Source organism: Aythya marila, assembly GCF_965140915.1.
Source record: "Aythya marila genome assembly, chromosome: 4".
NCBI lineage: Eukaryota > Metazoa > Chordata > Aves > Anseriformes > Anatidae > Aythya > Aythya marila.
The window spans coordinates 4074038-4146126 of record NC_139045.1 but is presented as its reverse complement, the minus strand read 5'-3'; the positions used below and the strand labels follow the sequence as shown (position 1 = coordinate 4146126).

Genomic DNA, 72089 nt, shown 5'->3' with positions numbered 1-72089 from the left:
GATGTCATTAAGACTCCTTAAGACTTTATTCCTCCAGGCTGCTCATGCTCTGAAAAGGGAGAGCTGACAGCTCATTGTGCCCACAAGCTTCTTGCCCTGGGAGAAGGTGGATTTCTCCTCCCACCCTCCCCAAGGATGCTGAGAGCAGAGAGCCCTTATTCCCTTCTCCCCATTCTTGGGTCATTTTGTGTGGTCTCCACCACCTGGTAAATCCTCCCTCACTTGGCACCAAGGGCAGAGACACTTCTGTTCGCAGATGGTCAGAGGAAAAAAGCCAAGGCACAGTGGGATTAGAACTACCCCACTCCTTATATAACTATTATGAGATCTGAGTAATTGGTGCCACAAGAAGTCAGCCAGATGCCCCATGACTCTTGTTTTCCAAAAGGGTTTCTGCTTCGGTGCTGAGCACAGCAACCCCATCTTCAAGCAGGAGCCTGGATTGTCAGGTTTCAGTGGAAAAACTACTGCAAAAATGTACCTCCTGCCTCCTGGACTGACAGATAACAGTAGGCTAGGTGCAGAAACAAGCAGACACTGCGTGGCTCTGCTCTGTGCTCTTGCAGGACAAGAGGCAGCTCTTTCAGGTTTCCTAATCTCAGCCTCTTGCCACACACAGACACATGTGAGAAGTACCTGTAGGCTAACATCACTCGGTGACAGAAAGCAAAAGCTTTTATGCAGGGAGCATCAAACAGGGCATTATGCGATGTGACACAGCACACATGCCTGGGAGGAGAGGTCAGAGAAAGAAGCATGAAGCAGCTGAGGCTTGGTTCAGCCGTGCTTGGGTGGCACCGCTGGGTGCAGCCACACAGGGACTCCTTATGAGGCCTGTGACAGGCCAGAAGGAGGAGGAGGAGGCGAAGTCCCCCTCCAGGAGGGGAGATGAAGTCCTGCAGCCCCTCTCCCTGGGGGACAGGGCCTACAGGAGGACGTGTTTTGTTATGGTGACACTGCCACTCTGCAGGTATGGCATTCACACGCTCACTTTCTCCCTGCTCACAGCGAGTCACAGTATATACATGTACATATTCTCCTCCACCTTTCCTTTGACTTAATTTCCACGGTGACATCACCCTGGGGACTTCCTCCTCACAGGGGCGTACATCCCAGAAGTCTTAAAACAAAATCATTACATTCGATACTAGGACACCAAGGAGGTGGGGCTGAGGTGAACGCAACCAGCTCAGAAGCCCTACACAGTGTCTCAGAACCCACTTTCCAGTTAGGAAACCGCACAAAGGAACAGGATTTAACATTGTGATAGAGAAGGGATAGAAAGTGAAAGAAATGCTCAGGAAACAGGCCAGCAGGCACAGGGCCTTGTTTTAAAGCTATTTCCAAGTAGACATACTGAGATGCACTGTATTTAGTCATCACACAACTGGACGCACACTGAGCTTCTTCCAGGCTGTGCTAGCACCCTGATATGGGCTGGTTGCTTACTTCAAAGTTCAGGGTTTTGCACGTAGCACAATGCACCTTCCAAAACACTTTACCTGTCCCCACAGCTGTGTCTAATTGCCCTCAGAGTACTGATGGTGCATTGATAATCCAAGACTCTCTCTCATCAGCTGCTTTCTACCCAGCACAAGGTAGGCCTTCCCTCACTTGAAACACATTTGGTGTGCCTGGAGGAAGTTAAACCAGAAATATTCATAATTCTACAAATCTCAATGCTTCAGGGTCATCCTTGCCATGCTCAGAGCATGAGGGTTTAGGCAGAACCAGCACGGGAACGGAGCTGTCGGCAAACTGAGTGAAGAATGCATTTTACATCATCTCCAAAATTGGGGATCATAAAACTGACATGAGATGAAGACCCACAGTGCTAAAAATAAGGCATTCTCAAACCCTTTGAGGTTCAGATGTATATTTGAAAAGCCTTAAAAAAAAAAAAACCCTAAGCTTGTGATTTCCTTCTTTATCTGTAATTCCTATTATTTATGGAATATCGTAATTTACTTTTCAAAATCTTGTTACATCGTGAACACAGCTGAATCTGAGGTTACCCCTACTGAGACGTTGCTAACATACAAACGCCTCCAAATCTCAGAGATTCCAGATGTAGCAATTCATCTTCGTCACCATGGTTCATTCAAAGCCTGCCTGTCTCCTCCTGAAAGTGGGGCCTTCCCCCTCTCTGCATGATAGACACCAACAATCATCGTTGAAACAAAGACTGTTTTGAGGCCAAAAGTGGCCTGGGCCTCCGGAAATCTGCATTTATATTCTGCTCTACTACAGGTCATCTTTGTAACATTGGGCAAATCATTTGATCTTTCCTTGGCCCATTTTCCTTCTCTGAACAGAAGAGAATAATATTTCCATACCTCACAGAAGAGTTATGAGCATAAATTAATTCATATTTATGAGGTACTGAAGGGATTCTGATGAGTACCATAAAAAGGCTGACATATATAAAACCCTCTCTGTGTTCTGGCTTTCCACTGATATAGCTGTTTTCCTCTACTCCTTAAAGCAAGGACTTCTGTTCCCAGAGTAATATTTTTCACTTGTGACACTTCTTGATTTTACCTCAGAACAATAAGTACTTGTACGCTGCAGTTGCAGCGATTATTTTTATGCATGATGTGCTATATATGAGACTTTGTGTCCTTTATAGCCAAACAGAACAGAAGAGTTTCTTTTAAGATTTATTTTTAAAGACTGTGAAAAAGCACCAGGCTTGCAGCTGACAAGGCTGAAGCATGGCACCTTTACACAATAAAACAGAGGGAGGAGGGGAAACAAAAGAGCACTTCTTATGATTGCCATTCAGTCCTAGGGAGACTCACGGTGAGACAGCAGAACAAGAGCCAGAATGTATAACCTACACCTCCTTACTCCATCTGCAAAACACAAGTTTGTAGGGGGTCACTGGTTATTTTTCAAGCTTCAGGTGAGAACCTACATATAAACAAACCAGGCTGAGGAAGCTGAGAAAGCCAATCTTCTGTTCTTAACCTTTGCACTTGAACCACATCATTGGGACACAAGCTAAGAAATCCTTAGCAGAACCCACCGTACAGGTATTTATCCCTTCTGGCAATTTGGGCAGGCATCTATTTGTCCTACCTGAAGATGGGGCTGCCCTCAAGGGGAGCAAGCAACCCTGGTGTCTCTGCCTCCTCCAGCTCCCAACACCTGAGCAGTGCTTGGACAGATCCCATTTTCTGCCCCTTGTCACAAGGGCATGGGCTGTCAGCCTCCCCTGAGCACTACTATTTCAGCAAATTCTCACAGAAGAGCAGCCACACATTATGGTCAAGAAGATCTCAGAAATAGGAAGCAATGTCATCTGCTTATAGTCAGTGCATTGCTATGGGATCTGATTAAATCATGTCACTGTTACGTTGGGTCAGAAGAGGGACTTGGGAAGCATTACAAAAGTGTTAAAGGTGTTGTAAAAAGTTTATTCTCCTAACAAAAAGAAAAAGTTAGCTTTGCAAAGGATATGACACATGCAAATTAAGCTTTTTGTTGCCTGAATGTAGTTACCTATAAATGCCTATTTACTGTGAGACCCAGCCATTATAGCAGTTTGAAGTAGTACTGCATAGCTAAGTTCACACAGGTAAATGAAAGCCTTCAAAAGATGCAGAAAGAAGTCTGACTGCTATGTAAATCAGCTTTAAAACAACTCGAGAAAAAGCAATTCAAAGTATTAGGAATAATAGGAAGCTGTATGACACCGTTCAGACAAGAAGATTGTCTGAGACTGAGTCTGGTAGCAAGTAGGATTCAGTCAGAGCTCCGATTATCCTCGCCTCCGAATGTCATTGAGCCTAAAGAGAGCGCCAAGGAAGAGAGAAGCATTTTAAGCCATATACTGCCACTTGCAGGTCAAAGTCAGTCCATGTCAGGATAGAAGCACACATATGCCTGCACGTGTAATGCAGAGTCTCAGTGAGGGATTTGACAAGTGTACTCTGGAAGAATTTGACATCTCCAGAGAGCAAGTTTGGACAAAGCTAGCTTTGCTGCCTGTGAGGAAGCCTTTAGCAGCAAGCACATCTCAGTAGCTGGGATTGTGTTTGGCTTACCAGCAGCTGAGAAGGATATCCAGATTTTTCAAAGCCCTGACAAGAACATAGAAATATCCACATGTGGAGAACATGCTCTTGAATAACCCAAACTGATGACAGCAGAGTCAGTTTGGGACTGCACCAGGGTAAGTCATGGCCTTTGGGAAAGGCGCACATGCATTTATACAATCTTGGTCCCACTTTGTGGGACCTCTTGCTCTTGGTGCACATCCACACTGCCATAGCAGAGCTCACACTGCACCAAGCAGCTGCTTTTCTTAAGCAGCAGCTGTAAGGCTGCCTGTGCCATGGGCTTTGCCATGGAGAAGCAGAAGTTCAAGCTGTGGAAGGCTCCTGGTGCTGTGTGCAGTTGAAGCAAGAGAGGACAAGCAGTCAGAGAGGGGACGGAGGGCAGGAGACCTGCCATTCCCAGCCCACCACGATGCCTGGAGGCTCAGAAGCTGGCAGAAGGGCCAGGGTGACACTAGTTCAGCATGTCCCACTTGGCACAGTCCCCAGGGCTGAGGTCCAGCAGCATCACCTTGGGCAGCACTTTAAAGCTGCTGGCTGCATTTGAAGGAAGGATGGCTGGTGCTCCAGTGCTCTCCAGGCCTCGAGAAACAAAACCCAGCAATGCTCACCTCCAGGTCCTCATCACAATGCCTATTTGAAGGGAATTCAAAGGCATCCTGCCATTTTAGAGGGAGGCAGGGAGAAGAGAAAACTAAGTTTCATGCAACAACATATGCAAGAGGTGGCCCCCACCTCGCAGCAGGGGTGCATTCCTGCTGACATTTTAAATTAGTAATTCATCAGCAGGGCCTGAATTACCTTGTAAATATCATATTACTGCATAGCCCTATTATGCCTGCATGATTTCATCACAATAACATCCCAGTCATAATTTCGGCTGCTGTAAAAAATAAAAGCAGTAAGAAGTGTGAGGTTATGAAGGCATTAATTGCTTTCCTTCCAGGCAGCAGAGTGGCCATGCACTGCACTCCTGCAGCACACGCTGACAATACGGGATTTGTTCTCCTGCTAACACGCTGCTGTACTCCCACATGCTCCAACAAGTGGGAAAGAGTTTTCATCCTGGTGAAAAGGTGATTGAACCTGCTTGTCTCTGGTTTTGGGGTACATGGCCAGCTTATTGCAATGAAATGAAGAAATAACTATGTCTGCTGTTTCCATTAAGTACTTTTTCCTAGCTTCTCAGCTGTTCACTTAAACAACTGCCTTCATGAAATTCAGCAGCACTGAGAAAGATGCCATGGAATTAATTGACAATGGTAACTGAACATGCTCCATGATGTAAGATTTAATTGCTCCACTTTCAGAAGATTATATGCATTTCATTCAATGACAGAAGCATAATAATCATTGGGCTTAAGCTCAAAGTCATTACTTGCTACTTTCCGATCATTTTGTTCTTGCATTTTTTGTAATTAAGGATTTTGTCTCAAGCATCCTGAAGTAGTTCAAATTTGTTTACACTTGCATAGGCTGTTCCCTGACAAATTTTTGTAGAAGTTTGCTAATTTGTACCACAAGTTAAAATCCCACTGAACACTAACAAAGTGTTGCATGCACACGCATACAACATTAACTTGAAAACTCAGAAGATTGCACCTCTCCAGATTTATGTTCATTTATTGTGGCTGCAACATAGTATTTCTATTCCTAAGTATTTTTATTTCTAAGTATTTTGACAATTTATTAGTACAACAGCATCTCAAGCATGATAATAGTGTATTAGCAATCTAAGCTTGAGCTCTTCATTTTCTACAATTAGTCCTTCTTGAAAAAATATAAACTTATCTATCTGGAAAGAAATAAGTTACTTCAAAAAGGAGGAAAAGGATAATTGAACTTAGAAGCTTTTATATTTTTCAGTATAGACCTTACCTATACTTCAATGCCAACCGATTCTTCAAATGTGTGGACACCTATCATTCAAACGACTAATGGGAAAGACAAAAACATCCACCTAGGGATATTCAACCATATTTCCTAAAAAGCACTGCATGCAGCCTGGCTGTTTGTAACTCTGGTTAAGAGGGACAAAGACAATATACACACAGTTCTGCACACCACAGGGCTCTGTTAGCAAGCTCTGGTTGCTCTCATACCTCAGACTATGCTTGGTTTGATGTTGCAGGCATCCAAACTGAGTCAGATTCCTATGACCAAAGGGTGTGGGAAAATTAGAACACAGTCAATTAAGCCAAACCTCGCTCTGTAACCTTAACATAAGTTCATTTCCCAGAGCATGGGTGAGCAATTTAATTCTCAAACCTGGGTTTTCTGAAATTGCTTTCTACTTTCCTCCTCTTAAAATTTAGCTTCACCCCATCTACTGTTCTGGGGTCTAAACACTGGGTGGCATTAATATTGACCCTGAACATGAACCAAAAGTAAAAAAAAAAAAAAAAAAAAGTATTTTGACTCCTACAGCTATATGCTATTGAAGAAATTTTAGGATCATAGGAAAAGCCCTGAACACCTGAAGTTCTTCCATGTCCTTAGACTGCTATAATATAAATCAAGCACAACCAAATCAGAAGAGGTTTACTCCTAAGGCTTCGGACAGCAACAGCTAAATGTTTTTGACATACTGTGTGCACCTACTTCTGTGCCCTGCCACATCTCATCTGTCCTCAGGTCACACTCAGCCTCCCACCCCAAGACCAAAGCCCGTTGTCAACCTCTGCAGAGGGTCTGCTGTGCAGAGCTCATCGTCACACTTCATCACCAGCTTCATATGCCAAGCAGAAAAGTTGTGTATGTGGATACTCTACCTCAGTGGCTCTGTAGCCTGTGAGCCAGAGACCCTGAAGAACATGTGCTCAGCACAAAATCATCTGGGGCAGATTTTAGAGAAGACCTTCCCCAAAGCCCCAAGACAATGATGTAAAAGAAAAAACACCTGAAACCTCAAAGATTTGTTCCCATTTGTTAAACAGATAAGTAAAATATGACATTTTTATTAAAAGGGGGAGGAAATGCAGAGGAGACTTAACCGCAGGGTTTCAGAGGACACAAACCAAATCACTGAATCCCCCTTAAAATTCCTTAAACTCAGATCAAGATTGTAAAGGTTAGGTCAACCTAACTTAAACACATGTCCGAATTACATAAACCTAAGGCCACTGGCAAATACAGATGTAAATAGCACCTGTATTAAAAAAAAAAATCTGAAGGAAGGTTTTGTTTTAAAACTTCAATAAAATAGGCTCCTTGTGTGAATATGCCCACAGATGAAAAATATCCACCCCAGAGAAATGTTTCAGAGACAATTCCTATTATACACAATTCCATGGGCACAATTTAAAAGTAAATATATATATATATATATATATATAGTGGTGTAGTGTGCAAGTATCAAGAGTATTTAAAAGCCTGGTTACCCGAGACAGGAAGAAACGCATTTTGTTTATCTTTTTTAATCTATGGAGAATCACATAATTCCCGTGTAGAAAAGCTCTAATTATTCATTCAGGCTTTTAATGGCTTGAATAAGGCAACTGCATTTATTAAAGGGAAGAGCCACAGAAGGAAGGAACTTAGAGTTTGGGGTCAAGAAGCAGCTTCATCCTTCTCTAGTTAATAGAAAAGCATTCTTCAGTTATTTAATTCCTGGACATCAAGTTTGTTGTTAGTTTGAAGACCAGTGTTAGAAATATGGAAAAATACTTACAAGCATTGTTTTAAATTATAGACAGTGAAACTGAAGTGATCAAACACCTCAGTCTACTGCAGACAGTAGTATAAAATAAAACCCTAGGTCTAAAGTATGTTTTTCCTCAAGCAGCTTAATGTCAAAGAAGTATTCATACCCGATTTCTGTCCTACTGATATGGGAAGTGTGACAAGACATTTTGATAACTATCTTTGACCTATCCAACTAAAATCATCATATAAATGTCTTAAGACAAGCAGTAAAGCAAGAAGTCTGGGACTAAGCAGGGTCATCGGTTCAGATGGATGCAGTGCTGGTTTTATTTCAAGTCCCACAGATATCGATGCAGTAGCACCGCAGCTCCTGCTAACAGGAATGCCAAGTAAACCTGTAGCTTTTCTAATTCAAGGGACAAGTCCAGAATTTCATCACACATGCACCTGGAAGCGTCCAAAGACCTAAGAACCTGACATATCTTAAAGCATTTGTCTTTTCTATTGCAGCCCCATGGTAGCTGGAACCTGACCTCTGATATTCGAGCACTTTATACTTCTGCATTGTAAAAGAAAGCTGAGGAATTAGTATGAAGAGTCCTAGAGTGCATCATTTCTCTTCTGCACCTAGCAGAAGAACACTGAGTTGCAGCCAAAAGTCCCCTATTTAGGCTGATGGGGAGCCAAGTCCTTTGGATTCCTCTTGCATTCACTTAACACAGAAACACAGGGCAAAGATGCTGAATTGCTCTGCACACCACGAGCTGAGAGCTAGCATCGCCAGCTCCAAACCAGACATACTAAACCCAGCTGGACTTCTGCTCCACCATATTTCCCAGATTTGAGGTTACAGTCCCTCAAAGCCAGTTTTGGAGCAGTGCTGCCTCATTCAATAACTGGACCTGAGGGGCTCTGCACAGCCTGCTTGCGGGTTTGCACCCAGTTCCATCAGTCAGGGATTTAGCAGTTGCAGTGGAGAGCTGAGTGCTCTGGTACCAAACCCTGTCAGGCACTCAGCACCCCCCCACTGGTACTGAGGCCCCAAATGTTCAGCCCTTTAAAGGCCAGGACAATGTTCCATTGATTTTGTTCCCCCAGTTCTGAATCTAGTATTAATGCTGTGCTTGTTAGTTGGCCAGCCAAATGAGGCTGTGACTATAATAAGTCAACAGCTCAGAAGCCTGGGGTTTAATACTTCATATAAATTCTGGCACCACTTTATTTCCTCGATAACATATTCTCACAGTTGACTGAAATTCCAGGGGGGAAAGAAGTGTAGCCATATATTAATGGTGTACGGGGAAATGCCAACTCCGCCTCTGATAAAGTTCCTTTAACCAGATGTATAATTTTGCTCATTAGCAAACTGACGAGGTATGCATTTTCTGTTACAGATGCAAATGTAACATTTGTATGGATCAGTAAATACTTTTCCACTGCAATGTAAACAGACTTGACAGTTTGAATCTGCCAGGAATTGCAGTGATAATTATGCAAATGCCACACAATACCACAGGAAAGCCGTTTCCTAAATATTCATGTGGGAATATTTATGTTACAATTATAGCAAGATACGTACGATTAGAAGTGTACTGACCATAAAATGTCTATGACAGCTCTGTTCTGCAAGAGCAATAAGGAAAAACCTCAGTGCCTTCCTTCATAATTTTGGCCACAAGAATTATTGCTAATCACTCTTATTAATCTACCTCCAGGAAGCTGGCTGTGTAGTCCATCCACAAGTGCTCCCATAGCTATATGTTGCCCTACAGACTGCCAGAAAGTGTCAGTCACCACCACCGTACACCAGACTGGGTTACCCGAGGCCATGCTTGCTGTCAGTCTGAAGGAAAACATTATCTGTGACAGCAGCATCTTGTGTTTTCTGGGCCATTTTAGGAAAACTCTCATCTCATTTGTGTGGCTGCAGATTAACGAGGCTTCGTGGGAGTCTGAAGGTCAGTTCAGAAGAGAAAGTGATGAACTCCACATTAAGTATTAGAAATAGTGCTTCTATTATTACAATAACAGACCTTTCAGATCATTTAATGCATGAGCATCAGGTGTAGATTAGTAGTGGGCACAGCATTAACCACTCCTGCCTCTGCACTGTCAGGAAACTCAGTGTCAAATCAGCTTCAGCTAACAATTACAGGGGATACACAAGAACCTGTCAAGCCCCTTGGCAGAATGAAGGATTCCTGGCATTTCAACAATAAAAATCTCCCAGACTACTTCCATTTTGTTTTGATGAAGTCCTATTTCCAAGTAGTAAAATATCCTGCATCACAAAGAAATCAGACAACCATATCTACTACCCTAAGTAGATACTACTCTGAGGTAGCAACAAACCCACTTCTCAAATAGCCTAACCAGGTCACCACTATTGGTGAGAATAGGAAGAATTACAGATCCTGTCCCAGCCTGAAGGCTGAGAGCTCCTTAGAAATGCACCAACATTAGCTGGCCTATGACCTTAATCAGGAAACTTCAGAGAGGATTAAAAATGGCCTGCTCATAGAGTTTGTTGCAAGGATGGAGTGTTTTGATAACTACTCAAACCTGAGAATCTTAAAAACCTCATAAGACTAACAAAACCTCTTTTAAGGGCCAGAGGTTAAGAGAGATAAGGAAAATTTATCACCAAGGTAGAGCATGTTGGAATCATAGGTGATGAAACAAGTAAAAAGAACATGCTTAGAAAAGCTCCTTCATCTGAATTTGGAGAGACTTTAAAACTCTAAAAGATTAAACAACGTGTTGTCCAGACCCTTTTCTGCTCCAAACCCATGATGAGAAGGCAACGCAACTTGAGATCTTGCATCTCAGTACTTTTTTCCACATACATGACAAGAACTCCTTACTTTGCACCTGAACTTATGACTACTGACATGAGGAAGAGCGATTTTTGTACATGGTGCTAAAATTCTCCTTTTTAGGAGGAACATAAGTTTCAGACACAGAAGACTTCCCTGCTTTTTCTTGCCTTCTGCTGAAGCAGATTGAATATTTGGTATACACACCTGTCAGAACAAAGGCTTCTTGACTCTCTCAAAGAGAATGTGATTGTTGTCACTGAATTTTTGGCCTTCTTGGGAAAAAAAATCAGTGACAAAGCACCAGTTGTTGGATCCTCAGTGTTTAGAGGACCATCCTCTTTCCTAGCAAAGTTACAGCACTTCTCATTTCAGTGAATCCACCAGGACTTCATTAGCTCTGGGATTCCACATCTTTAGCAGGTAACTGAGCAACTGCTAATAACCCCTCTGAAGATACAGAGAACATTTTTCACTGAGGGCCCTGGAAACACAAACAAGAATGTTTACTTGTAATTTGTTCTCTGACCCTGTCATGCCACTATGATCATGTTTCCAGCATTTTAGATCATTATTGACAATAAGAGGCCTTGTCCCTGCGCCAGGCCATCACCACATGGAAATGACTATATACCATGAGTGGTGTGAATGTTGCTTATGTGAGCTCTGCCTTAGGCTGGAAAGATTTGTTATAGGGAATGAAGTGGACTGACAAAAGAAATAAATAGGCCCATGCCTTGGAATACTTCCTGGACCTTTTCTATTAACTGGATTGGTCTTTGACAAGAAAAGTTGGTGAAAGGTTGTCATGATAGGGAAAGAGTAAAAAAAAATCAAGTAGTTATAATTTTAATGCATTAATCTTGTTAATAATTATCTCCCATCCAATTGATGCCAGCAGCAAATTACAGAGCAGATTAAAATGTCTAATTTTTCATCTAAGCCTACCATTCCCTCTATATTTCTTGGTGTTGCAGCTGCAGAAGCTCTTCCTGAACTGTCTTACATGAACAACTTTATGGCTACCTTTCAGTTTTATAAGGCTAACCTGCATTAGCAATAATACTGATCTTTAATTCAAAAATATCTAAGGAGCAGGACATGCTCTAAATCAAACATTAAAGAAATGTAGTCTAGATTTAAAGGATGCAATCAAGTATGAGAATTTAATATAACTTTCCAGTAGAAGTTTGTACTATATGAATATTACCTAGGTTAGACAGTACAGAAAAGCTGACTTGACAGTAAGCGTATATCTTACTTTGCACCATGTAGGAGATCTTCCTGCATCCTCCAGATATCTCTAGCTACTGTGCTGTAAGACTAAAGTACATCAAAATAAGTATTAGAGCTTTAACACGGTAACACCTGTACAAATTCTAACCTCTGCCTCCGGAATACTTGCTAGCCTTAAATTTGGATTCAAAGATATCATGCCCCTCAGCTAGTAATAGCACAGGAGAGAAGGCAGCATTCAAGAGGAACATACAACACAGACCAGTGCAATGGGGTGCTCCAATCTCTTATATCTCTATGATCTAGAGCCCTCTCACTTTTACAGAGGAGCAGTACTACTAATCAGCAACTGTGAGCTTTTTTTTTAGTAGGGAGAAAGTCTGTCTACCCCTCCAGCATTCACCTCTGCTCAGACAGCTTCCTCCCCTTTGGACAGCAATACCCTCCAGCTAGGAATCTGCACAAGTCCCATAAGCAAGAGGTACCCAGCTCTCATCATTTGCCCCAACACAAATTTTCACCTGTAGTACAAGAAACCGTATTATCCTATTCCTGTTATGTCCTCCTCCAGCCAAAGGAAAGCTGAAAAAGGGAAAATTTCCTGCCTGTCATCTTTGCAAGCTGGGACAACATGGCACATCGGAAATGAGAACAGAAAGACACTGCAGTTTTATGATCAAAAACTCACATTTTAAAGAACACGTAAAAACAGGTGTTTTAAATACCCAGATATCTACCCAGGGTACATCCTATCTTAAAATCAAAGATAGGAACAATTAGGGTTATGTAAAGCTAATTTTGCCTTAGATATGGACCAGGAAGCACTGTTGCAATAGTTCTCCCAATGGATTATATACAATTGCAATATCCCAACACAACTGCAGCTGAGCACTGACAAGTTATGGAGATACTCCTGTCAAGTGTACTGACAAGGGAGAACCTGGTAATAAGTTGAAAAGCAGTTAAAAATAATTATTTTTATGTACATAAAAGATCTTGTTCACAACTGTGGAATAAGTGGCATTTTCCTTGCTCAAACAAGCTTGCATAAGCAATGCAACAAGTGCACTTACTTGGTATCAAAAGCCAGTATAGAAAATGCATTATCAAGTGACAGCCTGCCAGATTAGGCTGATTACTGCTCTTTAAGTAACCTGTCTACAACACAGACAAACATCACATTACTTATATTACCACCTAGAGGTGTCTGCCCAGTTTCTCAGTGTATGGTAGTCTGACAGATTTCCATGTAAACTTCAGACACTGTTGAAATCCTGAAAGGTTATGTTCTACAATTTGTCCAGGCTCAAAGGAGATCTGCAACTGAGCAGCTTGTAACAGAGACATTGTGGGTTCACCTATTATCACTTCAGGTTCAAGAATAGATAATGCTTTCCCTGTCAGATCTTCCCAGTCACTTGGACTTCTCATAAGTTCAACAGTACATTGAATCAATTAAATGTTAAGGTGTGTAGGGTCAATAGTCTAAATCCAGAGGTCATGAAGATATCAACATTTATTGACTAGAGATAAATGCTGTTTTAATACAGGTGTGCCAAAGACAGCGGTGCTATAACATTCTTCACAGCAATATCTGCGGAGACTAAGATAGCAGCCATGAAATTTCTGTCAGCATAACACCTGTTTAGAACTCAGTAACTTATAAACACGTCTTCAGGCACCTTGGAGCAAACTTGGTGCAGCAGGATGTGAGAGATTTTCTTTCCAGAGAGGAAACTGACATTTCTATTGCTCTCAGCAACCTGTAGGTGGATGGGGGTCCCATTGATTAAATGGGATCAGTTTCAGTGAAGAACCTACGCCTCTTCTTTTAAGAATCTAGTATATAGGTTAGCTTTTGTTCTGCACTTTAGCAGCAACTTCAGGCTTATTGCTTATGTCTTCTATGGCCTTGGTATCTCAAGTGATGTAACTGTGACCCTATCTGACTGGTCTTTACTGCAGTCATGAGACAAAAAATACTAATGTACAGTTTGTTCAGAAGCAATTGGCATTGGTAGATTTTATAGTATATAATGCATCTATTTTGCAGCATTGCTGTGCTTTAGAAAAATTACTCTCAAGGGAGATCATTATGTCATTAAAATCTTGCAATAAGATAATTAAATACAAGTAAACATCTTCAAGATCAGAACAAGATGTAGGAGCAGGTAGAAGCTGAGCACTTCCGTCCACACTGTAAGAAAAGCACTTTGTCTCCAGGAACAGATGACAGGAATCCCTTCATGCCAACACTCCCAGAATCCCAAAACCTGCTCTCACCAATACAGTAGAATCTGACTGTTAAGACTTCCTGCTCAGAAGCCCTGAAACCAAGCCAAAGCATCAGCGTTTCACTTCCAAGGCCTCACTGCCCTTTCAGTAGGGAAAGTACAGATACCAAAACAAAAACATCAATTGCAGACTGAGTGAAACCAGGCTTGACTACTCCAGCTAATAAGAGTAATTCTGACAAGGAAAAGTTAAAAGCTGGAAAGTGGTGAGAATGAGCACCAATAATTTTAACAGAAGGGGTTGCATAAGGATTTGGCTGCACCGATTGAGTATAACCCAAAGCACTCCTTGGAACTTTGTAGTCCAGAACAGGAACAAGGGAAATTATAGTGACAGGAGTAATAAAACAAAAGTGACAAGCCCAAAGAATACAAGAAGTGAAAGCAGTATACTGTCCTTGGAAATAAAATACTGCACTTATTTCTAAGGGTGTGGTGGGGAAGAGTGATGCGAGCGATTAGGCTCCTTTGGAAGAGCTAACCAACAATGTAACACACATCCAAACTCTTTTGATGGGTCAGATTCAGCCTTATCTTGTGTTCACATTCACTGTAAGCACTAGTTATGTTTCTCCTTTGTTACGTAGCATATAGGTATCAAAGGCCAAGCTATTCCCAGCTGCCACGTGAGCAAGCGAGGTTTGCAGAGGATGATGTCCTTCCCGTGCTGCTTCTACTCCAATGGCAGGAGAATGAGCCCCAGCACTGAATTCTAGGAAGAACTAGTCCCACATGCAAGGTGGGAAACGAAGCACCCAGTTCACCTCCTAAGGCAGGCAGCAGAGGTCAAAAAGCATCCTTTGGAATATGTAAGCCACCTGGTTTCTATTTCATCCTCCTGCAGCCCCTCCATTTTGAGGTCAGAAATACTGCCTCCTACAGAAGTATTCTCCTCTCTACAGCCTGTGCAGTCCCTGCTTCCTGCAGGTAACAGAGCTGAACCATAACCTCTCCAGGCCATGCTGCTAGTGCAGTGCAGGTCATACAGATCCTCCCATAAAGTGTTATACATGCAGAACTTCACACATATACAGTCCCACTGCACCCATTCACATTTTCTTCCCATGGCCCTGAAGTCTCAACACTTCCAAAGCTTTTTCTCAGCCAGAACAGATGTCTTAAGTCACTATTCATCTGGTGCACTCACAGAAGTTCTCTGGCACCTGTGTCTTCCACGTACTTTCAAACCCTTGCAACTTCCACAGATCCCCGACAAGGCATACCCTGCAAGCAGCTATTCCTCCAGTCAGTCCAGCTACTTCTGCAGGCTACAGAAACTGCACTGGGCATCCATTCAGTCTTTCAGCTCCACTAACAGCTCTAACTTCCCAGCCATTGGACCTGGTGCTTTCTACTTATTCTGCAAAAGCAAAAAGAACACTAGATCTTCAGAGATCACAAGGCTACATATTAGGAATCCCAAATTCTTATTCCAACTCTGACACATCTCTCATTGTACTACAGGGGGTATAATCAAGAGAGTTAATTTGAAACAGGACTATAGTAGGTAGATCACTACCCACCAGGTCACATAGTGCTGGCGGAGTGTCCCAGTGCAAGCTCAGTCCAGCACTGTATAGTCCAACCCACAACTAATTATCACCAGAGAGGCTGCTAACCTCTTGTTTCACTGTGTCCTTATGGAGTTGAATCCTTTTGCAACGCTGTTTCATGTAAACTATAGCCATGCAGAAATTACTGTGATAACTATTTGAACTCGTGCAGTAGTTAGTCATTTGGACATCACGCATTTCACTAAGCTTGCTTTTTCTTATCTCCAGTGCCTTTCTCATGTGTAATTCAGAACTTGGCAGTTGCTACCCAGCTAAAGGTAAGATGAGTTTCTTACAGCAGTCTCCTGCTAATCACTTTCCTACTCACTGCTAAACAAGCAACTACATTTTTTGCTTTCTTGTTCTGAAGTCATTACTGCTGGTCATGGAAGTCAGCACTGTGGCAAAGCTTCCCTTTCAATTCCTCACCAAAAAATTCCTCAGTCATTGTGTTGTGTTAGATCTCACTGTTAGAAACCCTGAGAATGTCCCCCAGCATCAGCACACATCAGCCATTTCAAAGCTTTCCAAGACAGAAAAGTAAATTTTTGCACCTGCAAGGCCCCAGGTGCACCAACAGGCCCTAATGGCACCATCCAGGCCTTTACTCCCTTCCAGCTCTGTCACAGCCAGAGCCCAGCCATGGACCCTACATAGCACTGAGACTGGCTTCCCAGCTAGACCTTCACCCTGCCTTATCACCAAGGATGCACACGGTGACAAGGCTCTCACCTGACCCCTTACCACCTCAGGGCTTGCCTGGCTCAGGTTCTGTGGGGTGGCCCAAGGCCCCTGCCCTGCCAGCTGCCTCATCTCCCTGCTCCCCATCCCTTAGAGAGCAGCTGGCCCCTGTGGTACCCTGCTGCTCCATCGGGAATCTCATTTGTAAGGAGGAAGACATTCCTCCAAGGGATGCTGAAGTTTTGGTGCTATTCCCAGGATGTCTGTGGCTTCGCTTCCTTTTGAGCAAAGACAGCTTGTTCCTTCACATCAAAAGCAGTCTGCTCTAGAGTCCAAAACTGAAGCAAGTTAAGTACTTAAGGTTTGAGTAGTGCCAGTTCTGAAACAGGATAACTTTGGTGGCCAAAATTTTGCAAGCTTTCTACTGAAGATGGAGTAGGCCAGGAGGATTTCAATCTTGAATCTAAGATGCCTCCAGGTTGAAGAAATGTTTTCTGCAAGCTTACCTGCAATCAAACTCCAAGGCTATGCACTATGCTCTAATACTTAGCTTTATTGAACAATAAAACATTTTATTGGTTTTTTTTTTTTTTGTTTGTTTGTTTTTTCCAGCTAACATTACTTAACTTGGAGACGATGCTGGTTTGATTTTAAGTACCTCACATAATGTCTTGTCTCAGCAGATGCATTCACGCAGTGAGCTGCAGGCCACCAGCAATGGGTGTGACATCTCACGAAGATGCCTCATGCTGTGGAAAGAAGCATTCATTTGAAAGGCTCATCTTTGTACCAATTTTACAAGTGGCTCAGAGAATACTGACACCTGTGTTTTGATATTAACCAAACAGTTGTATACTTAACAGAAGTTATGCACTGAACAAAATGGACAGAAGTTAAATACTAATCTAGGAACTTTCTGGGCATTGAAACTGATCTCTTGTACCATTAGTCTTGTACCCAGAAATAGTAATAAGAAAATTTTATGGAAGCACTGAGTTTGCCTTTTAAAAGGCTACAGTATTCAGATCTCTCAAGTCGTGAACATTTAACCATCAACATCACTAAAATTTCTTCTCTTCATATTCTAGAAGCTTCAGTGGAAAAAGTGAACTCTGTATTAATCACCACTAGCATAACTTTAGAAAAATAGTATGTCAAGTAACTTCACTATTTCTTGGAAGCAGCCCAAGCCAAGAGGTCTCATGTTGCTCTCAAAAATGCACGTTGCCTTTGCTCACAGCACAGTTTCCTTTTCACTTAGATTAAGCTCTCATTCACTATCATATCAGTTGGTCAACATGACCATGAATCTTCATTTGACACCCTCGCAACCCCATTAAAAATGTAATCTTACTTACAAGACTTCTCATTTGCTAACCCAGAGTACCAGCATGTTTTGCCAGCCTGCAGCCCAGCATTTTATGGCAAGGCAAACTGTACTTCCTGCTGTGTAGCCTGATACAAAAAGCCTGCAGGCTTTTCCTCCTTGTTCTTCCCTAAAGGTGATGATTTTTGTCATTTTCTGATATGCCACACTGGAACTGCCAGTAAAGATAGTATTTGCCACAGACACAGAGAAAAGCTTCCAAGCACTTCTGCAAAAATTGCTCCCTCCCATAGTTCTTCAAATAGATATTAAGATTGCATGCTGGAAAACACCAAGACAGACACAATGAAGACCTTGACAAGAAGTACTACACAGGTATATCATTTATCAGGATTCAGAGGCAGTCATAGCATAATGGAGCTGAGGAGAGTGACTTCAGATCAGATAAAGTAATTGAAGTGTACCTCCCACAGCCTGGGAAAGCTGACTGCAACAGGAATAGTGTCAGCGAAGTATGAACTGAGACCTCAGTCATTTTAGACAGCACAGCACTTCTAGGATGGTACCAGGATTGATTTGGAAGATCTAAAAAGCTAAGCTGTTGGGTGCCTGTGTATTGTCTTGCAAACAAGTCCTGTGTGTGTCAGCACCTTTACTTTAATGGAGTAGGTTCCTTTTTAATTCCAGAGAAATAACTTAGTTATCAGGCACAAGCAAGAGCACAGTTGAAGTTACACAGTAATGAAATGCTGGAGTCTGGCTTTAAGAACAGTTGTGGTTTAAAAAGAAATAGCACAATTCACTTCATAAAAGGCCATTTCAGAATCAGGAGTGAGAACGCCTTCACTATTAGAAATATTAAGCATTTAACTTCAGAACAGCATGGCAAAAAAACCATTCTGCTCTTTACAGCAGTACAGGGATGTCACATATGCTCTAAGTGCCTGTCCTTTTAGCCTTCTGGTTTCATTTAAGAAAAGTGATCAAAGGGTACACACAAAGCACAGACAGTAAGTAATATAACATGGTAATCTCCCAAATAAAATAGCATTGTTCAAGTTAGTGTCTTGTTCCTACAATTTTGCAGTTATTTAGTTCAACTTAACTTGAAATCTTCCTCTGGTAATAAACATTCATACCAGTCATTTATACCTTCCCCACTTTCTGTATGGGAGAACACTAATACTATTTGTGCGACCTCATGACCATTACAGCCGCTCCCTACGAAGGAATAAAGTCCACCAACACAGAACATAGCAGAACCATTTCTATATTATTTCAAAATGTACCGGTGAGCACTGAGTAAACAACCAGCCTCTACCTAGAGGACTAACTGCAGTACCAAAGCCCAGGAATCCCTCTGAAAATGAACACCCACTTTCCACCTAAGCCACAGCTGCTCTCAGAGCCAGCAGCTGCAGCTATCTACACTGAAAATGGTACAAATCTATCAACATAAGGAAACCGGCCTGTGCCTTGACACCTTTTGTACAATCAAGCATACTGACTCAGGTTCCCTCACTGCCACCTTCTTACAGCTGCAAGAAGTCATCTGTTGTGTACTGCTGGGCACTGGGGAGAACAGGAGTGTTAAATCCAGATGTTCTGGGGCAGCACACATGGGAAGGAGCGCACCCCACAGCCACCACTCCAGCCTGAGTGGCTGGGCAGCAGGGAAGTGGATTATCTTCACAGAGAAGCTAGTGTGAAGGAAGGGAAACAATACTAAATCAGGAGGAAATAATTTCATTCTCCACACCTGTTCTTCATTGCTCCAAGTGAAACATCTGTTCCTATTTATAAGCGAGCAGTGAAGTTGCCCCAGAATAAGACAATGGAAGCTTGTCCTCGTGAGAATAGCACACGTACCTTTGAGACAGGCAGCACAGGGACACAGTGTGGGTTTCCACTTGCTGGAACAGGAAAGTAAATCATAATCTGTTACAAAAAAAAAACTCAGCTCCACACTTCCCTTGCCTCACTTAGCTCAGGGCTTTTGAAACTCAATTATTTGAAGTATAGAAATAATCACACAGCTTCGGGGAGCAACATAAACACAGGCCTGGCCCTGGCTGCTCTTGTGCTGATAGGGGACGGACACAAGGGATCGCGGGTGTAGTGTTAGCATGAGGGAAGTGAATCTGAAGTGTTACACATCTGTCATTGAGTCACAGCAATGCCAAAAATAAACCAACCAAAAACTACTGGGTTGCCTCATTAACTGTCCATTCAGGGAAGTTTTCTTTTTGTTTTATAACATAACCACCCTTGACAGCAGCTCTGCAGAAATCTGTCATCAGGCTGCACTTTAGAAAGCAAGTTCCTTTTGCCACCACCTCCTTTTTGCCCACTCTCTCCCCAACTTGCTGAATACAGAGCAGTTGAGGCAGTTTCCTCTGCTCCCTGGTCATTGCCTGGCTTCACCCCCTGCTTTCCGGGTAAGGCCAGTAAATCCCATCAGATCAAGGGATTTGGAACTGTATTTAAGAGACCAGTTCATCATGTTTGCAGGGGGAAGGCAGCTTTAGTGATTTGCTGCCTAAAAGCACTTTCTTTCCCTTGTTACAATGATTTCTGACACTCCCAAAGCTGACAGTGTGGTCTAGAAAACCTCCGAGAAACAAGTTTTTTTTTAGAATTTTCCCCTGGGTAAAGGAATTGGCAGGTGGGGTCTTTATCAAGCCTGAAAGAAGAGCGCAAAGGCTTTGGGAAGTTGTATTTCTCGCTGCAGAGATGCATTGGATGCAGCAGAAATGATGGGCTGTTTGAAAGGAACCAGCTAGCAGGCTGTCCCACCTGGCTGCTCAGAGGGGCTGCGATACAGGGCTGGACACAGGAGAATCACCCTGGTCCCCATTACACCTGCAGGTCTGCCGGCTTCTGCCACCAAGTAGATTAAGTCTGACTTCTGTTTCCTGGTGGGATGACAGAGCCAGGTATCAGGATCCTTCCTCTGTGCACTGCACTTGCAGTCATCAGTTATGAAGCACTAACAGGCCATAGAAAGAATTTGCCAAGACACTGCTGCTGGTCACACGCATCACCTGCAGCAACGTAACAGCTTTCCTCCCTGCAGTGCTCTTTCGGTGTATTGCAGGAGACCAAGTCCTGACTCCTGCTGCGCTGCAGGGAAAGGCTGGCACAACACAAACACAGAAACCCAGTCCAGTGTGGCCGTAGCAATAAGCCAAGTGATCAGGTGAGCATAAACAGAACTCACTTTATTAAAAAGAGGCTACATTTTTCCCTGCAAGTCAAGATACAGTCAGGAACATATTTTGGTAGGGTGCCAGGAGCCTAGAGCTGCAGCATGTACCACACAGAAGCTTTCAGGACAGCCTTGGAAAGCAGGTACTGAAGGTGCTTTAAAAAAAAAAAAAAAGTTCTTCACTGTTTCTCAAAAATATATTTTTTTCCCCTGAAGACAGTTAAATTAGGTGCTTAAATTCACAATCAAGCACTTTGAAAACTGGGCACTTGTTTAAATGCTTCATGTGAATCCGGGAGTCTCAGCTGAATGCATGCCAAAATATTGCCACAGAACAATAGGGAACAGCTTGTGCAGCATGTTAAACTGCAGTGAGGCTGCCTGAAAGAAAGGCTGTGAACTCTGCGTTCTCTCCAGCACTAGGTGTGCAGTTACACATTATAAGAAAATACAACTTAGGAAAGCCAGTCCTCCCCTCCCCCCCCCCCCTTAGTAAAGCAGAAGTATCTTCTGTTGCTCTTGAGAACATTGTTTTTACCTGTTATTTTTAAAATACCACTGTTAAAGTGTTCCATACAGCAATCCAGGTAAAGTAGCATCAGAGTATCAGCAATCCAGGATTACAGACAATTCACAGAAACAGGAAGGACTGGTGGATGGAAATAGATTTTGGTTCTTTTTGCATCAACAGGCAACTGCAATGACAGTACTGTTTTGAGCCTCTGATTTCTGTTTACCTTTAACTCCTTCTCCAAGCTTTCCCCTGCTCCTGCTGGCCATATCTGAATATTTGAATATCCATCAATAACACATATTAAAGACCAAACTAGATGGAAGAAGTCAGCATAGCTCCTGGAAAATATTTACTGACCCTCCAACTGTAGTGAGGAGACTGAGATCAGCTTGTGCCAAGATGCCCTTTTAGTCATCTTCATGCACAATTTTTATATAAACTTAAGTGATTTGTCAGATTTTTGTTGTGAATCACTGTAGTAGTGTATCCTCCTCAAAAAAAAAAAAAAGTCACTTCTAAAATGAAATGGAACTTTAAAATGCAAGATGGAATTAAATCGATCAAACCTTACATTATTACCCGAAGCATATGCTTCAGAAACAAATTTGTTTTCTTGGAAAAATAAAGTATGATCTGTAGAATTATGGCAAACAGCTTGCCTTTTTTTTTTTTTTAACCTTGAGATTGACTCAGCAAATTTGAAGAATGCTGTTGATTGCACCATAGATGAGTGCTGGTAATTTAGCTGTAGATTGCTTTGTCTGAGAGTTTAATAAGTGCTCTTCTCAGATGAAGAGATAGATATATCCAAAATAATGGATTTTTTTTTTTAAAAAAGCTTCACTTAAAGGCTTATGGCTTTATGAAATGCCAGTCAACAGAATGAGCCTATTCTCATATTATAGGAATTATGTGTTGATTACAAGTAATCAAGACAAATAGCACATATCTACCTGCCTGTACAGCTACACCAACACAGTCATCCTATCACTTCATTGCATGCTCCCTTTTCATTCATTAATGCCCTACTTTTTTTGGGTCATATTTAACACCAGTTGTACTCTCTGGGCAAGGACCAAGTCTCTATTCTGTCTAAAACCATTAGGTTGCTCTTGAATGCAAGTATATAAATAGAGAAAATTTCTGTGGGGAAGAAGCAAACATCCTGTGTCTAAACCTTTCTTCCCTCAGACTTGGCAATTAACATAGACCTGAACTTTTGTTCTACTTCTTGTCTCTCCACAGAGAATGGAAATACTGACTCCAGAAATAAGCTGAAAACAGCATGCAGAAGTAGTACTATAAGTGCCTAAAAGACATTAGGACATAAATTGACAAATTAACTTTTATACCAATGAACAAAAATGGATATTTTTGTGTCTTCTATTGCCAGAATTTCTAGGAAAGGGAGTTGCTTCTAAAAAAAAAAAAAAAAAAAATTCCTGCTAGAATCTATCACTGAGTTTTGAGGGAAAGGAAAAGAGTGAATTAAAGTGAGAAAGGAAGGCCTTGCAGGAAACACCTGGCTGTACAACAGTATCTCATCCTGCAACAATATGCAGGAGTACTTGAACTCCTCTGGGGAAAGGAGAGGCAGTAATCATACAATTTTAGGTGAATTGTTACATACAGTCTGAACTCATTTGAATTTAGATTATCAGTGGAGAAGGCCCTGGATTAAAACCCTGAACTGGATCCAGATAGACCAAGACACTATTTGATCATTTCCAAGTCTAAGCCTCCATATCCAACACCCAACGGAGCCAAGAAATATGCAACTCCTTAGCTGGTTTTATAAGACAAATTTTGTTTTGATAATCTGTAGGACAAGAAGTTCCTGGGCTTCATTGCTTTTGCTGCCCCCCCCCCCCCCTTTTATTAAAAAAAAAAAAAAAGTGCAATCTTTATCCAGTGCTAAATTTTGCTGGTCTGTTCCTTTATGCTCTTGGCAAGCTGTACTGCTGCACACAAGCTCAAATATGTTATATGCCTGAAGAATAAAGATGCCCTCATTCTTCTGTAGAAACTTACTACTTTGGTTGCTGCTGCTCATAATAAATCTATTTAGATGTGAGGACTTAACTGCTGGCCCATAAAATTGTACTCCCGGATTATTCTGTGTTTGCTAAAATAGTAAAGTATTTTACAGTATTTCAGTGTGAAGAGATCTGGATAGTCATTGTTCTGCAGGGCTAGCTGTCTGCATGAATCTCAAACAACAACAAAAAAATATTACTCATGTCAAATCCCTCCTCCTTACATGAGACCCCCTTTCAGGCAAATTCACTAACCTACTAACTCATACTTCAGAGAATATACCTCACCATCCCTCGCCTACACAGCAGTTCAAAATTGAGTGATATAGGAACTTCCTTGGGAATTAGTCAATTGACTTTAATCTTGGGTCTAAAGCTACCTACTCATCCAGCATTAGACTGAGGAATTAATGTCCATAACTTCAGGTTCCCAGACTCTGGAATGATGTAACCACAGAACCAGGTGGAATGACAAAGCTTTTGGAGATTAAAATATTATAATCTGACCAGACATTCACTGACACAAACCTCTTACTTTGATGCATCTTCTTTGGTACAAGATCTTCAGACTCTCTGAACCATCCTTCTTCACAGACTTCTCCCTGCTTTGCAAAACCTCTTTGCTCCAAAGATCCCTCCTTTATCCCTTGGTCTGTAACATGCAGAGAGACTAACACTGGCAGCTTCCAGAAAGCCAATGATTTAGCAAGTTAAGTTTTTGTTTTCCCCTAACACCCAGACAAAAAAAAAAAAAAAAATCACTTGTTGGTAGCTCAGTCACTTCACTGCATGGAAAGCTTTTGTGTGGAACCCACTGATACAGTGGGCACCAACAACGGGTGACAATCATGGTGGACTGTAGGTAGTTCTACATGCCATGCTAGGGATGTAAAGGGGTGAAAACAAAGCATGCTTCCCAACAGGGAAAAAAATGCACACTTTTAGCTCATTTAAATTCAAGTAGTATAGATTCCAAACCCCCTTGGAAAAACATAGTAGGATGCTGTTCACAATGCTACTTTGGGATACTGGTAGGATTAACCACTAGATCTGGCTGTCCTACGTAAAGCAAAAAAAAACCATCAAGGTCCTTTACTAAGTGAAAGAGATATCCTTACTGTATTTACTTCAGATTAAATATTACTTTGCCACTCTTCTTTTTCCTTCTAAGTAGTGTCTAGGCCTCCAGACGATGTTTTTATTGCTAGGGAAAACTAGAGACTCCCAAACCTTTCTTAGTCTCAGAAGGAAAAAAATGATTTCATCATTACTACCAATTTGATCAGCGAAAGATTTTTCTAGTAGCACAGTTCTTAGTGCTATCCCCGAGCTCCAAAGCAACATGGCACAACTGTTTCCATCAGTTAGAAACTGAGGATACTTCTTGATTACCAATGTGAATGCAAAGTTTCTGCAAAGTTTAAGTGGTTATCCAGAATTAAATGAGGGAGATGATCTGTTAGGTATCCCAGCTAAATGCAGAAAAAACTCCAGAACTGTAGAGATTTAAGCTTTTCAGTGAAAAGGCTTCTAACACACCTGCTCTCTATTTGTCCTTATAGCCATTGCAAAAAAAAAAACCAACACTTTAATTGTTAACATCATGCTTTATGCTGGTTCCCCATCATACACCTCATCATTTTAGGATATTCTGATACCCCATCCATGTGACCTAAGGTGATGATCCTTATCTCCTGCTCTACTCAACCATTGCAGAGGCAGGGAGATAAGCATTGATGAAAATTAAACTATTTCTTGAGAGAAAGATTCTGCACAGGGCAGAATAGAGTAAACATGGCTGAAGTCCCAAAGACATAGATTGTTCTATTTCCATTTTGCAGGAAAATAAAATCATTTAAAGGGGAGGAAGGAAAGGAAGCCAGATCTGTAACTGATTACTTTCATCCTCCAATCTCCATTCATTTTCAAATACATTAATATAGCCACAATCCTGTTTAAAAAGGGGGAAAAGGATTATTATTTTTTTTGTAATATAATAGACAAATGAGAAAGTTTATGACACTGCAATTGCTTTGTTTTATCAGCTTCATCATCCTGGCCAAGAAAATGAAACCAAGGTCAAATGCAGATGTAACAGGCTTGCAAGTAATCTAAACACACATTGGCAAACTCCCGAGATATCTCCAACTAAGTAAAGTTGTACAGTTTTTTCCTCTTACATTAACTTGGTTTCACTCACAGGACTCCTTTTGTGCCAGAAATCATATAAGCAAGTTTTCTGTGACTTGTCATGACTTCTGATGCATCTCCAGCGAAGAACCACATGAATTTATCAGCAGAACAAATCAAAGGTCTCCTCAGTCCACTGTTTTGCAGTGACTCATATGAGATACATCAGAAGCAGCACGTGACCCCTCATTACAGATACCTCAAGTGAGATACAAGAGTAACTTGAAAGGTTCTCTAATCCATGATAAACTTGTTTCCTTTGAAAACTGTATGAGTCTCCTTGTTATTATATTCCAGATAGGCGAGTTATCTTAAAGTAAGCCATCCATTATTTTGACATATGATATATTATTACTCTTTTTGCAGATTTTCAAGCACTTTGCTATTGATTGTTATGTAATTGCTCACACTGCACACAGCTGTGAGAGAAAGCAGTGTTTTAATCTCTTCTAGTGATTAGAAGGATGATTGATCCTTCCACTCTGTCTCCAGTTAGTTTAATGCTTTTTTTCATTTCCACTATATTTCCATTTTTCAGTACAATGAGAAGCCTATAATTTACTGTAAGTTAAAACATGCCATCAGCTGATAACACATTTTCCACAGTAATCTCCATCACCTGCTGAGTGAAGCTAGTATGTTACTTGGGTTTAGTACTATCACTGCATGCTGAGCAAACATTGTTACAGGCCTGGCTAATACTTCCTTATTCATTTGGCCTCCAAGCTCCTGTTCTTCTTCTAGAAGAGGGGAGCAGCACAAACAAGCCTGCCCTGAAGGTCAACAGTTTCAGGCTGCAGACAGTCAAGGTGGGAAGAGGATGTTCTACCTCTCCTCCATGAAAAATGCTCTTTTCCTCATGCCCTGCCATTAGCTACAGAAGCAGATCAATACAGCTGTGCACCAAGTGACACAGCAATGCTCAAGGGCAGAGGTGGCACCTCAGGGAACTGCAACTCTTGTGAAATAGGTTAAAATGATTGCCCTGAATTGCAAGCAGAGAGAAAGTCTACTGTTGTCACCCTCATTCACAAACAGAAAAGAAAGCAAGTCTCTCAGTATAAGGATCATATGCCTCTACGAGTTCCTCAGGGAATTTCCCTCTGAACATTTCTGGTTTTCCTGTGGGCCTGCTGGTGTCACAGCACATCCTAGAGACTGCATTGTAAAAGCTGGTTGCTTTTCTCGCTTTAGCTTAGGAAGTTGTAAAACAGAATGTATAAAGTAGCAAAAAGATGATCTGTTGAGTAAGACTGAAAGAAAGCCCGTATAAATTTAACTGTATTTTGTTGATACAGCAGAAGTCACCTCAGGCAGGTTTTTAAAGACAAGAAGGAAACTCCATACTGGAAGCTAGCCTTTGAAGTGCATTGCTGTAATCTGTAACGCCTTTAATGACCAGTGCTAACAAGAACCACAGTACCAAGGAGTAACAACAATAAAGCATAATAGAGTTGTTAAATACCAACAGCATTCACCGGGATCCCAGGAACTATTACAGTTTTGGATTAGAAAATAATGACTTGCATGAAGGGACCCAAGCAAGGCAGTAGAAGATTAAGCAATACTATAGAGCAAAACACATGAATAGTCTCACTTACCTTGTTAACACAAGGAATATAAGAGATGACATTCACATTTCAAGGCACAGAATTTGTATCCAGAAGATAGAAACAGGAAAGAAAAAAAAAATTAAAAAAAACTTGTAAGGATAACTCATAGTTCCCCCTTGTGAAGAGACTTTGAGGCAAAGCCCTTCAGCCTTGTCTCAAGTGATAAAACAGCCAACAGTAGCACACTGGAGAAAGCCACCAAAAGGGGGTGGTGGGATTGCAAGTGTTATATACAGAGCTCGTCAGCCTGCAGCAGGAGATAACACAGTCCTCCTGAGGCCCCACAGCCACCAATCTGGCACAGCTGAGGCTAGCTTCCAAAGGTTTTAATGGGGAGAAACAGCAAGGACTGAAGAAAGTCCAGCTGTACATCTCAAACCAGCTTGAAACATTTGTATTTCCACAAAGCGCAAATCCAAGATGAGCTGGTTTATAGATAAAAACTGTCATAGAACAGACTGTGAGTGGAACAAGGACCAGCATAAGCCAGACTTGAGAACCTTCTAGGGAATTCATGGAAGCTACAGGGTATTCAAAGCTGAAGATAAAGATGTAATCAGTCATTACAGACATAAAAAAATACAGCACGGGGGAATTATTTCTTGTACAATTCATTTGTGACCTGGTGGAACACCACAATCAGTTTTGCATCTCTCAAATCCATGTCCTGAACGTTTTCCTGGGGGTAGGGAGCCACAGGGGAGAAGTTTACAAGAGCAGCTCTGCCAAAAAGCAGTCACTACAGCAGATTGCTTCATGCCTTTATCATTATTTTTTTTCCTGAAGCCACAGATTTAATGAGGAGTGTCAGTTTAATGGAAAGAGAGCCAAATAGCTCCTGATGGAGGGGTAGAGGGGCTCCATTTATTGCAGCATCCCATAATTTCATAGCGGGGCAGCTGAGCAACAGGCAGGAAATTAGAGGTCTTTTGATTCTGTTGCCGTCATGTTGCCTTAATGTCCCTGGGCACAGGGAGCCAAGACATCCTTGGACTGGGCCCAGTAAGTACTTCATGTTATTCCAAGGATGGACTTGGCTCAGGGGAGTTTCTTTTGTTGTGATTTGTCATGGAGTTTGATTTTTATTATTATTTTCTAATATACTTTGTTTATTTCCATGTCTCTGACACTTTCCAGAGCAGCTCTTTGCGCATTGTCAGCTTCAATTAAGGATTTCCTGGGACTGTGTCGCTTCTCGCTGAAAGCCTGCAGCAGGCCTGTGCTAGTGCTGCTCTTGGCTGTCACTTGCGGAAATCTTATTCCATTTTCTGAACTTATAATTGGAAATGATCTTGGAAATGAGAGGCTGACCATGTGGGGGATAAAAATTAGGATGCATTTACATTCTTGGTAGTTGTCTGAAAAGATCTTTGGATGTTGTTCCTACGGTCATGTGCGTGTCCCCACCAGCAATGTCAAGACAGAGCAGGGTGACTTTATACCCCCCTCTTTTATAGGTAGCCAAAGGGGCAGGGCTGAACTGGTGTGGTAACTCCAGTTCAGACTGAGAACTAAATCCTAACTTAAGGTCAAATTGCTTGAATTAAAAATCAACACCAAACGAATTATAGCAGCTATTAGCATTGTCCAGGTGACTGACAAGATTGTTTTTATCCTTTTCCAGTTTTCTAGAATGAAACCAAACCAATTTAAAGCCCTCCAAGCTTGGCTGGCTTCAAAACAGTCATGCTTGTGGTACCTTGGGGTGAGCTTTCTTTGCATATTCATCATCTTAGACCAGTGGGAAGAGCAGAGACAAAATATCTGTAGCTTTGTGATGAGGGGTCATGGTGCTGGTCTGCACAACCTCCTCTCTGGGGAGGCAGATCCTGTTCCCTGCCCCTTTCTGCACAGGGACAACCACGCAGCAAGTGCACTCGCACAGCCCTGGCGTGCTCTGCCCTCATTTATTGCTTCTGTGGAATTGATAGCTCCAGCTCTCTTCCATCCCTGGATAAGTACGTGGGGTTATTGCTCCCCAGCTGCCTTGGCAGCTAGGCAGCATCTTAGCACAGCTGCTTGCTGCTTCCTTCTCTCTCCCTGCCCCATTGGTGCCAGCTAGGAAATCAGCATATTTCTGATATGGGAGGAATAAGCCTGCTCTTAACTACCACTATCAGAAATATAGATACCTATTTTTGGCGGCAGCTAGGCGTCAACCTCAGTGTTTATTAAGAGAATATCAATGCTGATAACTCGTGTATAACTGCACTACTACTCTTGACTGGCAAAAAGACACTAATAATCTCTTCTACTTGTTGAACTAATACATTTGTCACTCCTCATTAGCTTGTAATGGATTTTACTGCTACTGTTGTTTTTAAGGCTTTGGATAAGAGATACATATATTTCTGCTACTTAGGACCAGCTCATCCAGACATGTTTTCTAGCTCTTCCCTGAGGATGGTAATTGTTAGCAGGGAAGAAATCTGTAAGTCTCTTCATAATTAGAATAAATAACCTGTTCTGCAACCTATAGACTTAACATTTAGCAGAAAACCTCTTGGCTATGGAGGAGGAAAATCATATTGATGTAAAAAGCATGCTTGAAATCAAGACACATTTACTATCTCATCACTTATGGCCTGCTTTGGCTTAAGATGTCTTATTTAAAATCTATTCTCACTCTGTTTTCATGTCGTCTTCAATCAGAACAAAAGAAAAGCAGAAATGGTTTTAAATGTTAAGACCATGATCTTCAATGCTGGCTCTGTTGCTGGAAGTTAAATTCTTACCCAATCCATTAAAGGGCACTGGTTTCCCATGTCATATCTAGTTTTGATCACGAGAGGGAAATGGGAAACAATAAAACCAGACATAATATGAAACAGATTTTTAGCTTTCTGCTTGTTTTTTTTTTATTTTTTACTTTTGAAAATATCTGAGTAAGAGTTAACTTGATGCTCTGAAAAAAGAAAAAAAAAAAGACAAAAAAAAAAAGACCTTTTATTTTCTCAATTCCCGATGGAAAACTTTGCCCTTAAAAGAAGAAGCAATATAAATAGTAGTGTGCTATAAGAGTGCTGATGTGGATTGGGTGGCTGAAGTTCCTGGTGGTAGCTGGCGATATTTCAAAGGGAGACTTACAAAGCTTGGGAGCAGATTCCTTTCTAAAAAGACTGAATAGACTGGATGAAGTCTATTCTGGAAAGGCTCCTTCCCTGAGACAGTGTGTCTCACTGGGAGCATGTGTTCACTAAATCTCCCTGTCCAGGTAAAACTATCTATCCTAAAAATAAATAAATAAATAAAAAAGAGGCTCAGTAGTCAGAGAATCGTAACTGATGTGAAGAGCAATGTTAATCTATCTCATTATAAACTAAAACAGGAGGCATGAAGCCAAACCGATGTGTCTGATTTAAAACCTACTGAAATGGGCTCTGTAAGCGGAGAAAAAGGGTTAAGAGAGCTGAAGACTGAGGTTTCTATTCTACTTTGTTTTCCTTTAGTTCAGTGTCAAACAAGGTCAAGACTCAGTTTGGTGTTACATTAGCAACACCTTGCTTGCAAGCTTAGGAAGGCATTACTTATAATAAGGTTTTCAAGGCAGAACTGGGCTCCGTTCAATTAATTTGTTTCATTGAAGCGCCACATTGTGATGACATGCAGTAAATGCTGAGTTAGATTTTTAGTACATAAATCATCCAACTGCATATTTAGAAGTGTCCCTCACAGCGAGGGTTCACAGGCAGCTCTGCAATGGCACTGACCAACAAGGCAGCCATATCCCAGGCTGCCTGTGCATGCACAGTCATGAGCAGTCTCCTGGAAAATTGGCCCTATGAGACAAGAAGAATTGGACGTGTTTTAAAGTTTGAAGTCAGCGATGAAGATTTATCATTCCGCTGTACATTCTTCTGCCTGCGACTGCCTCGAATTACACAGCAGAGGTAAATGAGCCTAGAAAAGAGGGGAAACAGTTGAAAAGGCCTTGAAAGATGTATGTGATTTTGCTGGATTTTTGAGACTTTAGAGACGTCATCTCACAAACTATAGGGTGGAAGTTCAAGGAAATCCTTGCTAGTAAGAGGGAAAAAAAAAAAAAAAACCTGCAATCTCAAAAAACCAAGCAAGACACAGCACGGTAAAAAAAGGAAGAGGCAGTGGCAAAGGTTGAGGTTTTGGAGCAGTTACACCTCTATCTGCAAACTCCTTCTGAAAGCTGCTGACAGAGCTTTGGCATCTGATCTCCTAACTGCTGATTAACACAGCACTGTTTTATATTTAACTCAGGCCGGAGCAGCAGGAGGGGCTGGGGGTGGGGTTGCGCTGCTTATAAGGGGAGTGCAGCGGGAACAATGTTCGTCTGTGTTGGTTCCCTCAGTCTCCCTGCCCAGCTGCACTCCTTTTTGATCATTCATGTTTCCTCTAAATGCATGTTATCTTTAATTAATTGAGTGCCTCGTGGAAAGCGAGGTGGGGGAGACAGAGAGAGAACAGCTATAGCTACACAATTAACGTACAAACCAAGTCTGCTGAGTTTACCGAAAGCAAGTGCTGAATTGACTAATAAGCTTTATATGGTTAATGTTTTGCTCTGAGAACAGACCTGGGAGCTGAGATGGAGGACATGGATCTCGAGGATAAGGAGCCCAAGAAGTACTGCATGAAGACAAAGCATGTGGCTATCATCTGTGGCGTTGTGGTCATTGTAGGTCTTGCTGTGGGGCTTGGTGTGGGACTGACCAGACCTAAATCGCAGCAGTCTTCAGATGAAACAGATAAGCCAACTCAGCCAACTCAGCCAACTCAGCCAACTCAGCCAACTCAGCCAACTCAGCCAACAACCTCTCCTCCCACAGTGGATGCAGGTCCCTGTCCTCCTAGAAATGATGGATCTGGCGAGTGGAGCCATTTCAGACTACCCACTTATGTGAAGCCTTTGCACTACAACCTGGAAGTGAAGCCTGAGATGGAGACAGACATTTACACCGGGACAGTCAGTATTTATATCGCTTTGGAAAACCCTACCACCCACCTGTGGCTCCATCTGCGAGAGACCAAGATTACAGAAAAGCCCACGCTCCAGAAATCCTCAGGACAGCAGATTGCTCTGACTGACTGCTTTGAGTACACAGCACAAGAGTACATAGTGATGAAGGCAGAAACGGAGCTCCCTGTCGCTAATGACAATGACCCTTACATACTCACCCTGAAGTTTCAAGGCTGGCTGAATGGTTCCCTGGTTGGCTTTTATAGGACCACCTACGTTGAGAACGGAGAGACTAAGTAAAGGAAATTTTCTTTTATTTATTAAATGTTCTTCTCTATTCCTACTTGCTCAGACCTGCTCTATGCCTGTGTCAGCTTCTCAGTCTTGTCTCTCACCAACTTGCTGACATTTCTGGGCTGTTCTTTAATTTTCTCATTCCCCTAAGGAAGATGTTGTATTCAAAATCTTTTGGCTGTTGACAAGAGTGCGCTGGAGAGCTGGGGGCTTTTGTTATTATTTTGAAAAACTTTTCCAGATTCTACTGGTCCCAGGTTACCCTTGAGCTTTACAAAAGGCTCCCTCAGAGAGGTAGAGGGACTGAGGCCTGTTTTTTAGCTCCATAGTCCAATAAAAAGCATACAGCTCTCACAACGCGCCGGATGCTCCCCAGAGTAGTAGTTTTGGTGTGAAATGCTCTTGTGATACTTTTCCTGACATTGTGCCTCCTTGATGTTGCAAGCCTGAGGAATATCCAAACTCTGTCCCTTCTGCAGCTGGTTTAAATTATAAGTTAGGGAGATCCAAACTATGAAGGTTATCTTTGACTTGAAGTTTCTCTGCTCCAGCTCTTCTTTTTTAACATATCTATAGTTATGATATAAGCTTCTTGTGGTTCGTTTAATCCATTTCACTTTCCAGTCAAGGGGAAAGCCTGAAAAAGCCATTTCTCAGTGCTCAGGGGCAAAACTTCTCACTTAATGCATGGAAAGGGCACAATACCATCCATTTTACAATATTTGCATTTCTGAAGTGACTTAGGCCATGCTTTAAAACTAGAAGATAAACTTGGCTAGACTCTTCTAGGGTCTTGTTTCAGGAACACAAAGCCAAACATTGGTCTGTTTTCATGGCACTTTTTTGCCCTCCTGGGACAACAGTGTCATGAGTGAGAGTTGCATCAGCTTCATTCAACCTCTGTCAGGCAATGCCAGGAGTAGTAGCAGACAGGCACCACCAGCAGCAAATCCAGGAAGCAAAGGAAAAAGCAAGTACTCATTTTTATGTGTAAACATGGTTATTGGGTCTGTGAAGAAGCCATGGAGGGAATAACTTGAACTCCTGCCAGCTCCTTCCCTCTTGTTCCTCTGTCTAGTACCACTCAGTATTGCTTTGACTTGGAAGGCGTTTTGGTTTCATACTTAGAGCACCTGAAAACCCCACAGGAGTTTTAAAGTGTAACCTTTTTGCTTCTTTTTAAATCGGGGTGTGTTATTTCCATTTTATCCCTTGGATCCAGACAGTGTAGAAAGACAAGGACCGAGCATCTGTGGGCAGGAAGAAAGGAGAACTTCATAAGCTGAAGAAAGTATGAAGTGAGCTCAGTTCAAGAGAGTTCCTACTCCTTGGTTTGGATGCTAGGAGCTACTGTATTGCACGATTGATCCTAGCTAGCAGTCTGCAAATGCTCAGTACTGAAGGGAACTTGAGTGTGTGAGTTTGTTTCTTAGGCTTGAGATGGGCTCTAATAAGTACAAGTGAATGGTGATTTCCGATAGGGTTAAGTTTGTGTAGAAAGTCTGTTGAGGTGCAAGAGGTGATGTACGTGATAGTGCTAAGTAAAGCTCTGAAATGAAAGCAACTACTAGTCAAATTTCAAGATACTGCTACTTGGCATGAGGGTAGGTGGTAGAAGGGGTTAAGGAAAGATGGTGAGGGAAAGGTTTTCTTACTTATTAAAAGTGCATTTTCCCCTGGCTTTCTACTCAAAAACAATGCTGACTGAAATGAGCTTTTTGCTTTACCTTTGCCTGAGGCAGATTATCACCCTTTCAATATTTCAGCCCAAATAGTTCATCCTTTTGTTATGTTGGAAGTAAATACAAATTGGATCAGGTAATAGCGGAAGTCAAGAAAGTCTACTAATAGCAGCAGATGCTAGACAGAAGAGGGCTGAGGTGAAAATGAGAGCCAATTTGTAATTAACCAACTCCCCCATCCCTTCTGGGCAGTATTAGAAGCAGTGGGACCTTTTGAGAAAATAAAGGGCACTGAAAATTCAGTTTCCAGACCGAGCTGCTCCCCAGCTGTCTATCTGTGAGGGCAAAGGTTTGCCAAAGCATTGCTATAATGACTTTTGTTTACAAAGCAGGCAGAAGTCCAGGTTCTGCTGTTGCTTAGATCCGAATCTCCCACCACATTTTGTGGAAAACATGGAGACATGTGCAGAACATGCCTGCAAGTCCAGGAACCTTGGGAGGCTTAGAGAGAACACCTCATTTGTGAATCCCCCACCCTCCCTTTTTTTAAGGTACTTTTGGACTTGCCCAGAAATGGATCTTGAGACACCTTGGGAACACAACTATTTAAATCGATGTGAGCATGCAGGTAGGGAGCAGGAAAGTAGAAATTTTGAGAATGCAGGTTTTAGACAGACCTGTCTAGATCCTCCTGAGGGTGCCTGAATCCAACGGTAAGCACTGGAGTCCTTTTGTAAGGCTATTCCACTATCTCTGTGCATTTCATTTCTTCACTGATGAAAGGGGAATAACAGTCCTTCCCTATTTTACATTTTTACATGATGCAGTGAGTAAAAATATATCACAACTGTGTTATTTTCAAATATTGAGGAAGGGAGCACAATAAGAGTCTCCACCTGGTAATATTGATTCTTTTAACTCACTGGTTCCTGAAAGGGAATGTGCTAATACCTTCCTTTATTTTCATCTTGATATTACAGATAAAACAAACATGTCAAGCCATCTGATTTTGATTTTGAATTACTGTTTGTGACAATGTATGGTTTCCCTTTTATAGGAATTCTCTCTGTCCTCCATAAGAGAATAAAAGGCTTGTAAAAGATACTCAGCTGGGCACATCTCTAACAGATAAGAAGAGTTTCATTTAGGATTTTATTGATTAGATAAAGGCAAGGTTGTTGTTACAAGGAAGTAGCGCTCTTGCATCTCAAGAGCAAAATTTCTCAGAAGAAGCAATGGATATGAATTTAATGTAACACTAGGTACAAAAAAAAAAAAAAAAAAAAAAAAGCATTACTCAGCTCAAGGGGAGCACTTTTTTTGCAGTAAAACCCTGTGTTTGCAGTGGGAATAAAAAAGGAAATTAATCATAGTTCTAAACGCAGACCTGTTTTACTTTGGAAACAACAGCTGGATGCAGTCTCAGCCAGGTCTTCACTCCCTATTACTAGGATATTTACAGCTGTCACCTCAAGTTCATATTTAAAGGTCTGGACATCAACAGCAAGTAGAAGGGTGGATTCCATCAAGCAATGAAGAAAATCTTATCGAAAAAATACATTATACAGTTTGGGAGGAAGTTACAACATCTCATGTTTCTAGTGCCACTTGCACGCCATAGCCTGGAGTACTGATCATCTACTCTACTGGAGAGGTAGTGCTGCGGTTTTGCACTGCTGCTGTCTGTCTGCCTCCACAAATAGATGAGGATAGATAATCACCTTATAAATCAGAAGAGCTATCATAGTGTTATCCATCTTTAGGAACAAGATATAAATGTGTCAAAATATATAGCCAAATTTTTAAGCAATAGATGTGAAGCATTGCCCTGGGGACTTGAAGTTAACTTCATTGTGAAATAGCTTTCAAATCCAACCAAAAGTAGAGAGTTACATCAATTTACTGAGCAAACGAAACTCTACTGAGCCTGAAGTTATGTTAAGGTGAGGGTTCGTTATGCTTTCTGCTCATGAACTACAGAGTTACTATTCCAATGAACATGAATGGTGAGAACCCAGACATATTACCTCATCAGGCTTGTAAATGAACCTTGCTGCTACAAGTTCCTAATGACCAGTTTAGTATTTAACCACCACAAAGAAAAGCCAAGGGCAACAGAAACAGTGAAAAATTGGTTGTCAAGTGAGCTTGTAGGACTGCTGCAGATCTGTAATTTACGATGTACACTTTTAATTACGTTTCGGAAAGAAAAACTACCTTAATATAGTTGGAGCAGCTGTAGAAGTGCTGTCAAAAATGCTCAACATTCCAGATTAATTGAAGAAGCATCTGTGATCTCTTTCACCATTAATCACTGAAGAATACGTTCTGCCACTGAATGGTTCGTTAATGGGGAACCCAATGTCACTGTGAGAAGCAAGCACACAATAGGAACTTTCACAACCTTCATCTTATTTTCTTCTGTGACCCCTTATTCTCTAGTTTTTCTGGTTGTTCTTATTTAAGTGAGATGGCTTGCTAACCCCCCTTGAGACAGTTAACATAGCATCAGTTTTGTGCTAGGATGTTTACCTGGACTTCCCATGCTTTCTCAAGCACTTTCTTTATTGGAGTCAGAGGAGAGTAACAGCACCAGCAGAAAAGTGTATGTGGTCACTGCAGCGAAAGAAACACATAGGTAGGGTGAGTTTTCAGCGACACTAAAAGAATTCCAAAGTGTCTTCTTGGAGATGCCTAAAACTCCAATCCCGAGATGAACTCTAGATGGTAAACAACACATGGAATTACTTAAGTAAATAGCTCTATATCAGAACCTATATTTCCTTTTAAAGATACCAACATCATTTTAGGCACAGAAATCAATGGGAATACTCATAAGGAAGGCAAGCAAAAGTCTACCATCCAGGAGGGGTCATTTGTATCTTATTACCTGTCTCCTAAAAGATTTCATGATAAGTAATTGTCTTTAGTTTTTGCTCTGAACCCTAGAGGATGTTGATGACAGAGTTTGAGGTATGTATGCTCCACATGCCTATATGATGTTATCTTCTGCATTTCTGATGTCACCTACTTTTATGAATGGACAAAACATTTGTACTTGATTTTAGTTTGTAAAGTTGCTAAATACTTATGCTTAGAAAGTGCAGATAAGATTTGGAAGGTATGCGGTGAAGGTTTGGAACAACCTGCCAATCTGTTGTTTATTTAAGGAGCATTGCAGCTACTGACCACGAGCCAACAGATGCACGGAAATCATTTCCTTGCTTTGATGAACCCAACAAAAAGGCAACTTACAATATATCTATCATCCATCGAAACACGTATGAAGCACTTGCCAACATGCCAGTACAGGTATGTATTTCTCAATTCTACTGCCTAAGAGGGATGGTTCTGTAAAGCCACTGGACACAAGGTCCTTGTGCAATCTCAGACTACCACCCAGGCACTGTAAAGCTAATTGTTAATAAATATTCCATGAAATCTGACTGGTTAGGACTCCCAGTGGCCAGTCAGTACACAAGGTAGCAATGCAGAGCCAAATCCAAATCAGAAATGAAACGTGTCTCTGTCTTCAGCTAGATGGCCCTCTCTTCAGTTATGATGTATGAGCATCCCCTACTAACCATAAATAGGTAACAGCAGGTTCTTCGGTCAAACCAGGTGGACTCTGAGAAGAAATGCTTTGAAAGACAGCTGCTTCCCAGATAGGGAGTCTCATAATAATCACTAAAACTGCATTATGTTCTAGTGCAAGAGCCTGCTGATCACAACCTAACAGCAAAGGATCCTGCTAGCAAGAAATAGTATAGGACTATTGTGTATAATAACACAGAATCTAAAATCCTATCTGTCAGATCATGAGTGCGGACACTTTTTAGTCCACTATGGCTGTAATTTTCTAAATAATCTATTTCTGGACCTGCTATTTCAAATTCCAACTTTGGGATGAAATTCAATGGCACCAATTATCTACATCTGGGTGCTCTGGAAGAAGATTGAATGGCTTTCAGCCGAGAGTTTCTAATGAATAGTTTAACTGAATGTGTCGTCCAATGTTTAATTTCTAATGACTACGTTCTAAAGTGGGAGATAAAGTGCCAAGTTTAAAAAAAAGCTTCCTGCCTCCAGGCTGTTGACATTTGCATCTTCCTGATCACTCCCCACCCAGAAAATAAACAAAGATCTGCTTTGCTGTGTACTGTTTTATTTAAAGATTCCCCAAACTTTAACTATGCATCAGCAATGTGGCTGAGAGAACTATTATTCCTGTGATACAGCTGCCTCCCAGACCCTTTGCAAATTTAAAGCTCTGATCTATTGTTATTTTAAAAAAATGTGTTTATGATACCTAGAAGAGCAGCAGGTACTTCGATGAACAACACATGAATCAAGAGTGTTTGTGGTACTTTTATACGTAGATCTCAGATAAGTGAGGGTATGGACGGTGCGGGGATAAAACTAGCTGTTATCAAGATTTAGTGGGGTTTGAGATCTGCTTTACATCTCTAGGTGTGGTTTTGTCTCTAAAATGGACATAAAATATAAGCTTTCAAAGAGCTAGCTACTGCTTGTTAAATAATTTGCTAAAACCCAAGTACAGGAAGGGATACAGATTATCCTGGGTTTGACTAACAGATGACAGCAGGACCCTTTTTCATCTGGTGTGGTCACAAGGTTGGTTGCTCTGTTCTTAGTAGTGAAGGATCTTTGGGGAATCATTTCAATGGATGGAAGTTAAAGTAGTTTGCAAATGCAATGCACGTTGTGTGTTACACATTTTGTAGTAGTTTTGGTGGTGGGATGCTTTAGAGTCCATGTGGCAAAATCAGTTCAGCAAAACCAGGATCTTGTACATTTCATTTGCATTTTTTACTGGAGCGAATTTTTTAAAAGCCCCCCCCCCACTTTTTTTTTCTTTTTTTTTTTTTTCCACTGAGATTCTGACTTTGTTGAAAGACCAAAAGATACCAAATTAGAGTCAAATAATGAAAAATTAGATAGTGAATATATCTGTAAAAAGGATTTTTTAGCTCATGAAATCATATTACCAGTGACATGTATGTTTTATTTACATCGTATTTATAACAAATGAATCTCATGAAGTATTGTATCTAGATGAAGGTTAGTGTCTTTTATATAAAGCGTGTTTTTCTCCTATTTTAGTCATCCAGATAGAAGCACAAAAATTTATTAGACAGGTGACAGACAATGCACAGCAGAAAGAAATTTTCAGAGTATAAATTGCATAGAAAAGGTTGTAGATTTGGTCTTACAGTTCACTTGAGAAAACCAGGAATGGTTTTAAATCGATTTAACAAAATAAAAACTATGATCGCTAAGCCCTATGTACATTTAAACAGCCCACCAATTAGCAGTGCTAATTTGTGTCTGAGCAAGTTCAGGATAGATTTATTAATTTGGTCTTTACTAACATCGCTGCACCCCCTGACTCCTGAGTGATGCACATATGTAAGAGGACAGAATCCAGTCTCTTCTTTGATCTGTCCAGAGTGATGTTATTTTATACAACTATTTCAAGAACAAAATGTATTAAAGTACACTGGAAAACTATTGGCAAAATTCTCATGCATGTGAATGGTTTCAAATCCTTGATGCAAAATTAGAACCAGGTGAACTTATTTAGTGCAGAAAAACAACGTTTCATTTTGTGTATTTTGTCTGTTCTCATGCCATTGGCAGTGTGATGCCAGAAGGGGTGAATCTGGAGATGTGATTTGTCATTCCTGGGTAGTTTTAGCCTTCATAATAATATGAAACCTAATTTTGCATGTTTGCAATTTCAAAATCAAATTAATTATTTTCCCATTTCTACAGCAAACTGTACAGGTGGAAGATGGCTGGAATCGGACAACTTTTGAAAAGTCAGTTCCCATGAGCACTTACTTGGTATGCTTTGCAGTACACCAGTTCAAGTTTGTAGAGAGAATATCTAACAGAGGAATACCCGTAAGTCCTGTTGCGGCATGAACATGGTTCTGATGACCGATGTACAGTGATTTGCATTTTTTTTAATGAATCAGCTGTTTTTATAATACAAACAAGAGTTTTGCCTTTCCCAAAATGTATTTTAGGCAGCAAATCAGATTAGGTGTTCACAGTGGTCCCTCTGACCTTGTGTACATAGAGTATTCTGCAGTTTTTCCCTGTCTCCTATCTCAGTGAGATCCCAGCTGGCACATCCCATACAGGCATGTGGCTGAGGAAGGAGCACTGTTGCTATAACCTCATCTTTAACTTAACGCCCAGAGCCGGAGGGAATGTCCAAATCCAAGGGTACAAGGGTACAGGCCCTGGATACAAATACTTTACGTTTTTCGGGGGGTTAAAAAGTGTGAATCTGTATTACATTTGATGTCTTTCCTATTTACAGTCATGGAGACATACGACTACAATGTTATGTACAATTGGATATTGGCTATAATATTCTTTATTTTGCAACAGTGGCTAAAGGTAACTTGCCACCGTACAAATACTTTACTAAACCATACAGAAGTGACAGGACCTGGGTATTTGGCAGGTGCTCTGATGGATTATGTTTGAATCTGAATCCATAAAATCAAAGTAGCTCCTTGGTTTAGACGCAACAGACACAACTGTTCCAATCCAGTTCTGGCTTGGATTCAATTAAAATTTCCTGACGGTGCAGCTGAACAGGCATAAGCAGGTAAAATATTTACTGAATAGCCAAAAGCCTGAAGAGAATTTGTTCCTCAGCCTAAGCTCCTCATTTAGCCTACAGCTAGTCTGGGATGCTAAACCCACTCTTGATTATTTATTGGTTTACATTTCACCTGAGAGAGAGGGTGATGCCACAACTGCGTGCCCTTTCTGCTTCCCCTTCCTTTCCCTACCTGAAAAAGCATGGCACATTCAGGCTGTCTGCTGGTGTGAAAAGCCGCCTTGTATAAAGCTCCGAAGTGCTGATCCTGCTCTTAGCAAAGACTTCCTGGCAGAGCGCTGTGCCGAGGCCTCCCTCCTCAACGCCTTTGCTAACATCGTGCTGTACGCTTGCCTTACTTCCTGACAAACAACTGAGGCTAAATTGCACTTAGCCAAGGAAATGGAGCCTGGCTTGACATAGTGATGCAATATTCTGAGATCCCTGCTGTTTGGCTGAGTAATCTGCAAAACAGGAGAACGTTTTAGGCCACTCAGCCATGTATTTTTGTTAACGTGATGCTGTTTGTCTTGGCTGCTCCACTTATTGTCAGGAACAAGATTTTGGTTCTTTGGTCTCAATAGATATTCTCTAGAGTTTAGTTATTTAAAAAACCTGAATTTGTGCAGCTCTAGAATCACAGAATCATTTAGGTTGGAAAAGACCCTCAAGATCATCAAGTCCAACCATCAACCTGACCTACCAAGTCCCATCGCTAAGCCATGTCACTTAGTGCCACGTCCACATCTCCAGGGATGGGGACTCCACCACTTCCCTGGGCAGCCCATTCTAATGCTTGACCAACTTCTCTGTGAAGAAATTCTTCCTAATATCCAATCTAACCCCTCCCCCCGCTGCAACTGGAGATCATTTCCTCACATCCTATCACTTGTTACCTGAGAAAAGAAAAAAAAAAAAAAGAGAGAGAGCTTTATAGAATATAGTGTTGTAGAATAAAAAAAGAAAAGGAAAAAAAAAATGATGAAGACCTGAATGTTGAAGGCAGAAAACTTCATTTTATAGATTTAAAAATTAGCTTATTATCTGCTCATCCACACCACACTCCAGAATATGGTCATAAGGCCAATACTTGTTTATTTTTTGACTCAAGCAAAGTCATAAAGCACAAAATGCTATTGAGCAGTTATAGCTTTTCTAAAGAGAAGAGAGTGTTCACTGAGATGTAATAATTAAAGTGTGTGCATGTACATGTGTGTGTGTGTGTTTGAGTGTGTGTAGAAGTGGGGGTATTTGTGTCAGTATAAAGGTTGCCTGAAGAAACTCTTCCTAGTTCAGGCTTTGGTTATTATATTTGTTACTAATGATATTCACTAAATGATTTCTGAGGACTTGCCTGCACTAGAAAACTTTTTTTTCTTTCCTTTTTCTTTTTTCTTTTTTTCTTTTTTATTTTTTAGTAAAGTAAACCATAACTGCTCCCTTTCTTTTAGTATGGACATATTTTAGCAATATAAGGTAAATGTATAAGATTGTTTTAAATTAAGGGAGCCAAATAAGCATCATCACTAAAAATGATGTTTTTACCAGTAAAAGCAGGTCATCTTTAGAGTTTTTAATCAGATAGTAAGAGAGTCCTTCTCCTAACTAAACACTTCCATGCAAAAAACTTTGAAGCATTGCCAAGCCATGAGATATTGAGTTGCTGATTGTTGAGAAAAAACATTCTATAGTTTGCTATATAAATTGTTAGTAATAAATCATAAATCCAACAGAAATTATCCGTGTAATCCATATATTGCTTGCGTAAACAACAGCAACAGCATGCAACTCACACAATACGATCTATTATTTAAAAACTCTGCCATTAGCTCTGAAAATCATTGCCCTGACAAAGACCTTGACAGAATCAATGGTGGAAAATGTGCCCACAGCTGGAAACAACACTCTTGAGCTGATTACCTGTCAGGTACCAAATGTCTGCTTTGGAAAATCACAGAGGAGATTACACAAATGAAACCCAAAGTCGGGTCTAGTGCACGCTAAAGGTTTTGGAACCCATTAATATGGATCAGCTAGGGGACCAAAGATTGCTAAATTGGGTAAAGAGCTTACTGAAGTGGAAATTACAGATTGTAATTGCAAACTGACCCTAAGGGAAATCCCCTGGCTGGGATGGATTCCCGATTGAATTTCATAAGCTTTTTTTGGTTTTGCTTTTTTCATTCCATCTTTATTTCTGACCACTGTCCCAGCCTCCTCTCTTGTTGGAGGAAGTGTAATTTCATGGTATTGAAATAAATGTACTGTCAGGCTCAAAAGAGGCTGCTAGAGTAGGCCAGCTCCCTTGCTAAGTTTGGACCCTAAATGCCTGGCTATGAGACGGGACTGAGGAGTAAACAAGCCACGCCAACACAGCCAGAAGAATGTGGGCCATTCATACGAGACACAGTGCCTGCAAAAAGATGGATCGGTTATCCCAAAGCCAGCGATTTCACTTCACATAAAGATTTCTCACTTTCCACGCTGGAGATATTGGGGGACAAGGAAGGGGGCAGCTGACAGCTCCTGCAAGTGCAGCACTACAGTTCAGGTCTGAGGCAAGAGACCTGGAAATTTTGGGACAAAGAGATTGAGGCAAAGACCCCCCCCAAAAAAGCTCCACGAGTTGTAGGCCTCCTCATCAAGATTATGAGTGCCATACAGACTCTAGTCCTCCTGGACTTAAGCAGTAATAGCTAATACACAAAACCTTTGGGGTGGAAGGGTCAGCACTCAAGATAATGTTTTTTGCCTTCAGCAAAAAATGCAAGCTCAGATACTCAAGAAGAGCACAGAAATGGTCAGCCATCGTGCACAGGGATGCCAAATGTGCCTCCTGAAATTGATCTGTTGAGATCAGTCTAAATCAATGAGCTGCTCAGAACAAGTGGCTTCCTTTCACTTGTGCTTATGCGGGTTTCCTTCTTGAGAAAACCAGACCTTGGGAGAAGAGTGGCTGGTAGGCACTTAGGCCTTGCTTGAAGCTTTGGTGCTGGGAAATGGCCACTGTGAGCTTCTGGGCATGGGTCTTGCCAGTTTTGAAGTTCAGGCATGGTGTAGGAAGCATGCACATATTATGTTGACTTGGTTTCTTCTATGCATGATATTTGAAAAAAAATTTTTGAATAAATAGGTCAGGGAACAGAAGTCATTGCTTAGGCCAATCTCTTAGAGAAAATCTGCAGTGTTATAGGTATGTATGTTAAATGACTTTTCAGTACTTGACACCTCCTAGTTTCTCTTAACTGAAGACTGCTCTAATTGTCTCTCTCTATTTTACAGCTGAGAGTTTATGCCCAGCCACTGCAATTACACACGGCAGAATATGCAGCAAATGTAACAAAAATTGTATTCGACTTCTTTGAAGAGTACTTTAATATGAGCTATTCTCTTCCAAAACTAGGTGATTATTAGCTTTTCATTTTGTTAATTTACTGTTGTGGTTACATTTCTCCTACAAGTTCCTGTATTTTGATGGTAAACAGAGTATGAAACTGTTTGGTTGCTACCTGCTGATATTATGTCAGGATGCTTTAAGATTGTACCAATGTAGTTCAAGATGTTCTTAAGTGTCATGATGGGAGTGTTGGTCTCAGCAACAGTTCCATTAGCAGTTCTCAAAAATGAACTGAAGAACTGCTCTTGGCATGGATATTTTAGAGAGTTTTGTGGAAAATCAGGGGAATCATTGGTGACATCAGCAAAAAAAACATTATGACCTAAAATAGAGCCAGATGAAGTTTGAGAAAAACAAGCACTACTTCCATGGGAACTTCTGGACAAAAGTCAGCAATGAGATAAGTGAAGATGCAAATTGCCAGAGAGTATGTCATACAATTTACTAAGCTTAGTGCAAAGTGGGTGTGTGACCATTTCTTAGAAAGATGAATGTGGTCCAGTGTATAATTTGTAGTTACTACTGCTGGGCTGAATAAAGACACAGAGCTTGGGTATAGGATCAAAATTTACCCATGGTTACAAAATAAGATATATATATATATATATATATATAAGCTATATATATAAATGTATACGTACATACATATATATATATATATATATATAAAAGGAAAGTAGTGCATTTGGACATTCTTTAATTTGGGCTATCTGCTCTCTGGATCTGATTTGTGCAGCTTGAACTGGTAAAGTAGGGAATGTAATCAGAGTTGTGAAAATGTGTTGGAAATGCCCCCTCCTATGACCTCAAGAGGTAATGCAGTCATGTTGATAAACTTATAAGGATCAAGAAAACAAAACAAAACAAAACAAAAAACTACAAACAAATATATCTAACAGTCCAACCTGTATTACTTTAGCAACAGATTTCTGTCTCACTTCAAAACATCAGTTGAGTTTACTGGAAATATCTATTTGCACGTCAACAATACCTGAGTTTTAGGGAAGCTAGACGTTGTCCTTTTGCAGACTGGTTCCAATTAATAATTGGGACTATATCTTAACTGTGCTTCATACCCAAGCTTTCATTTCCACAAATGCCTGATTTTGCCACATCAGGGGTCTGTCTGCACTGCAGACCCTGGCAACCCCAGGTCAGCAGTATAAGAGGGCTGATGCTCTTGCAGCTTGTATATTGTATTTCTGAGAATATCTGTTTGTTGGATCACAATTCCCGATGCACTATGTTGTTCCCTCAGTATTAGAAGTCTCCTAGATCAAACCTGATGAATCAAAAGTATTTCTGCAAAATATTTAGATATGTTTCACATTGAGTTATGGCTTCTGGCATTGCCATTCCCGCTGTGATCCTCATTTTGACTCTCAGTGGAGCCCTGGCCAGACTACCAGCTTAGATTCTATAATCAAGTTGTTTAAATTAAAATGATTAATTCCCGTCTTCTGTTAGGGTGGGGTAAGGGTTGTTTGTTCTATTCATTTTTAAATCCATCTGTACTTTTTCACTAACTCACACAGAAAGGTTGTGGTCATTATTATTTGCAGAAGAAAATGCCAGTCCAATTTAGTCTACAGTTCTCGTTTAAACCTGTATTGATTACTGACCATGAAGGAGTGACCCCCACAAATTGCTGGGAATAGAAGCAGATGTTGTTCACTGCATGGGGGATTTACTTCGGTTAACATGTCAATAAATATTTTTAATGTGACAGTGTGACAAACAATGACATGCCTCATTATGCTACAGATAGTTTCAGGTGGTTTGCTGCCTAGAACACATCCCCAGACAATACTATTAATTTCAGGAGCCAAAATTAAGTTCTGTGTCATATGCACGCTCCCAGGAGGCGGCACAGCATCGTCTCTCAGTACAGATCCTAGGTAGTGCAACTGGTTGTAGCCCTACTAATCCCAGCAGAGCTTGGGCACTTGCTATCAGCAGCTGTAGGCCAGTCCCCTGCTTCTTAAACACAGGTTATAGGCTGCAGTCCACAGCAGTAAGCCTGAACCATATATGGCAAGCAAAACCGGCTGTGAATAAGCAGAAAAGAGGGTGATTTAAGTGGCTTAAAGGATACAGTGGTAACCACATTCTCTTTCTTTCAATGTAGATAAAATAGCTATTCCAGATTTTGGGACAGGTGCTATGGAGAACTGGGGGCTGATCACATACAGAGAAACAAACCTACTTTATGATCCCGACGAGTCTGCCAGTTCCAACAAACAGCGAGTAGCAGCTGTGATAGCCCACGAGCTGGTTCACCAGGTATGTTTTAGGACGCGACTCATTTTTAAAGTTCTTTAAATGTGTAGTAGCAATTATTTAATCAGGAAAATACTCTTATTAATCACGACTCAGGATCTTCTACATGTGCTCACACTGTGATTGCAAAATACCGTGTTAAAACCGTTCCCTGATAGAGCTCTAAAGTACCAGAACTACTGCCTTGAATTTTTCTCAGTACATTAGATGCTTGGGTCCAGACGGTGAGGCAGCTTACGAAAATCTGTCGGAAATGTCTTAAAGGAACTCATTTGCATGTGCAGATGTCTCTTTTGGGCAAGCAAATAAGGACAGCTATACACTGTGGAGGCTGTCTGAAAACATATCTGTACAAGCACAAATCAGCAAATCAAGAGGAAGAAACTAAAAATATTTTCAGTGGCACATGAATCATTAGCAATTTCCCCAGTAATATGTAATTTGATAATAAAAGTGATGTTTTAACATCAGGCAAAGCCTCAGTTCCTATTTAAACCCCAGCATTAGGATAATTTTCATCTGGTAATAGGAAGAAATGTAAACAAATGAATGTTCTACGTGGACATGTGAGATACAGAGATATACATTTACTGTTTGGCTAACACCACATCTTTCAATGTTGATAAATTACAGTGGTTTGGAAATATTGTGACCATGGACTGGTGGGATGACCTGTGGTTAAATGAAGGATTTGCGAGTTACTTTGAATACATAGGAGTCAATGTTGCGGAACCAGATTGGGAAATGGTAATTATTTCTGGCTTGTGGAGGGTTGGTGGGACTGGGGGGAGAATTTTGAAAGGGTGTAAAAATTAGACAGGAATGACGGGGACTTAAAATATATTTATATTTTTAAAACGTAGTGCAACGCAATCTAAAGAAAATATTGGCTTAAGCTTTTCCACCTCCCTATGTTGTGGTCTGAAACTAATCAAAGTAAACTTTGAAAAGTCTTTGTCTGCAGTGAAGAGTCATCCTTTTTAACAAGTGAGTGAAGTGCTTGGTTATTGTTATTGCAGATAATACGTAGGTGGACTCTGGGCAGAGTGTTAGCAGTTTTTAAAAGGTTGTTCAAAGTCCAGTCCTAAAAGATGAAGAATCCCCTTAATTAGTTAGATGGACTGTAGTCTCTCGTCACAGGGCCTGCCTTAGGATCATTGCTTGACCTGGTGTGGGTTGGGAACCCCAGCCTGTCCCACAGGTTGAGCTGTGCGTCAAGGAGAAAATCAGCTCCCCCTCTATCTGCTGCCAGCATTTTAGGTGTCGTTTCCAATGCTCCAGCTCAAGAGTATGTGTAATCTGCACAGTGCAAAAATAGGTAGTGACAGGGGATGTCCTGTGGTACTATGCAGCAAGAACAACTCCGTTCGCTTTGGGAAGCTGCAAAGAGGGCAGCCTTCAATATGCATTATGATCTGAGGAATGATAACAGCGTGTGAGCAAAGGGAGGTTTCTTGCTCTCTCCTTCCTCCCTTCCCAAACAGATGTGATGGCACATAGCATTCATATTTCCCCCAGCTGTCCAGGAGTAACGACTTTCTGGCTACTAGAAAATACATAACATGTGCCCCTGGAAGGAAGCAGGGTAGGTGTTGCACAGGCTGAGCCCATCGACAAGCCGAGAGACATCTGGAGCAGGCAGTGCCTACCCTGCGCTTCCCCTGCCTCCCACAAATCGCTCTTCTCATTGCGTTATGTGAGGCTGAGGATGAAATCATTCCTGGATCACTTCTTTTCCACTTGAAGTAGGAGATCTGCCTATGTAAGCAAAAATTTAATTACTGAGCCTAGAATTTAAAAGCCGTTAAATGTAGATACCATGCTCATTTAAGACCTTGCACCATTTCAGTATTTTTATCCTATCATGCATTGTAAGAGGAAAACTAAATAGAAATTTTGTCTTTTTTTTTTTTTTTTTTTTTTTTTTTTTTTTTTTTTACCAACACTGATTAAGAAGTAAGGGGATTTTGACCATAGGTTACTTCATATTTAAAAAAAAATGATAATCACCTGTAGGATGGAGAAGCCTGCTTCCTTCTTCCCTTCTTCCCTCCTTACTTTACCCCTCTCCATTTTTGCAAGAGGAGCCCATAATGCTTTGAGATTTTGTCACACTGCCGAAATTGGTAATACAGCCTCCATTTGTGCCTACGGAGTGTGTTGTTTGTTTTTTTTTGTTTTGTTTTGTTTTGTTTTTGTGTGTGTGCATGTGTGTGTGGTATGATACGCATGGGAAAATAGGGCTTACAAAAGGTGACTTATCATAGTTAAGGAAAAAATGTATCCCTCCCCTCTCAGAGGTAAAGCACAAATTTGCAAGTCTTCTTTAAAGGAGGTGAAATTTCATTCCGTTTCCAGCTGCCTCCCTCTAGAGAAGCTGCACCTCAAGCTACTGATTTTGTGAAGTTCGGTGTCTTTGTTTTTATTCTAACATCTTCTCCTTCTCAGCTTGACCAGGCTTTAACTGATGACGTACTTCCCGTTATGTCGGATGACTCTTTGCTTTCTTCCCACCCAATTGTGGTCGATGTGTCAACTCCAGCTGAAATCACCGCTGTGTTTGATGGGATTTCCTACAGCAAGGTAGGACGCCGCCCTGAGGTGATGTGGGCTGCACAGAAAGTGGAGGCTTGGGAGAGGAGGCAAAAGTCAGGGGAGCTCATACTCATAGTTCCTAAGCCAGTGTGGGCTGTGTCTGCACAGAGCTCGTTTCTAGGACATTCCCCGCTGTTGTCTGTGATAATTCAGCCAAAAGTGATGGTGAGAGGAGCGATGCAGCCAGAGCTCTGGTTGGCCACCATGTTCCAGGCAAATCTGCTCACAGAGGAGCAGGGAAATGGCAGTGTCAGCAGTGTCTACTACAAGAGTTGTTGGGTTTAAAATTATCCTAAGCCAGATACTAAGCACACTCCTCTTCTGTTACCTCATGTGCTGATGTAGCCCAATTCTGTCAAGCCACACAACCTGAAGCAAGGGCAGATGGCCAGGTGTCCTCTCTCTCACTTCTCCATTGCACCTTTGGGGCACTGTAACCTCTGTTTTTAGGAAGCCAGGCAGGAAATCAAGCAGTGAGAATAGGAAAGTGATTTTTTGTCTCATGTTGCTCACAGGATCTCAGGCTCCCTAGAAGCCTTAGCAAAGATGGGCAACACCAGCCTCTAGTGGCATTGACCCTAAACTGGGAGATGTTAGCTTTATGTTTCACTGCCAGTTGTGGAGCTCACATCTGACTTGGACTAAGTCTGTAGCCCAGGAGGTGGTAGAGGGCACCCCTGTTAGGTCTTTGACATACATTATGCTCATCCTGAGGCTGTTCCTGTCAGTGGTGGGGGAGACCTGTGCCTCTAAAGGGTCTCTCTGGAGCCAACTGGAACCAACTGGGAGAATCCCCCAGGTCTGCCTGCCCAGTGAGACTCCAGGATGCCTGTGCCATCCAACTTCTGGGCCTTTACACCAGTCCTGGGGCTCTGTTCACTCTCTCCTCAGTAAGCCATCTCCCATATCATGTTGCATATGACCCTGATACACCGTGTTTGTGTTAGCAGCTTCTTGTATGTCTGACAGTGGTTCCTATCTGATGTTTCAGCAACTTTCCACAGAACATGCAAAATCCACCATTATTAAATCCTGTTGGTTCCTTTCCTCTAAGTTCCCATTATCAGCTAAACAAGAAGTATGCATTTCATTGACTTTAGCTTTAGCTGTGCTTCAGCTAAAATCCGTAGCCATAAGTATTACTTTTATTAGCTAGACTTGATCCATCCATTTCCATCAGTTTTCTGTTTTCAATTGTTAAATCCTCTGTCAAACAATACAATCAGTATTTATTGCATCATAAATGCCTCACAGTCAAATCATAAGCCATGTAAAAACCTGCTTTGTGTAGCACTGATGTTCTTAAATCAAGCTAACAAAAGTCAAGAAACATACAGAGCTAAATCAAATGTTCTGGACCAAAATGTATTTTAGTGGTGAGCAAAGAAAGTGGCACACTTTTGCATGGTCTGAAAACACAATGGAGAAAAAAAAAATCCTAACATTAACTCATCTCTTTGTGCCTAGATAATTGGTACATGATTTTTTTTTATTATTATTTTTTTTTTTTTAGCAAAACACTTGAGGACTCGTGCATTGTTTGGGAATAGACTGCTTGGGATATAATTTGGCGTGGGATATAATTTGGCTTGAATGAGAAAGTCTTCACATAGATTTAGCTCAAATTACTGTTGGTATTTATATATAAATGCGTGACAAAATTAACTTGTTTCTTTTTGGTTCTATTTTGGCTTCTCTTTAGCATTTTTCTTATAAAAACAATCTTCTCATGATACTATTCATCAATAAACAAATAAAGTATAATTTGGAATGCTCTCTGTTAGTTTTACCAGAGCAATTACAGGGCTTATACACTCCTAAAACCCTAATGAAATGCCTAAGGGTCTGTGGAGCCCTTGCAGTGTATTCTGTAAGTGAACTTCTGACTGCTGCACGATCACAATGGCATTATGAACATACTAGGAAACGTTCCTACTAGGAATGTAGGAAACCTGTACTAGAGTAGAGCTGGTGAATGCACAGTTAATATACACAATCCACACTTTAAAAGAAATTGCACTTCACCTTTCCAGTTTAACCATCTCCCTTCATTTGAAAGATTGTGTTAAAATAACAATGAGATTTTTTTGTCCTTGGAGTTCAAGCATTGATTACCTTTTTGGAAAATAGCTACTTAGCAGTTCTGATAGAAATTTGCTTTTAGGCATTCTGCATTTTTGGAACTTCCAAGCTAGAGAAGGTTAAGCTTAAAAGTTGCACATTTCCACCATGTACAGTCTTGTCATATACTTGGCACTTAATACATCTTGGTAATAAGTAAAGGCATCACAATGAGATGAGGTCAGCTATTCAAATCAAGGTTGCTCTCTTGAACCTTCCCAAATATTTGAAAGAAAGGGAAGTTATGAAAACACCAGGGTTCCTATAACTAGTGATTTTGTTAGCATGAATTTTTCTCAAAAGCACTCAGTCATTAACTTCAGAGGACGCACAGTGGTCAAAGAGACTGAAAAGCAATTGTATTAAGATGCAGAAATTAACTATATATTGCAAAAAGGAAAAGAAATATCTGCTGCCCCTAAATGCCTGCAAAAGTGCACAGTTCTACTCTTACTTTTAATATAAATGAGAGGGGATGGTCTATGAGAGGTGGTATCAGATAAGAAGTGGCTGAAAGATAAAGCTGAGGAACTGAGATATCACAATGCATAAATGTGGCCTTACAATCACTATTAATCATTAGCAGCTGTTTGATAACCACTAATGGATATCTGTTCTAAGTTCTACTCAATCATTTCTTGAACATATTTCATGGCGAACACATTAAATTACTGTATCAGAAAAGTCATCTGCTGACCAGCTTGACTCTACAACAATAGTTTGGAAAGCAGTCTGAAGCATATCTGTTCAGTTACTATCCTGTTACTCGTGCAGCCAAGTTTTTATTCTCAGACACACAAATGGAGGAGACAGGATTTACTAAGAACTCAGATAACATTCTTTTTTTTTCATGGGACAACTGGATTTTTAAAACATTCATAGCATTAGGCTTTCAGCTGCCCTTTGATTTAGTTGGGAAAATGAAAACATACTAATCTTAAAATGATATTTTGCATTTTAGAGTTGGGTTTGCATTGATTCTGTTTTTCCTCGTTTGGTGCCTCTTCTGTTCTTTGTCCCACATATCTGTTTGCTTCTCTTCCTGTATTCCCTTTGTTTCTTTCTTCTTTCAAGGTCGTAATTGTTTTATTTCCTCGACCCAAATAAGTCACTTCTCTGATCCCAATTCTACCCTGTTTCAGAGACAAAAGCTCTTACACTGGTCCTAAGCAAAGCTCATTCTGAATCTGGAGCTGGCTCCCCCAGCAAGTGGTGCCCCAGACTTGCAGCATTTTAGGAGTTCCCTACCTGCTGGGCACTCTGCAGAGCTCTCTTCCTTGCTCAGGCTGGATGGGGCTGGTTCCCCAGATGCCCTCGCTCCTGTTCTGTTGCAAGTGAAACAGGGAGCCCTGCTTGTACAAAGTGGCAGAGGAGTGGGACAGTTACCCCCAGCTGCAAGGCTCAGGGGTGGGCATCTGCTCTCCTGAAAATACCAGCTCTCACACACAGAATTAATCTCCAGGTTTGGGCAGGCAGGCATGCAGTGCCAGGAAGGAGTTAGAGAAACCACTTCCTTAGTCAGATGGATGGTTTCTGCCTTGGCGTTATAAAACATTCATTCACATGTTGCTTTTTAGGTGACTGGGAATACAGTGCTAGAGCAGCATGGAATGACCTTCTTCCCTTTCCCTCTGTCCTCAGGGTGCATCGATTCTCAGGATGCTTCGAGACTGGATTACGCCGGAGCTCTTCCAGAAAGGGTGTCAGGTATGAGTGGCACCTAAACATAGCAGAAATGCAGCCCTTCCTCGGGTGGCAACAACAAAGCCTTTGTGCAAAAAGTCAACGCCAGAGGCTCTCTATCAGTAGCAGAAATATGTAACTCATTTCAGTACTGAGTGGACAATGCCAAGGGGACGCTCCGCACTCCCACAGAATGGGAACGGGAACTGCAGGAAGATCTGACAGCCCGTCAGTGAGGTCCTAAATCCATGACAGCCGATAATAGAGAAATTTCCTCAACCCCGCTGTTTGTCCTGCTGTCAGCTAGGATCCCCTCACTCAGCTGTAAAGCATGTCTGAAGCTTATATGGCCTCAGTCCTGCAATCCACCCAAGTCCAATATGCAGGGAGACTCCTGCAGATGGAGGATCATCCAGGCCCTAAGACCTGACGGAGCACCCTGGCCCAGAGAGCAGAATTAAAATGTGGTGATATAAAATTACAGAAATTAAAAATGGGATAAAGGGGCCCCCTGAAAGGTAATCCCATCCTCTGAATCAACACCTAACATCCCTGAAAAGTTACAGTGCAGATTTACCAAACTTGCTCTTAGTGACCTCCTTCTAGAAAACACTTTTTTTGGCCATAACAGGAAACTTGCGTTTTCCTTGTATTTTTTCCTTTCATATATTCAGTCAGGACAGTTCTACAGCATGGGAAAGTGCAGCCACCTTGTCCACAAAAGACAAATACTTCCTCTTTACTCAGAGCTTCCAAGAACACAAAAGCAGGTAGCTGTGGCTAACAGTGAGACAAACAGCACCATCTACTGACTAAACCTCACCAGGATCCAGTTAACAGGGTAGGAAAGCACGCTTAACGACAGGCAGGTAAGGCTCAAGACAGGAACAGTGTTTAGGATGGACAGACACTTACCTAAATACCATTTTTCCTCGTAATGGCCAGTTTGATCCCAGCTTAGAGGTGACCAGCCTGTCCTGCTACAGGAGTCCACAGGTCGTGAACCCTGCAATAGCTGCCTCCTCCTAACAACCTCTTTTGTTAGACAGAAATTTGCAACAGAATACACTGGTGTCCATTCAAATAAAACGCAAAGAACTCTTCAAGTACAAATATGTGAGTCACACTGGAACTGGCTGGCTTGCAGCATTACGGGATACACTGGAAGGCAAAGGAGCTTTATCGGATGAATGTGGATCCATTTAACCTCCCACGGTAGCACAGGGTGGATGTGCTGGGGAGCTTTATGCACCCAGACAGAAATATCTCTTCAGTGAGCAACTTTATCTTCCCTGATGGCACTTTGGTCTTTGCTGGTTTTCTCTTTGAGATGGACATATTTAAAACAATAGTTCATAAGAAGTGAAGTTGTCTCCTGGGAAATTGATGTATTTATGTCTGTGTGTGTGTAAAAATCAATCATACCATATTATGAGTGATTTAAAACATTTCAATACTTTCCCACCTACAACATTATCACTAGGAAATACTTTTTATTCAACAGAATGACCTTTTCAGTATTTCTCTGAGGAACTTCTCCATGTTTTCAGCATATGCAAAGCTACAAGGATTGCTTAAAGCAACTGTCTGTCTCCTGAACTTAACAAATTAAGACAACAGATTTTTTTAATATTATTAATATTTATTTTTTTTTAGAACAGCCTAAAATATTTGTAGCATATCCTACAGGAACCCTGTGTGGTGAAAGTTGCTGGTAAAGACAGAGAAATACACCAGTGTATTAGTAACTCAAAGTCCCTCTGGGTTCAACACACTACCCCCAAAGATATTCTGTACAACTGATCCTATTTGAATGTGTGTATTGTTTTCATAGGAGAAGAAAACGAGCTGATAGTATTTTCACAATCTTCTACCTCTCTCTAGGTATATTTGCAGAACCACCATTTCCAGAACGCCAAGACAGAGGATTTTTGGGCTGCTCTGGAATCGGTATGTTTTGCAGCAATCAAACCCCACTAATACAAGCTTCATATCTCACCCTGCTGATTTCAATTTCCCAACCTTTTTTTTTTTTTTTTTTTATTCTGTAGCTCTTCTGTCAATGAGCGATCACAAGCTAGGCAGCTTCTCAGTATATTCCAACACAACTCATTTCTAGCAAGTATAAATTATTTCTTCAGTTTGGGCAGAAGAGTGTGAGGAGTGGAGTAAGAAAAAAAAAAAAAAAAAGGAGGTCTTGTTAACAAACGGACTGCTTCTGTAGCATCTCCCCTCCAGTCCAAACTCATTTGATGGGTGAAAACACTCCACATTCACCACACACTTACAGCCCATATTTCCCTTCATCTCTAACAAGAGTCATCAGTTTGAAAGCTCTTAACAGTATCCATCCATTACCAAGAAGTTTTGGTGCTTGTCTCCATCTCCAGCTTCTGAGTCCCAGCTGGGTCATTCTCCGTTCTCTGTGCCATCACTTTCTGCTCTTTCCTTTTTTTTTTTTTTTTCTTTTTTTTTTTCTTTTTTTTTTCTTTTTTTTTTTTTTCCTTTTTTTGTTTTGTCTGGACTTTTCCTTTCCATCTATCTCAGTGGCAGCTTTCTCCAACTCCTGTCTCTAGTGTAGAAGTTTGTGCTCCACAGTAGGGATCAAATTTGATATCACTGTAGCTGCTGGTGATAATAATGTCTTCTCCTTCACACTCAAAACAGGGTATGCTGCAAGGCAACTTCTGGCATTGAAGAAAAGGCTCTTTATATCCTTTCTGACCTCTTCTGTTCCTTCCTCAGAAAAAAATGAGAGACTAAGAGTGTGCCTCAGAAGACATTCACTATTTCTTGTCTGCGTTAGTAGCTAGTCTCCTTTCCTTGTACTTCTCATTTGCACTGGCTGTGCTCAAGTTTCTAGATCATTCCTTCTTTCAGAGATTGTTTTGTTGTTTTTGCTGTTGTTTTTTCCTCTTTGGCCTGAGTTTGCTTTTTCACTGCAACCTTCTCCCACCATTCACAGACCAGTAATAAAGCTGTGAGCGAAGTCATGGACACATGGACTAGGCAGATGGGCTACCCTGTACTGGAGATGGGAAGTAATTCAGTATTCAGCCAGAAACGTTTTCTCTTGGATCCCAGTGCAGATCCTTCTTCTCCTCCCTCTGATCTGGGGTAAGAGCCTACTGTAAATGTCTGTCCAAACCAGTTAGAAATACTGTAGAGGTACGTACCCTCTCTTACTGATGGGAAAGTAGGCATTTTAATACACATTATTGGTAAACTTACTCTCAGAGCTTGTTTTTAAAAGAAACTAACAGGAATTTAGATGCAAACATTTCAAATTTAGCACGACATCAGACCTTTTTTCAGGGCTTCATTCTCAAACGCAGCAGAGTGAAACTGGACAGGGTCTCTCACAAGATCTCAGTCCCATGCATGGACAGCTCAGATGACTGCAAGGCATCTACTGAGCAACTACAAATTACTGTCTGCCAGAACAAAGGAAAATGGCACAAAATTGTCTTTGCCCAGAAACCAGATACCATGAACCAGGTATCTTAGACCATGAAAGCTTATTCCTTTTCTGGTATGGCAGGGGATGTACAATATATCACAGTACAGTGTCTTCTCTACATCTCTTAAAAACATGAATTACTGCAAAATAGCTGGTCATGTATAAATGATACGAAACCTCACCAAGAGCTGTTTTTTTTCCTCCTGTTTAGTTCGGGGTGGTTTTGTTTAATTTTAACCATATAAACAATAGTCAAAAATAGCTTTCTCAGACTTAATGCGTCCAGACTACCAGCTCTAGATATACATCTACCCTCTTCAAGACAGCTGGGATACTGAAGAGAAGCATATTTATTAATTACCAGATGACCAGCTTAAGGGGAGATGAACCCTGCCTGTGGGGTGGTGGAACAGCATGGAAAAATGATTCTGCTACACCATAGCATTAACCGAGTTACTGTTCCAAGCTGCCATTGTGTATATTCTTAGCCAGCCTCAATTTTGAGGCAATGCAACTTTGCTAATGCTTCAGTGAAAAAGATTCAAATTACCCCACATTAGGAAAGTTTTGCTCATTCCTTGAACTAGCCCCATACAACTAAACCAGTAAAAATTGCATGTATGAACACGAACCAAGTCAACCCAAATGCATTTCCCACTAGCTTCTACTAGTTATTTTAATACAAAGAGCAAGAACAATGAGAAAGCAAAGAAACAATTGTGTTTCTGCTTTAAAAGAAAACACTTGAGCAATGGGAAGGCCCATGGCATTGGCAGTTTTGGATAGGTATCAAAAGAGTCGGGATGAGATTATTAACCAAGCATTTGCAATGTTGTACTTCTCCCAACACAAGCAGAAAAGTTTGCTGGTTTTGAAGCACTACTAGCTGCAAACTCCAGCCCTGTGCCAGATGAAGACTGATGTTACAGACTATTCAAACAAAAATTACCTCTTTGTGTTAAAAATCTTGACTTATTGCACTATGCTCTGAGATAGTAAACTCAGAAATCTGACTTTTGCCTGACTTCGGGACTTACAGTACCTTGCCATTTGTTATTTTTTGAGAAGAAATCCCAGCATGGTTCCTACCTTAACCTGTCAAGAACCTGAGCTGTGCACTGCGCCTGCCATTTCTAAAGCAATAGGGAAATTTGATTCTCAATGTGCAGTTTTTATAAATGACTTAGAAATGAAATGCAGTAATAATACATATCAGTATGCTGATATTATCTATCCTGGGACAGAGTTACTCCCTTGCCTAAAAGTCCATTGAAAGTCATTACCTCCTCCTTCAACCCTCGGAGATGAGAGTGAGAAAGGTTTTAAAGAGATCCTACCCCAGATGGGGCCAGCCCACTTCACATCTGGATGCAGGGTTTTGATTTAAGCAGTGAAGACTCCAAGTCTTGTATATGCTTTATTCTCTGAACCCTGCAGGGATGGTATCATAAGCTGCCTGCTTGTTTCCAGTTTGTTTGGTTTGAAAGAGTCCTCTGCTGCATGCTGGCACTCAAAAGAAATAGAAGTTTGAAAGCTTGTGCTCGTACAATAGTGCTGCTGGGCAAATATGTAGCTGCAGCATAGCATGTCAGGAACACGTCCTCAATGTGCACAATTAAGAGGACATAGCTGTTGTATCCGATGTTCAGGAAAAGTATTTATGCATGTAATCTCGAGAACATGCAAAGAAAGCTAAATAAAATCCCCACTACTAAATGCATTTCCAAGCGCTTTTTTTTTTTTTTTTTTTTTTTTTTGTCTTTTATGGGCTTTCTCCCGAGGAAACACAATACTGAGGCTTCTGGCCAAACAATAACCTTTCAAAATTCCACAGCAGTAAGCTCCATAAGAGTACTAGTAAAAACTCGAAGTGTATAAATCTGTTAAAATGTTTTTGTTTAGAAGATACAAAACAATAGCTGATGTTTCTTCCTGGAGGCAGCAGGAGATGCCATAACCCTCATTTTGGTATTTCCTAGAAGTTAATGACCAGTCACTTAATCCAGGGCTGTAAAGAAGGCTCACGTTTCCCTGTAGCAGTTGTCACCAGGGCACTTCAGATGGAATAAATATCCCCTTGGGATGGACTGTAACGTTCTAACATGGAACAAAATAGCTTATTAATTTTAGCAGCCCCATGTAGGTGGCACTGCAGGTGTGCCCATGGCTTGCTCTGCTCTCCTACTTCTCTGACTGTCCGGGCATACTCTTGGTCAGGCTGCGCTTACAGCCCAAATGTCTAAGCGTTGGGCTGTCCTCACTCAGCTTGGACACAGGGCATAGCCCAGGCTGAGAAGCCTGCACTTGGCCACTGGGGGTGTTTGTGGAATTGAGGAGCAAGAGGTAAGGTCACATTTGGCCCTCAGTCCTTTACAGTCAAGGAATTATGGTTGTCTCAGAGAAGGAGAAGAGAGAGGAAATGGCAAGAGGTCTTACTGACTGTGCAGCAGTGGTTGCTCAAGCTCTTTCAGTTTTCCCATCTGTAAAAAGGGTTTAATAACACTTAACCACTTGTTTCAGGTGCGTGTTATAAAGGTTATCTGGTGTCTGCAGAGAGCCCTAGCCATATTAACACTGACATGAACCATCCACATATAATCATCTTTTACTAAATTAATTGGTGTGTGCCCTGCTAGATTATTATCTGATATGACATACAGATACTACTTAAAGCTGCGTGTTCCAGAGTTATGATAATAAACTACACAGTAGAGTACACCAGAAATTCATCCATACAATCTCTCTCTGATTACAGGTAATTACTCTCTCCAGCACTGTTACCAAGAGACAAGAATGATGTATTCTGAACTTCCCTAGCAGTTCCATTGATTAAAAAAATAATAAAATTAAATTAAATTAAAAAAAAAAAAAGAGAGAGAGAGAGAGAGAATCTGGCAGATTGTGCAGACACATAATCAAAAAAAAAAAAAAAAAAGCTGGGGTTTACAAGGGGTATTTGGTATATTTATATGTGCATAAATACACAGTTGGCTTCATAAAACATGGTGCACGCATTAAGCCCATTAGAAGCATACACTGGAGTTTTATTTTTAGCATTTGATTTCAAATGTCATTTGATTCTTTTTCCCTTTAAATAATTTCAGTTACAAATGGAATATACCAGTGAAATGGGGACTGGGGAATTCAACAAATTATACTTTGTACAACTCATCAGATTCTGCAGGTAAACTTCCCCTACTCTTTTACTAGCAATGCCCTGATAAAGCTTTTCAATGTCAATCTTCAGCCTAATCACAGAGCTCTCCATTTTAAATTTAAAAACTAGCTAGCCCCAAGTAATTACCACAATTCACTATTCTAACACAAATGCTGGTATCCATTAATGTCTATAATAACTCATCTTTCCTCTCAGCCATTTATAATAACAATCATTATAATTATAATAATTATAATTGAGGTTTGGATCTTATTTTGATGTTCATTGAAACCAAATACTACTTTTGGAGCCAAGACATCTCCACTAAGTCCTATGCTGTATAAGACACACAATCTGATCACTGTTGGTTTGTTTTGCAGGAATTACAATAACATCATCTCCCAATTCTTTTGTGAACGTGAATCCAGACCACATTGGATTTTATCGTGTGAATTATGATAATCAAACCTGGACCACGTTAAGCGCTCTTCTGCTCAATGGCCACGGCGTGAGTGTCATAACATTAACTTGTCTGGTTGGTCTCTTACAGAAATCTGTAGAGACGGTTTGTATCTGCAAATAATCTGTACATTCTTGATCACCCTCTTCCTCTTTTCATACAGAATTTATCAACTGCTAGCCGTGCAGGGATTTTGGATGATGCCTTTTCGTTAGCAAGGTAAACTAATTCCCCGCAGAGACTTCAACACAGTTTTTACACTTTCCATTGCCTCTTAGAATTAATTTGAATTAAACTTAGAATTAACTTAGAATTAACTAGAATTTAATTGAAAGAAAAATTCTGATTTTTTTTACATTTTGTTTTGTTTTGTTTTGTTTTTACTTATATTGTCATTTCAAAAGAACAAATACAGTATGCATTGGTAACTTGCAGTACCAACATAGTCGAGAGAAATGCTCCCTCTCTGCTCAGTGGAAGAAAAAGGAGGAGTTCTTAGAAAGGGGTGCTTTTGCCATGTAGGAAGCAATGACAGAAGCACTCCAGAAGAAGCCAGGTGTCCAGAAAATCAGAGGTATGCCTACAAGGCACAGCATGGCATTAGGGAATTCCCACCTCAGCTACCTGGTTTAGAAACTTGCTTAGAAACTTCTAGCTCTTGCTCCCAGCCATGCTGATGCAGATAAACTTTAGGTCATTAAGTCTGAAGCTCCTCAGCCTTTCAGGATGTCTCCAGAACTAGCCATTTCTGTTGTGGGACAGGATTTAACGTACTCAGTTGAGGGCTGCCCACTTGTGGGTGCACTGGGCTGCTGCACAACATGGGCAGCTTCTCATTACAGTGAGAGATCCTCCAGTTAGGCATTGACCAACAGTGGTCCTCAGTGATCTCTTTGGAAAACGCGCTCCACATTACACACCAGACTGTTTCCCCCTGTCAAAATTTATTATTTCGGACCATCTAAAGTGAGTAGCCTTCTAGCATCTTAAAAGAAGCGAGTTCTCCAGATTCATTAAAATAACAGAAGTTATGTTTTCTCCTTCCTCAGAGCTGGACTTGTGAGTTACTCTGTTCCCCTGGAGCTCACAAAATACTTAACAAATGAAGAAGACTATTTACCTTGGCATAGAGTTATATCATCTGTAACTTACATCGCAAATATGCTTGAAGACGAAACAGATCTCTATCCCAAGTTTCAGGTGATGAAGCAAAAATACATTCCTGCATGGCACTGCTGGATCTGACAGTTCAGGATCTGTAATGGCAATAATATTGAAGTTCAAGTGATTTTCAATGTTGCTGAGCTATCAGGATTTACTTGTTGTTACTGTACTCAAAAAAAGTGCTGAAAGCTGCTTAGTACCAGTCTCAGAATTACCTGGATCAATTCAAGTCTATGTACTTGGAGGAAAGAAATGATGCCTAATTATCCTTATAATCCATCACCATGAGCCACGATACAGTCATTTGTTTCTGAAGGCTGCCTGGCATCCACTAAATAAGGATGTATGGGGCAGCAAGATCTCTACTTTCCTCAGCACAAAGAACGGCTACATCTCAACTTGTCAGTCAGAAGGTTTGACAGTTGACCTGAAGCTGAACATGATTTAATGGTCACCAAGATAACTGTCTCCTGAACTCAGGAACTCAGGATTACCCCTGGGGAAAAAAAAAAAAAAAAAAAAAAAAAAAAAAAAAAAAAAAAAAAAAAAGTTTGGTTTTTATTTTGGAGCATGGGCAAAGTTCGAGAGAAGCAGACTCTGCCATTCTGACTGACTTTGCCCTTCAGTCCTACAAGCAAGAGTGTGTGAGCATGTTCACATTTGACATGCTGTGGTGATCTGGAAAGATTGTGTGTGTGTGTGTGTGTGTGTGTTCGTATTACTTTTTGTTTGAGAGATGCTAGTTCTGGGAAAATGAATGAGAATAACCTATAAAGATAAATACGCTGTTCTTTAATGAAATCTATACAAATAACCAAACTCTGTTTCTACCTCAGGAATATTTTCGCCATCTGGTAAAACCCATTGTGAATAAACTGGGCTGGAATGATTCTGGAGACCATTTGGAGAGGTTGAACAGTTTTTCTTTCTTTCTTTTTAATCATATTATTGATGGATTCAAAGAATGCTAAGCAGAAGGAATATTTCTCTCTCTCTTCCCCTCTCTTTCTTTTAAAGGCTTCTACGTGCATCTGTTCTTGACTTTGCATGCAGCATGAATGACCCAGAGTCTCTGGGCAATGCTTCTCAACAATTCGAGCAATGGCTACAAGGAACAACGTGAGAGCTCATGTTTTTTTGGGGGGGCTGGTGAATAACACTGCCTGTGACATGGTCACAGATCTCAAGCAGGGAAGGGAGAAGAATATTAAAGTGCTCTTTTCTTTATGCTAGCATTCCTGCAAACCTCCGACTCCTGGTATATCGCTATGGGATGCAGAACTCCGGCAATGAGTCATCGTGGAATTACATGTTCAACATGTACCAGAATACTTCATTAGCACAAGAAAAAGAAAAAATGCTGTATGGCCTGGCGTCAGTGCATAACATCAGCCTTTTGGACAGGTGATTTACATACACAAAGATTATGCTTTCCCTTGAGACGCAACTATTCACCGTTTGCTCCTTCACCTCTCCTCTCTCCTGTGCTGTCATTCTGTCAGATTACAGCATGAGGAATGCAACACGGTTTCAAGCAGTTATCTAACACCCCCCACTGAGATTGTACCATAGTAGAAAAAAAGCCTTGCTCCTTTGGTGGAAAGATGTTGAACATGTGGTTGTTGCTGCATGCGATCATCAGCCTTCAGCTTTTCCAGCAGTGCCTTCGTCCTGTGTAATTTTAGCTGCCTAATAGTTAGGCAGCAGGAGAAAAATGTTCTTCTACACCTCTTCTATAAAGAAAGGGAGGCAAGACTTACAGGGCATTGCTCATCCCAGACCAGGAAAGGGACTCAAAATCAAAGGGTACCGATGCACTGATGGGGAATCTGATTGCTGTGCCAGGCTGGTGCGGCTGTCAGAGTGGGCGAGCATCTCCCCTGGCTGTCACTCTGCATGGCCACACCAACTCCTTTAAGCTTATCTGATACCTTTGCGTGCAGTTGTACCACAGAACAGAGCCGCAGGCAAACATCTTCACTGGGACCATACCCCACTTCGCTGGAGCCCTGTCTAAATATCATAAAAAGGAGCAGTGTCTGCGTGAATGAGACCCAGGTTTAGACAAGATGAAACAAGGAAGTACAGGAGGTTCAGGAAGAGCAAATAGAAGAGTTAGAGTAATTAAAATAGAGGTAGGAGGCAGCTGTATTCATAAATTCTTGTGGCCACAAGAGCCATAACCTAAAGCCATTCTATAGGTAATCACTGACATGATGAAGACATGAATTAATTATCTAGATCAACCTAAATTTGCAGAAAATAAAGAATCCCTCCTAAAGCAGGGAAAATTTGGCTCTTAATTTATTATTAAAATACTAAGGTAGTGAAAAAGAACAAACGGGTTGACAAATTGTTCCTGGCACCTGCATATAGGAAAAAAAGAGACAAATCATAATCCCAACACATGACAGCCAAAGGCTCTGCTGCTGAGAAGCCATGAACATGCTCCTCATTGCCCTGCACACATGAGTGCTGAGGGATCCCCCCTCTGTAGCCATCAAAACTGTTCATTAAAAAAAAATAAAAATAAAATAAAAGATTTGTGCTATTTTCAAGTAACTTAGAGGCATGAACTCTACTTCTTTTCTAAAGAGATGCTCAACTGTCCAGGTTACCTTCAATACTCTATGATCTCTTCATACAGTTTTCAACAGGTAGTTATGTTTTAGATTGGTGTACTTCACCATTAAAATGCTTTCGACAAAAATAATGTTCCTGCTTGGAAATGACTGTACATTGTGGTGGCAAATGCTTAAGAAACAAAGGCATTAGCACTGCATTATTTCTCTTTGTCATCAGTTAAGTCTGCATTGAAAGTATTAACTTATTATTTGCTTTCCCTGGTAACAACCATGAAAGGCACTGATTCTGACGGGATTTCCTTCAGGTATATAAAATATGTTTACGACACCAACTTCATCAAAAGACAAGATGTGTTCACAGTCCTGAGATACATCTCCTATAACACCTATGGGAAAACAATGGTCTGGGACTGGATTCGGCTTAACTGGGAATACTTAGTTGACAGGTACGCTAATGATCTCATGGAACAGTTTATGTCTATGGGCCTTCCTCTGTTGTCACTATACAGCCATAACCACTGGCCTCTACTTTTCTCTGGAAAGGCAAAGTTTGTGAGTTTCCTTTCATTTCTGTAAAAGTAAGCAGTTCTTATGCTCACCTGCTTTTCATAATGAAAACCGAAAGCATAACCAACACAATTATAGCCACCTTCTGTGAAAAAGTACTTGGCTGCTAACTCAAAAACCATTCTTTCCCTAAAGGACCATTACCGATAAATGGTGATAGTAAGTATAGAAAGTTCCCTAAGCGTGTGGAAATCTCTTGTTTTTGCATGGAAATGCTCTGCAGTAGTCAGTCATGTCTCCACTCTGATGCAGAATTTTCCTTCTATTGATTTCATAATGAGAAGACAGTGTACAGAGCGGTAATTTTAGAATTAAAACCCTTCTGGTGTAACAGCAAGCAGCAGAAGGTACAGACAAGCAGTGGAAGTAATAACAAACCTCTTAGTTTTGCTCCTCCCTGCTGGAGTGACTTCCCTCTCCTTCCTTCCCCTTTCTAAGTGCTGGGTGAGGGCACAGAAGCAGAACCCACCTGCTAGCCTAGAGCTGTGAACCAGACAGTGTTTGTATCACTAAGCAGTTCATTCCACAGCAGGAGATAGACCTGGAAGGACCAAAATGTCTTGAAACACCCAATTTCCAATGTGAGACAATAAACCATAAATTAAAATAATAATAATCCCCAAGAAGAAATCACCCCATTACTAGACTTGCTTGAGAACAGTATAGATATTCTCTAGGAGTACCACTTTTCACGTGTTTCCAAAAATGCTGAAATATGGGTGCATGTTTTATTATAGAGCTGTTAGAAGTTTAAGCTTCAGATAATTATTTCTGCCTTTTATTTAGAACAGCTTTGCATCAAACATTTTTTTTTTTCCCCCTAGGTTCACTATAAATGACAGAACCCTTGGCCGAATAGTAACCATCAGCCAAACCTTTAACACTGAACTCCAGCTTTGGCAGGTATGGTGCCAGCACTTCTCTTGGTTCTAAGCCATCACATTGTAAAAGCTACTGGTCAAAAAAGTGGACTTTTTATTCCCTAAGTATCTAGAGCAGTAGGAATTATTGTAAAGCTTTCCCACTGCTACTAGCTTGAGCTTAAATATCACTCTCACCCCCAGCTGCACTTGATCAGGTCCCGGTAAAATCCTACTTGCCCGATGGTGGCGTTATTTGCTTCATGCCAATTCTTTTTCTCTCTCTTTTCCAGATGGAAAATTTCTTTGAGAAATATCCTGATGCTGGGGCAGGAGAATCATCCCGGAGTCAGTCAATCGAGCAGGTGAAGACTAATATTCAATGGCTGAAAGATAACAAGGAGGAGATAAAAACATGGCTAAACTCATGGAAAAGCCCTTAAAGTCTTAGTTAAAAATACCAGGCCCTCATTCTGGGTGTGCAGATCCTCGGAGATATTTAGCAATGCGGATTTCTCACCTAGGCACCTTAGGGGACCAAGGTCTAATATTTTTTCTGCAGCCACTCAGGAGACCACTGCCAGAGCAATGTTTGTGTAGCAGCTGATCCTGGATCCTGCCAGCGCTTGTGCATATGAATAGCTTTATATTTTGAGAGATTCATTTGCCTGAATAAACAGGACAAATATTTCAAGTTACTCAAGGCAGAAATGATGGCAGAATCGGGGTCCTTGCTTATCAAGTGGCTCTCAGGCCTTCCATATACCACTCTGAAAACCTACTTTGTGGCTGATACAGAAGTACACCTACTACACTCAGGGATTCCTTTCCATGTGCACCTTGTGGGAGCTTTGTTCTGGAGAAAAGGGAATTAGGCAGTGATTTAAACTTTGTCTGAAAATCGCCCCCTATATTTATATTCATTAAAAACAAACAAAAAAAAATCTACATTTGGGATTTAGGTTTGCATTCTTGTCCTACAGAAAGGCCAGTTAAGCTTCCATCTCCATTGATTTTTGAAGTTTAACTACTGGTACGCAAGGGATCGATATTATCAGCTTCTTTTTCAATGTTATTATTTGGGATTCTGTAGCTTGGGGAAGCTTGGGGAAGGGGTTGTCTTAGTTATTTTTGCCTTATTTCTAAATCTTGTCAAAAGAACTTGCGGCAGCCTTTACTGCAAACAAGGCAGATGGTACTTGCTGTCTCTTTTCTTACGGAAAAATAAAATTTAGAAAATCTACCTGAAAGTCTCAGTCTCTTTCTAATGAAGTGGGAAAACTGAATGGCATACAGAAAAGCAGCCATTTCATAGCCCAGCTATGGGGTACATATAGCTTCAGTGACTTTTAAGGGGAAAACATTTACTCTCTCTGAGCTACGTCTTGACACCATACAGGCAGCAGATGTGAGCATCAGCCCCTTCTCCCTGGTCTCCTGGGTGGAAAGGAGCAGCAGAAAGGAAGCAGCTGGAGCTGAATGCCCTGGGAGCAGGACCACAAAGCATCTCCCTGTAGGTAGATCTGGGAGAGGTGAGGCACAGCTGTCTGGAAACTGCAGTGAGACGGGATGACAGAAGTACGGAAAAGCACTTCTCTTCCTTTTAGCCTGCAATGCTATGCAAAGGAAAAGCTGGAGATGCTGAAGAGGTGTCTCTGATGTACAGAAATGCTGGGGAACAAGCTCTGCCTGCCTTTGGGCTGCTGATCTGCACAGCGGGCTCCAGAGAAGCACATATCCAGGTAGAAACAAACACTTTACCCTACTCCCCCAGGAGATTCAGGGCTGGTACAGTTTTGGGCCTCTCCCTAGATACCCAAACAGCTGCAACAAGCCCAGACTGATCTGGTGACCAAGTCAGCCGTCCTGTCAAAGGAAAATGTCAGCAGCCATTTGCCTCCCACAAACAAAACATGACAGGATGCTGACTAACAGTGGTGACAACTGGCTACAGGCACCAGCTTCTCTTCAAGGCCAGGAGGCAGCAAAGGGCCAAGCAATTTCTGCCAGGTTTTCTTATTTTCAGATTGATACACAGAGGACAGCGAGAGTGAAGCAAAACTACCAGCAGGTCAGCCCATGGGGCTGGCCTTGTTCAGCTGCCTGCTCAGGAGCAGATGTATGGGTTCGCCTCTGTCATCCTCCATTTTCAGTGAGTGAATTGGAAGCCCAGAAAGCGAGTGACACCTCTTGGTGTCAAGGTTTGGTCACCCCACACTGTGATGCTGTCAGCGTGTTGTAGGGCTGTAGTACGTACGGTCAGCCCACAGAATTTTGCTTGGGCTGCAGGTGCTGCCTGTTTTAGTGTTTTACTCCTGCTGACTGCCATGTGGAACAAGGCAGAACTGACACAAGGATGCTCAAGCAGCCAGCTCAGCAGTTTTCCCTTTAAGAGCAGACACTAAAATCTGGCAGAAAGAACTGATTCTTTAACTGTGCCTATGCTTCTGCCTCAATTTGCTGTAGGAAGAAACGTGTGACTGGGCTAAGATTAAGCAGTTACCTTAAGAGATTTCTAACCTTTGTTAGATGTAGGTGCTGCTACCATGGAGTGGGCTCAAACTTGCCTTCCTTGTTAGCTACAGTGGTAGGATCTCATCAGGGAAAGCAAAAGAAGGCACGAAGATTTGCTGTGGAGCTGGAAAGCTCTAACAAAATCAGCCTTCATCCCAAACCCACAGGCACAGCACTATGCAAGACAAGGCACATATCGGTAGTACCGTGCATCGTTGTTGCAGAAAAAATCAAAAAGGTCAATCAGAGAGAGACAACATCAAAATACCACTAAGGCAAAGAGAGAGCAGGAAGCCGGGCACAAGCCTGAGCAAGAACTGGGTGCATGACCCTGCGTGCATGGAGGAGAGAAGGATTTAAAGTAGTGAACCAAGCGATTGCCTCCTGTCATTGCAGTCCTGCCTCACTCAGGAAGACAGGAGGACCACGTGCAGCTTTTGTGCCTGAGTGGTGCTTGATCAGAGAGGCATTTGGCCAGTGCTTGGGTGCTTCTGATGTTACAGAAAGGTTTGTTGGATGTCTGCACTGATCTTAAGTAGGTAGGTGAATGTGGAAGTAAACCCAAAAGCCCCAGAAGAAGGCTGCTTTTATAGCACGATAAAGGTTCTGTCAATTTTAAATAATGGTCTCTAGATTATGCGGTGCTCTTGCTACCCTAAACAGTTCATGGAGAATGTAGTGTATGGCATGTTCCTCTCTCAGACTGTTTGTCCTAGACGGATAACAAATCTGGTACATGCTAAATCTTTCGGTCAGGAACTAGTGCCTTTACAAATGGTCTGTGATAAGCTTAAGAATGCCAATTTGAAACTGAATCCAAAGAAATGTGAACTGTTTTAAAAAGAGATAATTTTCCCTCGGTCATTCGATCAGCGAGGAAGGAATTTCCACTGATAAAGCCAAGTGAGGGAGTGCAGAACTGGCTGGCCCCTCAGACCCGCACAGCTTTGGAGGCTCTGCTGCTGCTGTTGTACCAGAGCAAAGGCTATTGCATGCAGAGAGGTAAAGAAACGCTTTGAGTAACCAAAGGGCGGTGTGGTGGACTTAAAGAGGGGCCGCTTGTGACTGTTGTAGTGTTGCCTTACACCGGCCCTACAAATCTTTTTCATATCAGCCACAGCTGTGTGTCCTATAGAGCCTGAGCCTGTGTGCCCCGCGAGGCTGTACGTTTGAGAGGCACATGAAAATGCTTTATCTTGCTGATTCAGGTAAAGAAAGGACTGAAAACATCGCATTGCTGCACAGAAGAAAACAAAAACTGAACAGCACCAATGCAAATGCCAAGGGGTCTACAGCTCCCCAGCTGAGTCAGTTTCTAAAACAGCAGTTAAGATCACTACACGGTATGCATACATAAAAACCACCATGCACCTACGGTGTGTCTCTCTGTTGAAACAGGACATGATTAGGAAGTAGCCCTCCAGTCATCCTGCAACGACCAGTGCCATCCCCTAGCTACCATCACGTTGGGTGATGGCATCTGCCAGCAGTTTGGGGGACTCAAGGTGAAAAGTAGCTTGTAGAGGGCACGGGAGAGCCCAGCCAAGTGGGATCAGAAGCACAGAGCCTCATCCCATTGCTATCAGCAGCAATACTCTGCTGTCAGGTTAAGACTTCATCTTGTGTTGTTATACGTATCCAATTATGAAAGTTGGTCAAACAAGGCTGTGTTTGCTTTCCCTAGTGTTTAGGCAGTTGACCTGGAGGTATTCCAACTTCACACCCACATTTACAGCACCTAAATGTATGCCTGTATGTGGAAAACTGGTACAGGAACAGACAGCTAGATGACACTATGGTGTTCTCCAGCTCACAGGTACCGCAGTGACTCATACGGCTGCTCAGGTGTCTGAGCATTTCCAAGGTACATTCTGGAAAAAAAAAATCTATTTATCAGAGCACCTGAATTGTATTAGGTTCAGATAAATCTGAGAGGTTCTGGCTTCACAGAGTGTATTCTAAAGAGCTGTGAGTGCAGAACAAATCCTGAGAAACAAGACCATGGCACAGTGTCTGAGAGACCCTGCTCTTAAGTAGCACTCACTGGCTGCTTCAGTAATCTCTCACACACAGAAATCTTTTCAATATCAACCCTCTGTTCTTCACACACTGATGTTCAGGGATTTCTGTCTGTTTGCTGGTGGTTTAATGATGCTGAAGCAATGTGTACAGGTGGTCTCAAGAAGCAGGCAGACAGGGAAAGGAAGAGATCCAGGCATGAGAGAGCACTGGAGTCTAACTCCACAAAAGGGAGGCTGGGGATACAAGATTCTTAATTTTAATAAGAATTAGACCTTAATTTTAAGTCGATGGTGGAGGTGTATGTGTGATATCTACTACACAACCTTTGCTTTAGCTTAAATTATCAATGCTAGCTTTTCTTTGGAGGTGGATGAAATGGCCAGGTGACTTCTAAATATCCTTTCCAGCACTTTGATTTTTTTTAAACAACTTGCAGTGGACAAGAGTCTAGTCACAGATATATTTTCTTCCAGGGAGTGCAAGACCAGTTGCATATCATGAGGTCCTGCCACAGCAGCTTTCCCATTCTGCATTGTCTGCTGTCAAATTCATTCAAACAGGTTGGTGAAGAAGCCAATCCAGCCAGGAACTGCATATCACAGAGCTACAGATCTCACACCTGTAGCAGGTCTGCAACTTCAGGGTATTTTCATGTCCTTTGCAAAGAGGAAGCCTGACACAAAACAGCTGCAGGATGCTCTTCAGAGGATAGTCACTGTAGCTATAGCCAGAGAAAAAGTTGCAGGACATTATGGCAAGAAGTTGTTAACGCCGTAGGTCAAGTTCTTATGAGCCAAAATAGTTGCTGTGGCAGTCTAGGAGGCAGATTTTGCAGGTGTCTGGTGGGCAGCCAAAACCAGATTTGATTCATTTATTTTAGCAAATGCTCTCTTTCAGCAAACTGAAATTACGGCCCACCCAGGTTTGTTAAGCATGTTCAGATGGAGAAAACACTGTGGACCTGAAGCTACAAAGTCACTGATGAAAAGTCATCAGTTCCCTTTTTCTTAGGCTGGAGCACTTACAAAGAAAGCAAGCAGCTCAAGGCTCGGTTCCATCTCCTCCACAGAAATGCAAAAGAATTCTTCCACATGACAATATACCAGGCCTGGTCTTTCAAATTCCCACGTGGTACTTAAATAATAACCAGGACTAAAAGCAAATGCGTAGCTTTCTAGTTTGGTCCTTCACATGAGCATCTGAAAACACAGGAATGCCAGACTGCTATATTTTATTATTACTTGAAGTAAAGATGGATGTCCTCAACAGAGACTGCTAATAAGCTCAGACCTGCATTAATAGGCCCTACGCAAATACAAACGTATAGGATCAGAGTTGTAGAGCACAGTGGTTTGAGCTACAGCCCGAAAGGGAAGGCATGCGGTTTGAAATTCTCTCCAGCAGACACAATAATTCACCAAGTCTTCCACATCCCGCACAAGGTCTCTGACCGCTGCACGTAAGGGGCGTTCCTCTGCTCTGGCACTCTGGTAAAGGCAGCCCCTCTTGTACTTTATCACTTCACGGACCCCAAAGCAAAAGGCTGAGCCCTGTGGAAGGGCACGGTTCTGTGTCAGGCCAGGCAAGATTTCAGCTTTTCATTTCCCCTGCCCAAAACAAAGCTCCTTTCAAGCCGCACAGGCTCACTCCCCTCCTCTCTAGTTCAGGAGAAAAACAAACAAACAAAAATGTGCTCCCCTAGCGAGTGCCCCAAAATAACATGACTGCTGGCTTCACACGCGGGCTGCCGAGCTTCCCGGCCAGACTGCAAGGGAGGAAAGACAAGCTCCAGGCAGGAAAGTGAACCAACACAAACTGGGAGGTGAACCAGAGCAAACTACACCCTCAGGTATCGGCCTAGCCACAGAACAGAAGCGCACAATTGTGCAATTTGAGAAAGGCCGATGCAAGCAGGGGCAGGTTTTCATCAACACTGAGTCAGTCACTGCTTTATTACAAACACGGAACAGCCAGCAGAGCCAACAACACGCAATTTGCATTGGAACAACACAACCTAGGGGAAGGTCAGCCCCGGCAAAGATCAGATTGCAGGAGAGGGAAATCAGGTAGGCAGCCAAACTGCATGTCGTAGTTGGCATCGGAGCAGCCTGGCCGGAAAAGTCAGGGCTAGGATGAAGGACGTTGTTCATGTGAGCACACTATGCTAACAAGCCGATACAGCTTCCAGAGCAGAGCTGGCGCCTCCTGCTCCGATTGCTCCTCACATCAGACAGACTGCTCCCCCACGGCCGCATCTGTACAGGCATGATTACAATGGAAGAGAGCAAAGAGAGAAATGTTCGGTCATCTGTGCATTCGGAAAGGCTGGAGAACACAACATCAGTCCAAAACAATCTGCTTATTCTGATCTGATGGATGGGTGATTCCACTCGGGAAAAAATTAAAACCAAAACATTTCTGGAGTACCTTCTGGGCTGTCCAAGTGAACACAGAAACAATGTGCAGGACAGGGGAGCAGAGAGGCATCTAAGCTGCCAAAG

General features: G+C 41.5%; 1 protein-coding gene across 1 annotated transcript; it reads left to right on the top strand.

Annotated features, from left to right (window-relative positions):
* Positions 1-31498: 31498 nt before the first annotated feature.
* ENPEP (glutamyl aminopeptidase) lies at positions 31499-66289 on the top strand. Its single transcript, XM_082759516.1, has 20 exons — positions 31499-32403; positions 37254-37395; positions 39880-40011; positions 44006-44126; positions 46249-46403; positions 47034-47147; positions 48849-48983; positions 52758-52823; positions 54684-54749; positions 55765-55916; positions 59364-59443; positions 59797-59924; positions 60040-60095; positions 60926-61076; positions 61877-61950; positions 62058-62159; positions 62274-62444; positions 63931-64071; positions 65017-65095; positions 65346-66289. The coding sequence occupies exons 1-20, from the start codon at positions 31736-31738 to the stop codon at positions 65493-65495; spliced, it is 2883 nt and encodes a 960-aa protein (XP_082615642.1). The 5' UTR covers positions 31499-31735; the 3' UTR covers positions 65496-66289.
* The last annotated feature ends 5800 nt before the right edge of the window (positions 66290-72089 follow it).

Coding starts and splice junctions, on each gene's coding strand:
- ENPEP (XM_082759516.1), top strand. CDS start 31,736: ATGGAGGACATGGATCTCGAGGATAAGGAGCCCAAGAAGTACTGCATG. Junction 46,404..47,033: donor CCCACGAGCTGGTTCACCAG/GTATGTTTTAGG, acceptor GATAAATTACAG/TGGTTTGGAAATATTGTGAC. Junction 52,824..54,683: donor TCTTCCAGAAAGGGTGTCAG/GTATGAGTGGCA, acceptor ACCTCTCTCTAG/GTATATTTGCAGAACCACCA.